Here is a 72,089-nt window from a genome sequence, read left to right on the forward strand (position 1 = left end):
GACCATCTTTCTGTGACTGTCTCCTGCCATCTCTCAGTCAGCATGCTGAAATGGACCAAAACAAAGACACACCTGCCAGATGAATGTGATTTGTTTGCACAAATAGAAGAGGTTTTTTTCCATCACCCACAAAACTACACTAGGAAGTAAGGAAATACTGACAGTGCCCACTACCAGCTCCTCCCAGTGGGCTTTCAGCTGTCAGAAGATTGCTCTAAGAGCAAAGCGCCCGTCTGTCACCACTTGCCCTCCCCCTGAGGGGTAGATGAGGAGAGCACCGGCGGCCCCCTTCGTCGCGGCGGAGCTCCCTGACACAAGCTGGAGCCTCCGCCGAGAGTTAATCATTAAATCCTCAGCAGATCCGCTCCTGGCCGGCTCCCCTGAACCTCCCTTCAGCCGTGCCCTGTCCACTTCTGGCCTGACTGAGCACCGCGGAGGGAGGGGAGGCGGGAGGCAGGGACAGAGACAAATCTCCGCTGTCTGCCGACAGCCACCTCCGCAGGCGTGGCCGTGTGTGCCCTCAGGGGAACCAGGCAAATACCCTGGAAGACGTCGTAGAACACACCTGTCCCTCGTCGCCTCCCTCGCATCGCCTCCTCCCCTTCACGTCGGCGCTTGGCCGACATCGCCTCCCGCCGAGGTGACAGAGCTCCGGCCCATGTCTCAGCCGGCGACCCCCGCACCCTGAGACCACCGGCGCCACCGCGCCAGCCCCGTCCCGTCCGGCCCCGTACCCGTCCCCTCCCGCCGCCCATGGGGCAGAGGAGGGGCCGGTGAGGAGCATGGCCAAGGGACCGGAGCAGGAGGACGCCTTCCTGCACCTCCCGGCCACGCAGGCGGTGCCCGCCGCCGCGCAGGAGGAGTGCTACGAGGGGCTGCTGGGGCCAGCCTTGCTTCCCTGCGCCCAGGAGGGGCTGCCGAAGCCAGCGCTGCCCGCCGGCATCAAGGCAGGTGAGAGCCCGGACAGGGCGGGCGCGGACAGCCGTGGCCAGGTGCTCGGGGTCCGGCGGGGGCGGCAGCCGAGGCTGTCCCCTCGGCCAGCGGCGGGCAGGGCGGCAGGAGGGAGGGGGCGGCGTGAGGCCGGACCATAACGATGGCTGTGGGTTTCTTTTCTTGTCGACCCCGGCTCTCAGAAACACACCTCAGCAGCGAAACCTTCTCCTCGGAAGAAGAGGATGCCGAATCTCGCGACGGTGCGCTGACAGCCGCCGACCAGAGTCCCTCCGCGAAGAAGAGCATCACACAGATCATGAAGGACAAGAAGAAGCAGACGCAGCTCACCCTGCAATGGTAGGGCTCTGGTGGAGAGCCCCCACTGCCCGCCCCGGCCCCGGGACCGGCTGTGGCGGAGCCTCCGCGCTCGGAGCCGCCGGCGGCCACGGGCTCGGCCGCTCGGCCGCTACCCCGCGGCTGCAGCCCCGAGCCGTCAAGACTCAAAGGGACGTTTCTCTAACAGCTGAACCGGCAAGGAGGGTGACATGTCACAGTTCTTTCACAATTATTTGTCGTTTGTGGGGTGTTTGGTTAGTTGATTTGGGGGTGGTTTTGTTTTGTGGGTTTTGTTTGTTGTGTTTTTTTTTCCCGATAAGCCTCATCTACAAATATTAGTCCATTCATCCCTAAATTTCTGACTTTTGAAATTATTATAGATTTGTCAGTTAACAGAAGTCTCTCTCAAATTCTCAGAGTATATGGCTATCAATGAAATAAATAAATAAAATGGAGTAATGAAACATTACTCAAGAGCTACATTTCTGAATGGCTGCCTTTATTATTCTTGAAGGCTATGACAGTTAAATTTTGACTGCCTTATAATGTATTTGTTATATATTATATTCTACCACCTATGGAAGCTCTAAGTTTACTTCATTTTATCTGGCAAAAAAGTTAACCAAATAGGAGGTCAAATCCGCAGACATTAATTGATAAATGTTTCTATTAAAGTGCACTTAAAGGTAGGGAGGAGTGCTGTTGTATGAAATGGGAACTTAATTACCAAATGCAGACTGTAAATAAAGACTTTTTCCCTTTCTAATTGAAAAATTAGACTAATCCAAATTATTCATTTTCTTGATCTAGTCTACATCAGACTTCTGAGCTTAAATAACTGTCTAGTGAGTCAGTGCAAAAGTATTCAGTATACAGTGTTTATTACACAGTATTTTCATACAGATTTGTGTAATTTGAAAAATAAATTTATTGCACATCATCCCAGGAGAAGTGAATAATATAAAATGATAAAGAAAAACCCCAACAGGACAGCAGTGAAATACCCAAGGGTTCCACTCAAATTAAGACAGGCAGATTTTTCTTAGATTTTTAAAATTTTACTTTAATGACAGTTTCTTGGGACTTGTATTCTGTAAATTTATTGTGAAGCTACATAAAAATGCACTTCCTCCAGAAAAGCCTGTTCTTTCTTTTTTTTTCCAGCATGGTTTACTCAAGAGGCAGTTTCAGGTCCAGAGTAGAAATTAAAAAGCAAAATGAGGAAGAAAAGAGACATTAGCTCAGGTGTTAAGGATACAGTGGGACAGAAAATGTAAGTCAAGGTCCCTGCTCTTAAGTCCTTTCAATGAGCAGACTTAAACCCATGCCTTCATAGTTTGTTAGTGCTCTGTATTTTCAAAGCAAGGCTGGCTCTTAGGTGATGATAATTATTTATAAAAAGCAAAAAAGTTCAGACATTGAAAAAGACTCATTGAGAAAGGAACTTACCTCCCGGATTTCCACATTCTGCAACTAATCTAAGCACCAAGTGTAGAGTCAGTCTGTAGTGTCTGTCTTGTTCAGCATGAAACTGACCTGTGTGCTCTGATGGAATTCTTCAGTAAAATTAAAAAAAGAACAACAACAAGAAGATAGCAGTACCAATAAAAAAGGAAAACACAAGGAGAAACAGCATGTTGCTTCTTGCTCTGGCAGTTTCTTTCTCTACACAGGCTGGAAGAAAACTACATTGTCTGCGAAGGAGTTTGTTTACCAAGATGCATCCTTTATGCACATTATTTAGACTTCTGCAGAAAAGAGAAGTTGGAACCTGCCTGTGCTGCAACTTTTGGGAAGGTAACAAATAAATACCTTCATAATTTTTTAGATTAATTGTTTTGTAGAATCACAATTTAGTACACTTATGTCAAAATTCCTCTGAAATTCACATGTTTTCTGTTGCCAAGTCGATAGAATCAGGCTCACTACAAGTACACTGTTTCATATGAAGGGATTTCATAGCATCACCTTTAGTAGACTGAAGCTGCAATTCCCTTTGATTTATTGTTATTTCTTACAAGAAAAAAAGAGGCCTCCTATCTGAGTGCTTCGCCTCCCTGCTCCCCTCCTTTTTGTTGATGACATTAGTAGTTTCTTTCCACAAAAACAGATCTGACATGGAAGACACAATTATACTGAAGGCAGTGTAAAGTGAGATGTGACAGTAGAAGCAATACTAGAATGGAAATAAAAATTAATAACACAAAGAGCACCTGAATGAAAAATTGTTGATTCAACAATTTCTACTCTTCCCTACATTTAATCCTGAAATAATTTACTGAAAGGGAGATGTGAACTCTCCAAATTACATCCTGAGTATTTAGTGAAACAGGAAACCTAAAATGTTTCAAGGATCATCTTTTTTAAACACTGCTGATCTGTATGTAATGGTTCATACATAGCAAATTGCATTAATTTAATTGAATAATAACAGTGGATAAAAAATCCAGTTTATAAAATGTGCCCTTCCTATTTTTTCCTTTTGAATTAGATATACTGAGAAATTGTATGTCTAAATTTCATTACAGTTTCAGAATAAATAAGAAAGACAATAGCTTTCTACTTAAACATTGTTTTGTCAGTGATCTGTTAGCTGTGTCTATTAGATCTACTTCTATTATTGAATTAATTTTTCAGATCACAATTTTCAAATAAAAATCTATTTATTTCCAGTTGTTTGTCCTTGAAAACAAAATAGCATGAGGGCAGTTGTACTTTAGAAATTTGAATTAAACAGGTTTCTGGTAAACAAAACTAGATTTTAACATGTAAAGGTGAAAACAGAAAGGGAGAACAATTGGGAAGACTGGAGATACACAGTAAGATGGGCAAGAATGGAAGAAACCCTGCAGTGTGAAACATGCTTAATCGTTTATGTTTTGCCCTAACTGTCACAAACATTCATTCATGAACAACCTTAGACCATACATTTACACTACGATTTTTCTATGAGCAGACTGCTAAGAAAGTATACCAGTGTTAAAAATTAATACAGTTATTTTCTCCTTAGACCATTCGTCAGAAATTCCCTCTCCTTACCACAAGGCGGCTTGGAACAAGGGGCCATTCAAAGTAAGGCACAATTACCTGTGTATCCGCTTATAGAACACATTTTAGGAATGACATGTATTTCCATATCTCCTGAGTAAATACTAATCGGGATAAATAATAATTATTCAGATGATATGCTGCAAGTGATAATTTTCATGTACATTAAACTGATACTCAGACTCAAGTGTTTGAATTTCAAAACATTGCTGCAGGCATAATTTCTAAAATTAAATTGATTAAGCTTCTAAGTCTTGTAATTGTATTGATGGATCCATGCATTTGTTACAAATATATGCCTAAATCTTAGATATAAAAACATTATTTAATACATATATCCTTTTTATAGCTGTTCAGATTTCTAAAAATAGTGATTTTATTTCCCTTTCATGAGCCTAACAACTTTCACTGTGTTCTGTATGTAACAATATGGATTCACTTAAATGCACTACAAAAAACCATTGTTTTAAATTGATAAGAAGGTATATGTCTGTTCTTTGTTGTGGGCATCTTATAAACTCTGAAAAGTACACAACCTATAGTGCAGTAATTTAGTAAGTAATATATCCAATTAGTCTGTGTATTTGATCTGTGGAATACCATGTTGTAAGAATAGATCACAGAAAATTCTTTATCACCTGTGGTGAAGTTTTTATTAGTTCTTTTGTGGCATGCTTTTGGCCATGATAATGTTAGTGTAAATCTGTTGTGAACAGTAGTAAATGCATCACCTCACATCCATTTTGCTAATGAATAAGATAGAGAACCAAAATAAAAATAGAAATAGAAGAAACTCAGACATTCCGTTTGTTCAAGAAAACTTAATTTTTAACTACTTAGCCTTGAAAGACAAAGTTACTCAACTCCTTCAGTAGTTCATAAGCAAAACTCAAAGCAATGGGAGACTGATAAGAAAAAAACCTACAAGATTGGTTTTCCTAAGTGCTTTGTAATATATTAGAATTATCTGAAAGATATGAGTTTTTTTCTTTCATAATTCTGGAGGGTTTTTACACGCTGTTGTACTTGATTGTCCTCCTGCCTTAGAAATACAAGGAATACATAGTTGATTTCACCTTGGCTTTGCTGAAGAATGTATTTGAGATGTCATTTGTGAATTTCAGATGTTGTTGCAGAAAAAAGAAGGTGGGGAACAATTTAAATTCCAAATTTTTACCAAGATGCTCTATTTTTTTAGTATGTCTCAAGTATTTATCTTGTATAACCATTAATAAAAATAAATTCCAAAGGAAATAAAGCCTACATAGAACATTTTTTATTTGACAGAGGACAGTTCTTGCACAGTTTCTCTCACAGAGTTACAAATTTGTAATCCATTGATCTTTTTAGGAGATAGCACACAGTCTGCATTGTATGGAGGAAAACTGGAACTAAAGTTCATTTCTCTATTTGTAGATGACCTATAGATGCTGAATATAGGAGTTTTGAGGAGAGCAGCTGTTAGAAAGGTTATTTATTGGGGGAAAAGAGGGATTTTATTTATTGTCTGCTATGGTGAAATTAAATTATGCTTACAAGCATAAAATGATGTAGACATGGACATAGTTTTACTGCTGGTGTTGGGTTTAGTGTTTAACATTTAAAGAGATCTGGCATTCACAATCTGTGCAGGAATATTTGACAACCTACTAATTCATCAATATCTTGCTAAATTCTTACTCAGGTTCATAACCAAACATATTTGGAAAACCACCTACAAGTTATGTCAAATGAGATAATACAAGGGAAAAGTCTCTCACATCCTCATTATATGTTTGTTCTGACATACCTAATTGATAAAGAAGATTCAATCAGGATATAAACTTCCAAAATGTATCATGTCCCTACATAATTTAAGCACAGCAAGTCAACTTCTATTAAGTAAAAAAGTATGTTTCAAATGGGTATCTAGCTAAAAAATTAATTGTGTTGGGACAACAGTCACTATATTCCCTTTTTCTGTAAGACATTTAACACTATTAGTGTAGAAGTAACTCATGCCCAACCTTTCTCCAGCAGATTCCATATCCCTACTGACCTTGTTGGTATTATGTGCCATATTTTCATGTGGATTAACTGTGCTTGAACAATTTCTTTAAAGGGATGAGGCATCAGCAGGTTTTGTTTGAACATCTGGAACCTGTTTCTCCTCATTTTTTTTATCAGGGTTTTCCTCGGAGACTTTTCCTCTGCCATTCTTATTTCCACTAGGATACATTTACATTGATCTTGCCGTGCTAAAAAGAACCTCACAAAAGGCACAAATGACAAAATCTCCAGTTCAGAAACTGAATACAGCAGCTTGTAGTCATAGAGAAGTGGCAGTATAAATCACAGAGTCATAGGAGCATAGAGTGATAGAATGGTTTGGGTTGAAAGGAACCTTAAAGACCAGCTAGTTCCAACCTCCCTGCCATGGACAGGGACATCTTCCACTAGACCAGGTTGCTCAAAGCCCCATTCAACCTGGCCTTGAACAATTTCAGGGATGGGGCATCCACAACTGCTTTGAGCAACTGTGGCAGTGCCTCACCATCCTCACAGAAAGAATTTCTTCTAATGCCTATGCTAAACCTACCCTCTCTCAGTTTCTCAGTCTCTGATTATCTGTTTTTCTATCTCTGGTGTTGTGGACCATATCCCACTTAGAATCACAGACTCACTGAGGAGCAAATTAATTTCTGATTTCACCAGATGGCAGTTTGTCACACAAATATAATTTACAGAAATATTTTCACTACATTAATAAGCAAGTTAAAGGACAGATTATCGGTTTTGGGAAATTACTAGTTACCCTATTTTATGTCAGCATGGACTCTAAGTATTAGAAGCTGTTTCTGGTTATGGGACTGGTGAGAGAGTTCTTACTAGTGGTTCAGTAATATTTTTAAAGTGTAGTAGTTTAGTTATATTGTATGATTTCTGCCACTGCTATCATTATTACCATATAATGCTAGTAGGAGCAGTACTAGTACTATTCCTGACCGTGACGTTTCATATGGCAGTATTGTCTAGAAACTCTGATCATTGTCCAGGACTTTGCTGAGTCAGGTGCTGCAAAAGCATGAAAGGGAAAAGACAATTCTTCAACAATGGAATTGTTGTTCTTATATCACAAAGAAAAGTTAATGCCTCAGGAAAAAAGTACTTTACTCGACACTGCATGCATACAGAGTAACCTATTGGTAGAGCCTGATTGTGATCAGATGAAAGCAAAGAACATTAGTTCTCTTTTCCATCTTGAAGGTGACAGAATTTTTTTTTCTCCCAGACTGAAACAAGGCCAAGCTCTTCCTAACATTCTCATGAGCATGAATTGGATTTGAGAAAGAGCTCCTGCTCTGTTGCTGTTCTAAGGTGTGAGATACAAAAATGTTGCTCCTCTGATCCCATTTGTCACCTCTGGGCAAAGCAGAAACTTAAAACTGGGTCTAATGATTCCTAGAATTCAAATCAGAGTGTCTCTTTCTCTGTGTTTACATCCAACAATCCATTTAGTGTCAATACTAAAACACTCATTTAAACATTTGGCCAAGAAGGTACAACACATTGGACAAAAGTTTTTTAACAAAGTTCATTCATCTCTCATGCCCATGCTAATCAATCTATATTGCTGAATGTAAAGTAAATTTTCTATATTCCTGCTCAGTGGAAGAAGACCCAGCACCACACATACTGCAAACCACTCTCTCAGATGGGTATTTCATAAGCAACAGTTCTCTGTACAGCAGGTCCTGTATACACTTTTTTTGCATAGGTAGTGTTGAATATACTGCTCAATCCATACACACAGAAGACTGTTTGAGCTCAAGTTACAATTTAATTTCTTTGTAGACTTTGATCAATGATGAATCTTAGCTTTTATCCATCATGTCTGAAAACTATTATCTTATTTATTAGGAGTGATTTAGTGGGTTAATAAAACTGATATAGCAGCTGTCCCTGTGATAACAACTTATTGCAAGTCCCTGAACAGCTTAAGCCTATCATTTCGTTATCAGCTGTCATTTGTGTCAGTGTATGCCAAAATCAGGACTACAAGTTGCGTAGGAACATATGTTACAACAAACCACTGAAAATAAAAGAGAAAAGTAGTTCATCTTGTTTTATAAAATGTTTGTTTCAAAAATTGAGAGCAAGTTCCTTATGGTGACTGGTAACATTTTATTAATTATATAATAGAAATACAAATAGTAAAATATATATTCACTGTACATACACATAAAAATATGCACATAAACAGACAGAAAGAAGGCATTTGAAGATGTAGGTTAAAGATATCAGTGTGTCTGGGACTGGTATACTACTCTCAGCTGGGAGCCCAAAATAAGCTATTCAACTGATGACTTTGACCTGTAAGAGAATAATAATCTTCATGCTCTATTACTCTATGAGGTATGCCAGACAGAGCTCGAACAGTAAGATTATATTATTTTTAATTGTTTCTGTCACGACTGGAAAGCTGTATTTTTTAGGACTGAAAATTCAACTATTCAAATTGCTGAAGAAAGTCAGAATGGTAACTGCTGTGCCTTTAATGTACACGGAATATGTGTGGAAAATATTTATGCCTTACATAACAGAATGTCTCAGTGCTAAATTCTGATATTTTGGGGCAGTCCAGCAGGAACAACTCTATTGCCTACCACTATAAACCTGAGAATCTAAAGCACACAACAGTCCCTTTTTTAGCCCAAATATATCAATATTGGATTAGATGTTGAATCATCTAGGTATCAAAACCTAACTTTGCAAGGAAGCAATGGTTTTCCTTGGCTCTGGACCAGTCCAACTTTAGCAGGAAGGAATGTCAAATTTATAGTGGAAGTGTAGTTTTACTTTAAGAATTTAAAATATGGTATGTGATTGAGTTGTATATTTTCAATACCTCTTGTGCCACATCTAAAATTACTTAATTTTCACGAAAGAATTAAAAATGTTCATGCCTTTAACATTTCTATCAGAACTCTGTCAAATATTAGGGATTTCTATATCCAGGTCTTTAGCCTGAGTTTAATACTCGTAAACCAAAAATAGTGGATGAATACCTTCAAGATTTAACTCACAACATAGGTGACACAGTACTGTATATGAACTGGAGGACACCAGTATAGTACTGTGACATTTAATGAAAGGTCCCATTGGTGTCCTAAACCACTCTGAAGTGTCAGTTTGATTTGATCAGTCTGACTTTAATGGAGGAAAAGGGAACTGTTATAATCATATGGTCCTATGTCTGAGCTTTTGACTGTTAACAGGTATTTAATAATTGTTGGTTCATCACATCATCTTTCCTCTGAAAAGTACACTTACAAGGAGAGAAAACTAACAGTAAAGAAAGAGGTGAGAAATTTTTGGCTTTTCTAGGGATTGACAGGTGCCACAGCAATATAGCACTGTTGATGTAGACTCATCAGTTTCAGGCAAACACTAAAAGTGGTGATGTTTAACAGCAGTCACTTTTTGTCGTGCTATTGGTTGTAAAATCCTGAACCCACACAACAGACTGTCTATAACAGAATATTTCAGATGAGATTTTCCATGCTACCTAGGCTAGGCAAATATATCATCCTCATGAACGTTTTCATAGATATAATTTGTGTCTAATGCTTTCAATCAGCTTTGTAAATATAAAGCACTTGAGGGTTTTGTTATTACCTGTGACAGTCCCATATAAGAAAAAACCCGAAATATTGTGGTTTGGGTTTTTTAATGGGCATCACCAGGAACAGCAGAGATGAGATGAACACTTTTGTTAATGTCTTCTGTGAACTATTTGCTGGGGCTTTGTGTCTTAAGAATGCATTTCTTCAAGCTTTTGAGAAGTTTCAGTGAAATCAGCACAAAGCGTTGCACTGCACCTCTGTGTTCGTGTTGGTTTACATGCAATGTACTTGAACTACAAACTTTGAAGTAGCTCAGTTAAACAAGCTGTCATAATATTTTCTAACCAATTTTAGTAAAAAACAAACAAACCTGAGTATACTATCCATAACGTTGTTGGACAAACTGAGTTTAACACAATCAGTTTTTTAATCCATCGAGTGGAATTTATAAGACAGGGGCTATCACCTTTGATAGATAAACTCAAGCAAACTTTGGTATGACTGGTAAGGAAAGAACTGCCCTCAGCTTGCTCCCCTGCCCTTCTCCAAAAGGTCACTTGTTTTGTTGCAAAATCAGAGGAAAACACTAAGTGTCTGCTGCACAGCCAGTTTTCTTAGCACCACCTCCCCCTTTTTAACATCTTTGCTGTCTTTGACTAGGTTACTGGGTGCAGCACTTGCAAAGCCTGAGCAATAGGCATGTTCCCTTCTTCTAGCTCATTTGGGAGCAGTAATCTTCAGGAGAGAAGCAAGGGAGACAAATGTGGATAAAAACGTCTTAAATGGCTACATAATTCAGAGCTAGTAAGCCTACAACCTCACAGAAGCATGAATGAATGACATATTAGAATTTTTAGTCATAGGAGGTGGAACACTAAGTTATAAAGTTCACTGAGAAGCTATTTTCAACTGAGAAGTACTCTGAGAGACAGTTTAAATAAAACAGTAAGACAGATAGAATAAACCTGGTAGATCTTTCAACAAATGAAGTAAAATAAAACAGAATGCATATTAAGGAGAAAAGATGTAGCATGTTTCTAGATTTTCTGTTCCAGCTACATTCTTGTAAGAGTGAAAATATTTTAAATTGAAAGAAGATCCTATCCTGGAATTTTGGATCAAATCATGACAATACTGTTTTCTGTGAGATCAAGTTTTGCTCCATGTCAGTGAAAGGAATTGCTAGACACTGTTTAGAACATCTTCAAAAACTGTTTAAAAAAATTTGACAGTTTTCTTTACTTGACATGTCACTTGTAAACACTCCTCTGGTTTTTTTGTCCACAGGTACCACTATTATGGAATTGGCATTAAAGAAAGCAGTGCATATTACCATTCTGTGTATTCTGGAAAAGGCTTAACCAGGTACAATAACATCTGACACTTAATCAGTGAAGGTCTAACTTTAACCTTCCCTTAGAAGGTATTTGTGGGATTCTAATTTTTGTTTCTACCAGAACTAGTATTGCTGCTTATCTCAGTGTTTGTTTTAAGATGTTGATCTAGATATTTTGCTAGTGTCTTCCAATCTGACCCCATCACAGTCAGTGTAGAACTGCATCAACTTTTAACAGAAGAATATTTGTTCAAGTTTGCATTGGCAACAAAATCCCATCTCCAAAACACTTGTCTCATTTTGTTTGCTTGTGTGTCACCCTGTGAGTTCCTTCCCCAGGACAGCTTTCCATTATGAAATGTCTGGAGAATGGTGTGAAGCTGCCACCTGTGGGGCAGGAAGGAGGGGTCAGTGTGGATTAATATTTACAGGTCCTTTGACTGGCTAATATCAGTTTAAACCTAACCCAGGAAGCTCTAATTATATTTATTTAAGGGACAGCTAGTAGGATCAATATGTTACGATAGCTGCCTGTTGGTTTGCCAAAGATTAATAGTTCGTAAAACAAATGTCTCTGTTCACATATGGCTTGAATGATGGCTTTCATTGTCTATGGCAGTATACCCGTATAAGTGGGACTCTGAGAAAGGAAAGGAATAAATGAGTTTATAATCACACATAGAAAATTCTGCTGGTGGCAGATTTAGGTTTTATCCAAAGAGACTTTTTTTCAAACAATAGGACAAAGTGTGAAAAATTGAGGGTAATGTTGCCAATGATATTTAAGAGGAGGGCTCTCTCCACTGCAAAACTTAGGGTGTAATAGATTGAAACATATTATTTCCTTGCCCGGTATTTATTCAGCGCTGTGGAGATGTTGTTAGTGCACAGTGTATTATTGTTTCATACTACAGAATTATCTTTAACTAATTGTTCATTTAATTGACTAAAAGGCAGTTATTTTCATTCAAGGGAATGTAATAACTCTTACTCCTCAGTTTTACATCAGGCAGCACATGCTCATGTAAAGCTCTGTCCTTGCACAATTAGGCAGCAATGAATGCAAAGGAAGTGGAGGTTCTGCAGAATTCCCCATGGCTGGATTTCTGACAGCATACGCTCACGTAAAGATGGCATAGATACTCTCTAAGATTTTCAGGACTACTCACTAGATTCACTAATTAGGAACGTTTTTATTGTGTTAGGACCTTTTCTGTCCTGTATGAGATGCTGAACTTTCAGGGTCCAGAAGTTAAATTTCCTCTCTGATACAGAATGGAAGCTCAGGTGCTCGTTTTGCTAGGCCTGGACTATCAGTGTGATTGGATTTTTCTGTATGAGGAGAATGAGGCAGTTGCCTGGGGCTAAGAACAAACTTCTGGATAAAGAAGGAGTCAGGCAGTGTAGGGATTCAAAACTGAATCTCCCAGTAGCTGACTGCTGCATAGAGTGATCCATGAAATCTATCCTTTGTCTGATGTCTCTTCTAGTAGGTGAGCTATAAAAATGGTTCCTGAATCAAGTCTGGGGCTAAAGTAGGCAGGAAAAATATGTGAGTTGATAATGATACCAAAGCACAGCATGCCTATTCCCAAATATAGGCATAGGGAGGTCTTTACCACAAGGCTGGCATATTAGCTGACAGCTTGTGGAAAGATTAGACAGGGCAATGGGCCTCAGTCTAGTTGCTTACAGACCTCTACGCTGCAATTTCGGACTTAAATGTCATTCTTGTATTGGAACTGAGCTGAGTGCAACAGTCTTTAAATGCAGGGCTGCAGATGCCTGAAGCCTTCAGTTGTAAATTTGACCTCCTGATTCCTTTAAATATCAAGCCTTCCACTGTGAAAGGAGCATGCCTAACACTGAAAATGTTTGTATCCGCAACACTGAGTAAAGTGTAGCTTTAGCTAGCAATTAAGGCTCTGGAGGAGCACTGCCAGCAGATGCTCCCTCATGTTTTTGCTGTACATTCTGTGTACATTTTGTTTAACATGCAGAAATCCACAGTCTATAAAAAATATATCTAGCTATGAAGTTAATTAGAGCCATGTTGTAATCAGCTGAGTTATGCCTTCATTTATACTTATCTATCAACTGACAAGGGAACTGTAGGTAATATGATGGATCATCATGTGATGGGAACTGTCAGGCACCTGTTCCTGGCCTGCACAGGAGGAATTCCACAACTGCCTAGCCTCTGGCTTTTTGTCCTGACAGCAGAGCATCTCAACAGCAGGAAACCATGATATTGCCACTAATAACTATGAGACTCCATGCTGCCCACAGTATCTTATCAGTTGGCAGCTAGCAGTACAGGAAATAACAATAGTCAAACAACATTTATCATTATACTGATCCATTAGAATCGCTATTATTACACATTCTCTACTTTAGCAGTTATAATTTAAAACATGTGCTTTCTGATTTCTGCACTGAGGGGTTGTCCAATAGTCCAACGACTTCACTGAGAATCTCTCAGTAGGACATTCACTATACTGCAACATATTTTTGCGAATTAACGCATCTTTGATCTCAGAAATGTATTTCATTTTATCAAAATAGTACTGTAGTGAAAATAATAGGAAATCACTATGATTTCTTACTTTTCCCCAAGAAGTGTAAATTCTATATATTAGGTGTTTTTGCTCTGAATTACTCAGCTATGTCAAAAGCTCTATTTCTTTCCTCATAAAATGCTTATGGGCTTGCACCTATGCTACCCTTTTTCTGTTTGTGAAGTTGCCAAGACCCAAACCAAAAACTGGAACTGCATTTTGTACTTTACTGTTTAGTCAGTGGTCTGAATCTTCATGTTTTATAAGACATCAGTAGGTTTCCAGATATCCTCAGGCATTTGCAAATCAGTGGACGAAATTAAGAAAAAACTCATGATTTTTACTATAGTTACATTTGGAAAAATGTGATAATTTTTCTAATACATCTATTTTATATGTATATACACCTATATATACCTCATTTCTACAAATGTTCTGCTTAGGAAAAAAATTAATCAAATGTGATTATTTTCAAAGGTTCTCTGGAAGCAAGCTAAAGAATGAGGTAAGTACTGTAGTCTGTTTCCTTTTACTTCTGTTATAATCCGAATATTATGTAACAGATGGTTTTCTTCACATTAATTTCTTTGAAAATTGCAACAGTATTTTTCATTAAATATTGGACTACATATACTTTTCCCATGATGTTGAGTAGTTTTTCCTCTAAATATCCAAAAGAAAAAATGATTGGAAAACACCTTCTAGGGTCCCTGCTGCAATCCAGTTCCCCACAACCACAGCTGTTCATAATAGACTCTTTTAAGCAAAGGATAAAGTTTTTGCTTAATTTTGCTTAATTTTTTGTATATGTTACTTTTGCAGGAGGGCTTTTTCAGAATCTCATTTGTCTGACTGGAAGCCCAGAAAAAAGTTTTGGGTTTTTTTAATAAACTGAAGTTTTTCCTCCTGGTCAGGATTGCCTTTCTCTACTTTTTGCTTCTCATGAAATTTTGTTGTGCTATGCGTTTTTGCTGTTTTTCCTTGCTGTATAGGACAAACATTAGCTTTTAGTACTTTCTGATCAGCCTTATAGCCTTTCACTGTACTTGTTCTGATTTGGGTATCTTTAGAGTAAAAAAAAAATTTATTAAGTCTTGTAAATGGCATTTTTTTCAGTTTCTGCTGACCCTTAGAACAAGATCTGGTTTTGCTGGGTTTTGTACCCCCTCCCATTCCAACTAGTCCCCATTTTCAGAACTGTATATCCTATAGTATGGTCACTGTCATTACGGTCATATTTATACTAGAATATTATGTATTATTGTACATTAGGGATTAAGGATTTATTCCAGTATTTTTCTTTGACACTGAGTTCAGCTGGCATGAATATCCTGCATCCATATTATCAAACTCCTGAACCTGCAAAATAACACAGGCACATCTCAACCACATTGCCACAGAGAAATGTCCCTAACAGGCAGTACCTGTTGAAGTTTGACTAGAAAGTATTTGGGATACTGCTAGCTGGCATGGGACAAAAGAATGCCAGAGCCCATTCTGAATAATACTGGAACAGTATTGCCTGGGAATATTTCCTGACATAATTTAATTTACTAGACTAAATATACCTTCGTGATCAACTGATATACAGCAAGTCTTTCACCTTTTACATTTCCAGATAAGCAACTCCTAGGTAATAGCAGACATTCTTATTGGTCCCTGAGAATGCAGTTTTGCTCTATTGATTTTCATCCCCTTTATTACCATTATCTCAAAGCCATCCAGATCTTTCTACATGACCTCTTGATCTTCCTCAGTTGATGATTTCATTAGCTCATGTCAACCAGTTTAATCTATGAAATGTTTAGTGAGATCAGCCACTAGTCGATCTTTGAGAATCTTCCCTTCAATCCCTTTTCAACGCAGTAGTTTCCTTGTCAACACAACTTGTTAGCATTTCAACTGCCTCAGCTTCTTAAACATTTTTACATTCTTTTACTAATCCCCACTCTCACCAGCATAACTAATCATTTCCCATGGTGACACCACGTCACATATTTTAGTGAGGTTTGGATAGATTAGATCTGCTGTATTTTCCCTGTTCACATACTCAGCTATCTTATCAAAAAAAGATAGTGCCATGTCATGGGATATCCCCAAGATATTCATGAGTACTACTGCAGCATTCATTTGTTCAGTTTTGGGATGGAATATATCTGGTTCCCTTGGCATAAACAAATCCATTTTTGCTTCCATCTCTGATGTGGCATTCTGATTCTGCTTTGGAATTCAAAATCCCATAAATCTGTCTCATTTCTGACACAAAGTTTCTTTGTCCTTGCAGAAGAAAGTGTGCAGAGATAAGGTGGTGGAAATAAGTGAGAAAAGGCACATTAGTATGAGTTTTTGATTGTCTAGCTCTGTGTTGTCTGAAATTATTCAGGCAATCCTTAAAAGGAAAAAAGTCTCTCATCATCAAAACTCAATTATAATAATCTCAGCATGCTGAAGATTTGGCATCATACTTTCCATTAATGTGAACAAATAATAGATATATCCTTACTCATTTGCTTGAAAGTACATCCAATTAAGTATTCCAGAAAGATTTACAATGATTGCTAAAGGTCTAATTCCCAGTAGGAACATAAAGACATTGAAAAGATGTTGAAGCACTGATTGTCTAAATATACTGAGTAAATGGCATTTGAATGAACACTTATTGAGTGCCAGGGACACTGTTTACTTCTGGTATGTTTTATCACATTTTCTAGTATTCTCTCTGTAGGGGGAGATATCAACAAATTCTTTTATCTAAACCAGTTAGTGCACCATTAGAGTCTGCATGGTTAATTAGGCAGATAATATTACTGTCATTATCTTAATGTTAAATGGCCATTAGAAACAGATGGCATTAAATTGAAAGGGCAAGTGGCAGCAGGTTAAAATATTAAGCCTAGAACTGAAGCATAGTCATATAAGTCCATTAGCAAGGTAAAAAACATTGCAGACTACCTTCTCTTAATCGTCCCACCACAATCACTGCTTCTTTTAAATGAATGAATCCCTTTTACTCGGAGCTTTTATATATTTCATGGGTAATTGCATAATAAAATCATTAAGATTACTCCTGTTATTAAAAAAACCCAAACCAAAGAACGTCGTTATACTGATAGGCGATTACAATACTGCAAAAGTATTGACACAAAGAAGTACTAATGTTTCTAAATTTGTACAATTTCTTTGACTTAGAGCTTTCTGTGTGTTTGAATAGTAGATAGCATAAGCAAAATTTGTATGCTTTTGTTTCTTGCTGTCTGTTTTGGTAGATATATCACCCTCTAAAAACAGGACTATATGTATGTTGAGTAAGTCAGTTACAGCTATAGTTTTCTTAATTCAGTATTTGGAAAAATTTCATTTGAAAATGGCCGCTAATTAATGAATCAACATTTAAAGATATAAAGTCCCCTTTGCACACTTTTACACTAAGTGTTGCACTGTGTACCTGCTATTTCCACTTCAGTGAAATCTGACTGTATGTAAAGGGGAAGGAAACTATCACTTCAAGTTCCATTCAAATGCTGTATGCATGATCCTAAATTCCATACATTAGTACAGAGGGAATCTGCACAGAAGTAATAGATTTACCACAGGAATATGCAGAAGGTCAGCTCGTAGCTCTGTACACAGACTTGACATCAGGACTGGTTAGGCTAAAATGGAACAATGGGGTTCAGCCAAATAGTCTCTTTAGACTTGAATGCAATCCTATGAGAATAAGTACAGTTCAGTCAGTAAGGACAGAATCATAATACTGCATTGCTTCTCTCAAGGAGGAGGGTTTCACCTTAATTATAGCATTTGAGAGCTTAATAGGCCTAATGTTGTGTGCCTTATAAGTATTAACATAGTTACACTATATTACTACAGGATGTACTCAAGACTTTTTCTTCATCTGTAAGTAGTATTGTAGTGTCTACAATATTTCAGATATCACACTGTAAGTAGTATTGTAGTGTCTACAATATTTCAGATATCACAAGCTAAGGTGGCTTTATATGTGAACTCTGAGAACTGAAGGAAACTCGGATCTGCAGAATTTAGTACAATTCAGGAGGAATTTGTCTTGTTTCTAGGTCAGCTTTGACCACGTCTCAACAAAGTAGCTGGAAAACTAAACAAGAATATCCTAATGAGAATGGGAATTTTACTGAGATGTAAGAGTGAGGCTTCATGTCAAGTCTGCCACAATCACAGAAAGCTATATAATAAATACATGATACAAGAGTATCCATAGATTGTATATACCATCACATCCATAACATCATAAACTATTACCAAACTTTATGATAAACAAAAGTAACAGTTGACAGCAAAAGAGCTGAAAACATTTCCACTACCCTAGATCCTTGCACTCCAAAGATACATATTAAATAAAACTTAGGGTCTCCTTGAATCATAGGATCATAGTCCACACTGTAGAGGAGAGTAGTATTCTTCTTTAGCTTTTAAACATAGATTAAATCCAGAGCTTGTAGAATTCTATGAAGTAATGTGTCTCAAAGGCTACATCACTTTGAAAACTGTGTTTGGTGGAGTTTAGATCTAGACACATACTTAATGACATTCCTTAGCTGGTATCCAGATCCAGATAAGCATCGATATTTTTGAAGAATTATCTGAATGCAAGTGTTCTGGGATGTGGAGAGACTTGTGTGATAATATACAAGTTCAACATGATTTACTGGTTTCAGTTATATTAATATCAGCTATTTCAATATTCCTGCTTTTTTCCTTCCATTTCAGGGTGGTTTTACTCGTAAATATTCTCTGAGTTCCAAAACTGGAACACTTCTCCCAGAGTTTCCAAGTGCTCAACACCTTTTGCTTCAAGGGTGCATTTCTAAAGACAAGGTAAAATGTGATCTGTTTCTCTTCTGACATAGAGATCAAAAATTTGCCACAGAGTGTTTCTTCATATCTTGGCTTTTGAGGTATTGACATGAAAGAGCCAGAAATGTCCATAATCAAATAGAGGTGACTGATTTATAGAGGGGGCAAGCCTTTACTAACACCGATTAACCGGCTTTCCACTGGAAAGGTGGTTGAATTATTTACCTATTAACTGACCCAGTATTTTACAAACTGCTGGTATGTAAGACAGGGAGAGCAAAACAAATAACTGAGAGTTGTATTCTTTCCAAATGCCTTTGGATTTAAGGTAAATTTTGTTCTGATTAGAACAGAATAAATAATTCACAAAAAATAATTAGCCAAACTTTAGTCTCATTAATCTTTGAAAGATACTGAAAATCAGAATGTTTGTGGTTTCTTTTTTTTTTTAATTTCTAAAATAATTCCTCAAATCAATACTCATTATTGCTTATGCTAAATACAACTGTTCAGTTGGAAGTATCACTCTCATATTTTAACTCTTTGACTCTTTGCCTGCGTGTTATGTCTTTGTTGTTTCTGGGCACATTACAGGCTGCTGCATCCCTAAACTGTACTGGAAAGCTTTTGATAGACATTGTGAACTCTCCAATTTAGCCTCCAGTGCAGATCATGATGGTGACTGTTTTGAGATATGTTGCTTTGAAGTTTTTTGTGTTTTGAGCCCTTCCTCTTAAGTTTTTTTCTGTGAAATTAGTGAAGCCTAGGAATCCTGCAGTGAGAAGCTAAACAAAAGGAGCCATCTTAGCTGGAAATCTTAAGTTCCTAAAGAAACCCAAGAACTAGTGTACTCAGCAGTGTGCACCACCTGCTGCTATAGTCTTCATCAGTGAATTGACATCTCTCATATATACAGCATTCTCATAACATTTATCGGATGAATATTTGAGGTTCTTTGAAGATGCAACACTGCAGCATAAACAAAACTGATTTTTACTCCTCCAATAATGAAGAAAAATTGCAACTCTTTTCCCCTTCATTTGTGGGTCAGCAGCATTATGCATGACTGTCTGGGAACAGATTCATGGAGTTATGAGGAGAGTGTGTGAGAGTGTGTGTCTCTCACTTTTCTTTCTTTAAAACAGTTTGTGTAATTCTTGTCTTATAATTTGCTACAAATTTAAAAAATCACTACTTTTTTTTTTTTTATAAGGAAGCACTCCAATCAGATAAAGTAGCCTGATGAGATGAAAGGGAGTTCTGTTTTTAAAGTTCAGTTCTTGTAAGGCAGTGATTAAACTTTGACCAAATGACTGGCAGCTATTTTCTCATTTGTCCAGCTAGATGATGTTTCAGAACACTCATAGACGCCTATAGTAGCCTAATGATTAACTTGCACTGCTCTTTGGGATTAATCTTAGCTTCAGAAAGGTGAATTTACTTTACCATCTGACTGCTTAATCTAGCTATTGTCTTACTCTAATATCCACATTTTCACAGCGTATACATGTTCAGATGCCACATTTCTGATAACAGCTTAAATGCTTCATTTAAATAATGACTTAAATAATGCTTGACTAATAATGAGCTAAAGATGTTGATAAAACTAGAGGTGAGTAACCTCCTCGTCACTTCTGGATATACAGACTACCTGCTTGTAAATATGCATTGCAATAGTTTGTATTATATGTTTAAATACTAGATACAGAAAGCAGAAACCTGGATCACTATAGCAGTAAAGGAGAGACCTAAGAAATTCTGTTTTATCTTTCTTTCTTCCTTTCAAAACAGGTAGATACTCTTATAATGATGTACAAAACACACTGCCAGTGTGTCCTTGACAATGCAATTAATGGGAACTTTGAAGAGGTAAGGTTGTTTGAGCACACATTCTTTGTATATACGCTAAGGGAGCCAAGAAAGCATTTATGAATTTCGTTCCTATTCCCTTAGATTCAGCATTTCCTATTACATTTCTGGCAAGGAATGCCTGACCATCTTCTTCCCCTGCTTGAAAATCCCATCATCATTGACATCTTCTGTGTCTGTGACTCAATACTGTATAAGGTAAGTTAAGCTGTATAATCTCAACCACATTAAGATTTTCTATCTGTAAAACCATAGAATAACAGGATGCCATTATTGCTTTCTGCTTCTGATGTGTAAATCAGCAAGGTAATCAAGAAATAAAATGGGCTGCACACACGGTGTGTGACCACAGGCAGCAAATAACAGTGAAATTCTGACCTAATTGCTTGAACGTAGCTAAAAGAAATGCTTCACCAACAAGGCTGACTAAGGTAATCCTGGATGAAAACTGAAGTCTTGTTTTCACTTAAAAGATTATTGTAATTTCTACCAGGAAAGAGAGTCTGTGGCACATCTGTGAGGTGATTCCACATGCCAGTCTGCTACTCACAGGTTATGTCAGGCCATGGTTTCATGTTACGAAGTTGGAACAATACTGGATTAAGATATTCCTGCCTCTCCTGCACTTGATTTCTATTCCTATGCTGCTAGATGCACCTGAAAAACTGCTACACTGTGAACTGGTTTGGGTTTAAAAAATAATTAAGGACTATCTGGCTCCAGATCTTTTGTGCCATATAGTTCCTTGATCTATTTCATGGCATAATCATGCAAATAATTGAAATTTAGTGAAATTTAGGGGCATTGCAAGGTCAGGATTAGGTAATAGAGCACTGGGGAAAAAATAAAGTAATGCCACCAAAGTTTCCTGAGTTTTTCATTTGGAAAATCAGATCCATAATTATTTAGTCACTGCAAAGTACTTTAAGCTTCTCTGGTAGAACATGCCATAAAATAGAAAAGGATTTTCATACAGATGACTCTCTAACAGATTTCACATCACATATTGATGAGAAGAAATAACTGTTGGCATAACAGTAAACACTAACCTGTCAAAGCAAGAGACTTGGGGCTGTTTAGCCTTGATGCCTCATTGTAATCTATTTGCCATTCTTTACTGTACAAGAATAATGGGAAAGATCCAGAAAAGATGAAAGTAGATATTTCTTAGAAGCATATTAATCTGTAAAGTAAGAAGTAGTGTTTTAGTTACCATAGGGAAGTAAAGGTAATTAGCATCAAGAATCATAATTACTCCCCAGGAGATGAGCCATTAAGCCTCATTTACTGGTAGAGATTATAGTCTACCTTGAGTTGATGAGTTTTTTCCTGCTCTAAACATGCTGTCTCAATAGATTCAATATTAACTTTATTTGTGGCAAAGACTCGATGTGACAGAAGAAGAAATACTACAGAAGCATTAAATTATGAATTGAATAAAACAGAATTTGTCAAAAGTTCATAAATTTACTATTGTGCCTCTTCTTTGTCTTTCACTATTTCTTACTTAAATCATGTTAGATGTTCTTGACAGCACGGCTGACAAAAGGAAGGAGAAATTACTCTGGATTGTTATCAAACCATTTACATTAACAGTGAAAAGAGATTTTTGGGATATAGGCTAAAATCTTTGTCCTCCATAATAACATTCCCCAGAAGTCATGCCAGATGACACAGTTTTTTTGCAAAAACAGTTCCATGCCATGTTTATCTACAGAGGACTATGGCTAAACTCTGAATGCCTTCAGTGCCATGTCCAGTTTAGCAGAAAGAAATGTTGACAGCACTCAATGACTTGGGAGATGCTTGTGTATCTGCTCTACAGAGACTTGGTGATGCCAGAAAAGAAAAAGTGTTGATGCTTCTCACTTCTATTGATTTCCCTACTGCAAGACATGGAGGATAGCATGTCTTGGGTTTTTTTCTTGTTTTACTGGTGTGCTGACACACATTAAGAATGGGAGTTAAGTATATAGATACCCACATATGTTCAAATGTTATAGTAATTGGAAAAATCTAGCTATATAAATATCTGGACAATAGCTTACATAGCTTTATTTCATAAAAGTTTTCTGTGCTTATCACTTTGCAACATACATAGATAAGACATGAGCGAATGAATGAATGAATGAATGAATGAATGAATGAATGAATGAGTGGCCAGTGGAAGCTTGATATAATTTTCTGTTAACTTTTTGAAGGTTCTTACAGATGTACTCATCCCTGCAACAATGCAAGAAATGCCAGAAAGGTAGGTATTTTACAATAATCATGCTGCATTCTATTTCTTAGACATATTCCAGATAAACAGCAATCATTCTATATCCTCACAATATTTATGCTTATTTTTAGAACAGGAGAGTATGCAAGACAAAATGCTGTCAGCTTTGAGGACAGCTATAGAACCTTACAATATTTCACAGTATTTTAATGTCCTAATTGGCTTAGAGTTTTTCTCAAAGGAGGTACAGGTCAATGTATTGTCAACTTCAGATTAATGATTGGTCACTTCCCATTTCCTTTTGGTAGCACCTGAGGATTAATTCATAGATATGTCTAGGAGTCTGTTAGGCATATATTGAAACTCAATTATTTATAATGCAAGATAATTTTTATGGATGATTCTCCAAACCTCACTTGTTTTTGTTGTTTTTGTTTTGTTTTGTTTTTATTTATAGTTTACTGGCAGATATAAGAAATTTTGCAAAAAACTGGGAACAGTGGGTTGTTTCCTCTTTAGAAAATCTACCAGAAAACCTGACAGATAAGAAGTTGCCAATTGCAAGAAGATTTGTTTCCTCCCTGAAACGACAGACATCATTCCTACACCTAGCACAGGTAAACAGATTCAGATTATATATTCAAAAATTTGCCAGTTACATTCAGTATACCTTTCTGGCTATGAGATATAATGCATTATTTTTTCAATGTTGACCTTCAGCCATGGAAGACTTACACCTTGTAGTTTTAACCATGAAAAAAGGAAGTGACCATAAGTAGATCTGACCAAAACTTTAAGATTTTGTAGTAGAAAACAGAGCAAAGACCGTGGTTATAATGAACAGCCATTACTGGAACTTTTAGCAGTCAAATGAAGTGGAATACATATATATTTGGTTTAGTTCCAAATTAGAAAATATCAGATAATCCTTTTTGCTTAGCAAAGGTTTTCTGCTTTGTCCATGGTGTTCTTTAGTGAGCTTATTTCCTTTTGAGTTTTGAGAGAAAAGAGAACCTGGGAATTACAGATAGTTTGGGACTCCAAGGCTGTGTTGTCAGGATACAGGTATCTGCAATTAGGAGTCACCTCCATGTGATGGTTTTGTAGATTATACAGAAGGACACAATGCCTTTTGAGGAACTTCATTGCTAACAGTTTGGATTTGAGGTTATTGTTCTCATAAATAACTGTAGATGCATCATATATTCATCTTGACTTGGTTTTCTCTTTCACAAATAGTAAGACAAAAGTAGCATATGGGTGATACTGTGAAGATGAATTGATATTAGAAGAGCACATTAGAAGAGCTTTAGAAGTCTGATGAAAGGGAAACTTCTCATCTGATCTGCAAAAAAACCCCAGCCATGATAATAAAATTAAACATAAGGTGATCCCTGTCCTGTTTTGGCTGAGATACAGTTAATTCTGTTCATTGTGGCTGGTATGGGTCTGTATTTTGGACTTGTACTGGATATTTTCACTAATTCAGGGATGTTTTAGCTACGACTGAACAGTGTTTATTACATAGAGTCATGGCCTTTTTGACTTCTCACACTGCCCTGCCAGAGAGTAGGTTAGAAGTCCACAAGTGTAGTTGGGAGAGGGCATAGCTGGGTAAGTGACCCCAGCTGACCACAGGGATCTTCCATACCATGTGGCATCATGATCAGCAATAAAACTAGGTGGAAATTTGACAAGGGACGTCTGCTCCAGGAGTTGGCTGGGCATCAGTTGGTTGGTGATGGGCAATTGTTGCCTTGGGCTATATTTTTCTCTGGTTTTGTTTGTTTGTTTACTTTTTATTATTATTGTTATTATTTTTATTTTTTTCCTTTTAAAAATATTACTCTGTTTTTACCTCAACCCACAAGTTTTCTTACTTTTCAATTCTCTCCCCCATCCCATGATGGGGTGGGGAGTGACTTGAGTGGCTATGTGGTGCTTATCTGCCAGCTGGGGCAAAACCACAGCAGGCTCTCAGCATTTTACCTTGCTTTCTCTTGCAGATTGCTCGGCCAGCACTTTTTGATCAGCATGTGGTGAATTCCATGGTGTCGGATATTGAAAAAGTTGATTTGAATAGTATTGGTTCTCAGGCACTCCTTGCAGTCTCAGGGAGTACAGACTCTGATGGGGAGGTCTACAGTGAATGTAAGTCCATGGTGATACATTTCTACCATTGTAATTCACTCTTTCATTCCATGCCACACTAGCCCACTTGGACTGACTGAGACAAGGCACACATAGACACCTCATTCTGTAACCTAGAACACTGTTAACCTCGGTAGCTTAATAAAACCTACTGATTGCCCTAGCATGTCCTACAAGAACAGAAGCTTGTACTGGGAAGTCATCCCAGCTAGATGACTTTAAATGGTTGCTGCAAAATTCATTTATATGTCAGTTCCTATGTGCAGTCAAATCTCTTTTGAAATTTTGTCCTAATTAAAGGGGATATTAGCACAGATCGATTTCTGAAAGATGTCTTAAAAATTCCATGTCATTATGGCTCAATATAATGGATATTTGAATTTTTTTATGAATAGGTTTTTTTGGTTTTTTGCTGCAAGTTATTTTTTAAAAAAATACATAATTTTCTCTTTAGTGTAGCAGCTATTTTCATACACAGAATAGAGTGAAGTGTAAATTTTGAGGGTGTTAATTTTCATACACCTACCTGTTGTTGAAAAATAGATAAAACCTCTTCATTAAAAAGATAACGTTTGTCATAGAAGTCATGTTGATCAGAGTTTGGAGACCTGAAAGGAATAGCAGTGTGTTGTCCTCTAAATATCATTACTTTGATCATGAATGTTTGTTCTCTTTAATGGCTCATAATCCTATTCCCATTTTCATTTCAGTTACCCATTCCCCACCTTTTGTGTAGTTGTTTTTTATTTTATTATTTGTCTGTTTTCACACTGGTTTAAAAGAAAAGGAGAAGCGAAATAACTGATCATTCAGGCATCTTTTGGTAATTAAGGAAATTAACATCGCATAATATAGTGTGACAGAGAGAAACTTGTAAGATATAAGGGAAACATAAGGCACTACAAATCTGCCACATCATAGACAAAACTTTACTACTAAACTTAGTATTAGAAAAGTTTTCAAGGTTCAGTCTTACAAGGAATGGAAAATATAAAAGCCTTTTTTGCTTTTAGTTGATTGTAAAACTACATTGTCTTACAACTTTTATCATTATAATTCTTAAGTAACTAAAATATATAGGTGTGATGGATGTGTGTCTGCTTGCTTTGCTGGGGAATTACTTATTTCTTCACCACTCTAATTCTTTGCTCTTCCTTTCCATGCTACAATATTGTCATATGGCTGGTGAGTGGCTTTTTCTCAAGTTCAGAATAGCATGCAATGATATGTTCTCCTTTTTACATGGTAGATGACTCTATTACAGTGTTCCAAGAATTGAAGGACCTTCTAAAGAAGAATGCCACTGTGGAATCATTTATTGAATGGTTGGATACTGTGGTTGAGCAAAGGGTCATCAAGGTACCTTTCAAATGTTCTGCCTGACTCAAGACCAAATCCTACTCCCCTTACTCCTTACAGAAACCCTTATGCAGTCCTATTGGTTTCCCACATTGGATTCTCACCTGTAGTCCCATCTCCTTACTGTAACAAGGAATTGTGAAAGATTCAGGGCTGTTGGTCCCAATTAATCATGTTGAACCCTGTTGAACAGTCTTACATGTGTGACAAATTAAGAAGTATTGTAACTAAACCACTAAAGTTTTGTAGCTTTGTAGCTTTTAAAGGTGCTTAATACAGTAATTGATGGGTTTGATGGGATTCCCCTGCCTGCCTCCAATTTTCAAGTTGCGTTATCATCATGACTATTTATATGCATATAGTTATGCGGGAATCATATACTATAGCTCAGAAAAAAACAAAAAAGTTCCGAGTTATATCTCAAGGAAGAGATATCTACACAATTTGTGACTCTAATAACTGTAAACTAGCAGAATAAGATGTTGCACATTGTTTGTTAGTAGTTGAACATCTGTCTTCTCATCAGACTTGTTCTATTTGGAAATGCAATACCTTATCCATCATTTTAGGTAGCTGCTTGATCTGAGTGAATGCAAAAGGACGAGACAGTGCAGGTAGCACTGACTGGCTGGCCAGAAGAGTGACTACTGCCTATAGGAAAAACATGAGCATGTCATTTTTCCTTTCTTCATCTCTTTTATCAAATTTCAATGGAAACAGTGATAATTTCTTTTTGAAGTACTTTTGAGTTTCCTCACATTTGTTGACATATGTGAGCAGCAGAGTAAGGAGCTTTGGACAACTCAGGGCAGCATAGCCAAAGCAAGTCCTCATCTACACACAAAAATCCCTAGGCAAAAAACTACCATTGAAGCTGAGCTCTCTCAACTTATTTTAGAACCAAGCGATTATGGTCTAAAATTCAGTCCACAATTTCAGAAGAAAATTTCTGATAAACAAGTCAGGCAGAAAAGGTGAAGCACTTTCCCATTCAGCATCTAACATGTGCTATTGTATTATTAAAGTTAACAGGTCAGGTTCCTAGCATTGCTTTCCTGTAGATAAGGGAAGAAATACCAAGAAGTTTGGATATGAAGCTAGGTCAGTTAAGCAGAAGCCAATAATTTACAGAACATGTAATCCTTTCATTGCTGTCTGCCTTCTGTTTGTGCTAAAATGTGGCTACTGTCAAACTTGCACAACAACTTCTCTCTGCTAGGTGTTTGAGAAAGTAACAGGGCAAATGTTACCATACAAACAAATCATGGTCAGAGCAAAGTGACAATATGAAATGAGCAGTATTAAAAGCATCCCTTTGATCATCATGATAGTAACATACTGTAAGATAAAATCTGGCCAGTATTATACAGATTAAATTAAAGTACAAAGACTAATTTCTATTTCATTTATGTGGAATAACATAGTGTCAGAGGGTGGAGTCTTTCTTTTCTTTTCCTTCCTTCCTTCCTTCCTTCCTTCCTTCCTTCCTTCCTTCCTTCCTTCCTTCCTTCCTTCCTTCCTTCCTTCCTTCCTTCCTTCCTTCCTTCCTTCCTTCCTTCCTTCCTTCCTTCCTTCCTTCCTTCCTTCCTTCCTTCCTTCCTTCCTTCCTTCCTTCCTTCCTTCCTTCCTTCCTTCCTTCCTTCCTTCCTTCCTTCCTTCCTTCCTTCCTTCCTTCCTTCCTTCCTTCCTTCCTTCCTTCCTTCCTTCCTTCCTTCCTTCCTTCCTTCCTTCCTTCCTTCCTTCCTTCCTTCCCTCCCTCCCTCTCTCCCTCCCTCCCTCCCTCTCTCCTTTTCCTTCCCTCCCTCCCTCTCTCTCTCCCTTTCCTTCCCTCTCTCTCTCCCTTTCCTTCCCTCCCTCCTTTCCTTTCCTTCCTTCTCTCTCTTCCTTTCCTTTCCTTCCTTCCTTTCCTTTCTTTCTTTTCTTTCTTTCTTCTTCTCGCCCTTCCTTCCTTCCCTTCCTTCCTTTGCTTCCCATCTTCCCTTCCTTTCTTCCTTATACACCTTTGTATTTATATAATAAGTTGGCATGTTTAGTATGACAATATGAGGTAATTTATGGATCTTCAGGGCATATCAGACCCCAAGCAGTAAACAGTTTGCTTCATCTAACATTGACAGAGCCCTTCTATGAGCTCTGCACTGGAAAGAGTGGATCTTGCTCTTTTTTTACCACCTTAGAACAAACATTAAGAAGATACTTTAAATCAGGCAGTTTGATTCACTCTGCCACATCAGCCTGAGTCAAGGACTCCTTGAACACTCAAGCATACTGAGTTCTTCTCTCTTGTGGGCAGAAAGCAAGTTAGCCTATTTAACAGTATTTTACTATTCTCTTTCAGGCAAGCAAGCAAAATGGGAGGTCTTTAAAGAAGAGAGCTCAAGACTTCCTTCTGAAATGGAGCTTTTTTGGTGCTCGAGTGATGCATAATCTAACCCTAAACAATGCATCAAGTTTTGGTACCTGAGCCTTATAAAAACATTTGTATTTTGTACATATATGCTAGCACTTACCAGTTTTCCACCATTTCCTGAGCAGAGCAACCTGCCTTAATCTAAAGGTTCTTTGATGAAAGCCACAAAGGCTGTGCAATATGTTTTTCAAACTAATATTTCACGGTAAATGCTAGTAATATTTTGCTGGTGACCTGTGTCACATGTTCATTTTTAAAATGTATTTTTCATTTAAATTGCTGTTTGATACTGCTTTGACATTTAAGTGCTAAAAGCTTTGTTTGTTTTGATATGGCAATGGAAGTGTAACTGCATAGGTCAGTATAGGAGACAGAAGATTTAAATTATTAGTTTTACCTATGGATCAGTTTGGCAAAAAATTATTGTTGTTGTATAGAAGTTTTTGTTCATTATATATTTTAATAATAGCAAAAGGAATTTGGCAGTCACTACACATTTAATTCTGGAACCAGTAGATGATCAATTCAACAACATTTCCGGCTTTTAAATGTCAAGGCTCATACATTCATCTTTAGGAATGTTTACAATTTTGGGAACATTTACAAAGACTCTTTTATAAAATGAAAGATTGTAGAAGAAGTGAAACTAACTTTAGTACATAATTTCCTAAATTTAGTCATAGGTACACTGTTAGCTAAAATTCAGAGCATCTTTGAAATGACTGTTAAGGTCACACACATTTTTTAATGGGATATATCCTTGAAATAAGGTCAATGACTTCACCAGTTATTGTCTGGTTATTTAGTACAAGACAAACAGAAATAGAGCAGAGGCATTCTAGCAAACTTCAGCCTTATCTAGCTCCACTGTGTGCCCTCTTCAAGTATAAAGCATGTCTCACTTTCATCAGTATTTTTCTTTGATGTAATTAGTGGTCAAATAGCCTACAGGACAGTAAACAATTGAGATAGGTGGGCCAGTGCAAAGAGAGATTAGAGCTAGAAGTTAGGCACTATTCCTTGTTGGTCTTGCCAGGTCACTTAAAGTCCACAATTATTTGTTTGTTTCACTGGCTTCTTGTAGAGTGGTGAGAGATGGTCACAAAGATAACTCAGCTAGTCTCTCTCTCCTCCAAAAGGTTCTTTTCATTTGATCCGCATGTTACTAGATGAGTACATCCTACTTGCCATGGAGACACAGTTCAACAATGACAAAGAACAAGAACTCCAGAATCTGCTGGACAAATACATGAAGAATTTAGGTAACTAGAGCTTGGTTCTTTTGCGTGCACTCTTGTACTTCTAGAAATTACTTAACTTTAAATAGAAGCAAGTTTACTGTGTTCTTCTGAAGGTGTAGCTATATGCAACATTGTTGAATTCACCTGAAAAGTTTGTGACCATTCACTTAGCAATTCCTTTACACCTTCCCACCATAGTTCACTCCATAACATTGTGGGAATTTGCCTACAATGAATCACTGAAATTAGCTTGGATGTAACAAATACTTGTAGGTCCATTTGAAGAGTGACGAACTGAAGTGTGAAAAAAAGGTATAAATAGCAGAAAGGGCAGGAATTCTTGATCCAGTTTTTCTCCAAGCTTAAGTATGTAATTACACCTTGACCTAGGAGTGTGAAATGTTACCAAAATGCAAATATGCCTACAATGTTGGAACAAAAGTTTGGAGCCCTGTTTAGCATCTGGCTGAAGTATTACTATGTGGAAGAGAAATAAAATTATTTTAAAACAGTATCTTAACACTTTCCATCTACCAGGCTTCTTCAAAGTTAGATGATTTGAAGTTATATGCTTCAGTTGTTTTGTTATAAAAAGAATAGAGATTGATTTGGATCAAGTTCTGGTTAGTTCAGCCTACACGAGAAAAACTTGGCCTATGTGACAGTTGCCTTTTCCTTGGGTGTTTACTACCTTGATACCATAAGGTAAAGTCATATTTTCCACTGCAGAATAACAAAACTGACTTTATCAGTAGTTGGCAGAAAACTGAATAATTATTGAGTATAGCAAATGCTTTTTCTCTAGATATCGATATGAAAACAAAGTTCACGCATTCTTAAGTTCACATTGTTAATTTTTTTAGGATGAAGTGTTGAGCCTGATTCAATTAGTGCAATTTACTGGACTTCATTTTTGCCATTTACTTCAAGGGAATAAATCTGATTCATACCTTCATTATGATGGCTTCAGTAGAGGAGTTGATACTGTGTGATACAGATCTGTGGTCAGGGAAAATGATACAAACACTTTCACTGGGAAGATCAAGACTAGCGCAGTATTTGTATTCATTGGCTACTTGCAAAATATGAAGACTTCACAGGGTTTTAGAATAAGCAACCAAAGATACAACAAACTGGGCATCTCATATGTTGTCTATATGCTAGCAGTGAATTTATGTGCAATGAGCATACATAACAACCAAAAAGAGTTTTCATTTACTCCTCCAGATGCAAGCAAAGCCACCTTCACAGCATCACCAAGCTCTTGCTTCCTAGCAAATCGTAACAAAGCTGCTCCTCTGCCCAGTGACACATCAGTCAAGAATGAGTGTCTAGCAGAGCAAACCTATGTGTCCTTGGCATCTAGCCAGCCCAGCAGTGTACCTTCTGGTCTGAACCCCTTCACCACAGGAGATGGCGAGAATATGCAGCTGACAGGTGTGTATCAACACTTCCAGCTTCTCCTTCTCCAATTTGCTTTTTAGTCTTTCAGTTCAGAGTAACATGTTGCTGTAGGAAGGGCAATGACCACATAAATTTATAAAGACCTCTAATAAAATACATTTCATGAGCTCACCTTCTCTGCTGATTTACAGAAGTTGGCAATTGTAATTACCCTGCCAGTAATAGTTCCTCTTGGAAAAGTGGTAAACTATCTTTTACCTTCTGGCTTGGGTGAGGTTCTTATGAGAGAATGAACAGTAGCCCCTGGCGTACATTAGGATTGTAACTGCTGGAGTTTCCCACTTAATGTGGCATCTCCAAGCTGGAGAATAAAAGTGGGAAGCTTTATAGCCTGCAGCCATGGATTAAGAGCTCTGAGTTGAATAGGTGGGGGCAATGCACATTTTATGTAAATATTTCAAATAGTACTGTACACTTCACTAGAGGGTTAGTGTTTGAACAGCAGTACTGTAGCATGTGTGTTAATCATGGCTAATGCTTATGTATTCCAGATCAAATAGAGCTGTCTCAAAGCACTGGTCACCTCATGACTCCACCCATTTCACCAGCTATGGTCAGCCGAGGAAGTGTTATCAACCAGGGGCCAATGGCTGTGAGACCTCCAAGTGTAGGTCCCGTGTTATCAACACATTCACAGTGCTCTTCTTACTCAGAACCCCTATATCAGACTTTGTCACAAACTAATCAGAATTACTATGGAAACAATGCCAATTACCAGGCTGTGTTCAGAACACAGGCCCATTCCACTTCAGGAGTTTACGACCACAGAGCAGAGCAAAGCCGATTCAATGCCTTGAGTGAACAGCAGTTCTCCAGAGACTACTTCAGCAGCAGCTGTGCTGTGTCTCCGTACAATGCCAGATCCCCTTCCAGCTATGGTACTTCAAACATGTCTCAGGACACACACAATATGCAGTTTCTGAATACTGGAAATTTCAATTTCTTGAACAACCCAGTATCTACATGTCCAGGAGCAGCATATCCTACTAATGCTTCCAACGGTATTAATATGTATTTTCTTTCTCCCTCCTGTTTCTCTTTCTTTGCTGAAATAAAATACTTTTTCTCCACTTTTTTCTATGGAAGATATATTTCAACTCTTGTTTATATATTCCTGTTTTCCATTTCTCTGATGACACACAGAGGTGTAAAGCAGCTTAATAAGTTACTTAAGGATTCATTTTCCTCTGGTGTATCCTCAGTTGACCTCAAATGCATCTGCTGCCCTATGTTAATCTTCCTTTGATACCATCACTATGTCTTGCATAAAAGAAGTAAAAGCAGGATGACCTGTTGGCTTAACAATCTCTTGAAAAACCTCCAAAACATCTGTTATGAAATAGAGCAGACACAAGACAGCTTACCTCTGGGATCAGCATAATGGACCATTCTAGTCACAGGGTCAGGGTGGTGAAACAAAGTATAAAAATGTGCATTAACAACAGTTTGAGAGTTGAACCCTTGTATTTCTCATACTCCAAATGTAAAATTATTGCTTCAGACAGTCAGCAAAACGCCTCTCTCTTCTGGGGGAAAGACACAGTGAAAATCTTACTTTTATATGGATTTCTATATGCAGTTAGTATGTATTACCCTGCAGAATTTCTTTCCATGTATACTTTCCTTAGCTGTGAACTTCAGAAGGGAACACTGAACTGTGAATAGGACTTTGCATGGTGTCTCTTATGGCCACCAATTGCAGGCTGTTTGACTCTGAACTTAGAAGGGAAGGGCAGTTTTCTGTAATGCAGACATGACTGAATCCTTAGCATATTTTTGTTTCCTTGTTACCACAGGCTCCTACCCTACCCAGTAGTTTCACTCATCTTTTTTCAATCTCCTGTCAATAGGATATTATGGAAACAGCATAAATTATTCAGAATCTCACAGACTTGGAACAATGGTGGATCAACATGTGTCTGTAATCAGCAGTGTAAGCAGCATTCGATCACTGCCATCATACAGTGATATACATGATCCCCTGAATATCTTGGATGACAACGGAAGAAAACAAACAGGCCCATACTACACAGAGTCCTCACCTTCAATTGTCTGCCGGACTCCTATCCGTAAGTATAGCCAACAACTGAGGAACAGTTACAAACTTCTTAGCATCCTAACAAGTACTGAGTAATAAACTGTAGCTCATATATCTAATATATGAAATGCAATATAGGGATGAAATAGCTCAGTACTTAGGGTGTATCCTAAGATGTGTTTTCCTTAAAATTGCAGGACAATGGGTTTAAGAACTCTTTGCTCCTATAAGGAGGTCTATGATCCATCGTCAATGAGGAGTTGAATGACTAGCCTGAATTGCAGAAAAATCTGTTTTAGGAAACATTTTCTAACTATTAAGTGAACCAATCATGGGCTGGCCTTTTCTAATGTCTCTGAAGGATCCTCACTGTCAAACAGATCAAATGAGCCCTCAGTCAAGGGTGTATAGGTATATATTCCTGTGGCATAGTCCCCATCCTGTGCTTCAACAACTGTGTTTATTAGGCAAAGCTCCCACTGACACTGAATTTTAGCCAGAAATATCTGACCACAAAGGGTTTGTTTTGGTATATGCCTTAAACAAATGGCAGCTGAGTTTGGTCTTACATTCCAGAAAGGGTTGCATGGAAGATATAAACTAGGGCATTGTTTGTTTCTCCACAAGATTACCTGTTAACCTTGCACAGTAGATCAGACATTTCTGTCCTTCAGATGATGTGCCTGGGAGATAAGAGTTTCAATCAAATGCAATTGGATTGTGATTCTGTTAAATTCAATAGATTAAAAACTGGCAACGATGGTAATTTTTTTCCCCCACAGCTTCAAATTTGCAAAGCGCATCTTCACAATGTATGTATGGAACACCTGGTCAGTTCCCTTCTCAGGAAAATCTGGAAGTCCATGGCCCATCAAGCAGAGATATGGTGTCATCTTTACCACCAATCAACACTGTCTTTATGGGAGCAGCTGCTGGAGGAACCTAAGTGGGAGAGACATGTCAGTGCCTTAAGCTTAATTTCCAACTCCAGACATTAAGGCTATGATGACAATCACCTTCAGATTGGTAGAATATAAAAGTATTATATGCAGGTGTTAAAGGATCCATTTTAGAGATATTAGCAGCCCTCCACATATTAAAAAAATAGCTATATTTAGATTGGGTTCTGCTTGTAAATCTTTCAGGATTGTTCTCGCCATTATAGATTTTCAGTCAGAAATTGAGGGTAAACAGAAAGAGACACTGATTCTTGCATGCAAGACTAAGCTGTAAAAAAAATTGCATCTATTTCTAATTTATTAAAAATTCTATTTTAGTCTTTCACTTATATATTTTCTTCTTTTATATAAAAATGTTTATTTAATGCCTGTGTTGCTCATTATTTATTAGGACCACAGAGTTAACTGTTTACTTTCTCATATTTGACAGATTGTCAAATGTATGTATCCTACCTCCTATGGAAATGTTTACAAGGTCAATTTTTACTGTTTTAAATGAAGCTAAGCCAAATTCTTAAGTTTTTTACTGATGTCTCTGTAAAGTCAAATTCAAATGTTTAGTGCCTACTTGTGTAAGTGAAGGTCCTCAGGAAATAAATAAAACTTACTGTGGATACTTTATTTCTCTTCCTCTTAAAGTAAAACCAACCAAACATGCAAATATCATAAGCTAACTAATTTCAGTAGCCTGCTTCTGTAGCTGGATAACGGAATGAAATGAAGCTATGCCTCTAAATGTCATGGGATTTCAGAATTACTTGTGATATGAGCCCAAAATTTCTACTGACAGAAACTCACAAAAATATGTTCTTCAGCTTTCATGGGTTAGTGCAACTGTGTAAAATGAGACTAAAACCAATAAAGATTATTTTAAAAATATTGCAATCCTCCAGATAGCTATTTTAATAAAAAATATTTTACAAGTGCCATGATAATCTGTGCACAAGCACACACTTATGTATGTTTCTAGAGAAGCCGGGTTCGGAATATTCACTAGTGGTATTACAGAGGGTAGAGAAGAGAATGAACTTACAAAACAAACCTCTTGCTACATATTCATGAAATAACAGGTCTTATTTTATAATCAGGTTGTCCCAACAGCAGACTCAAGTTTGAGTTTAAATCCAGTCTTCTGAGGATATTTGATGTCTGTATTCTCATTCAATACATCAAACATATGTTGAATATTATGGAAGTAGGGCATTTTTAGTAGAAGAAAATGGATGATATAATGATGAAGTTTTCTTTTCTAATTCTGCACAACTTCCTTTAGCATTTTCTATCATGAGAAGTCTGATTGCAGCAGGAAGGTAATAAAAAGCATTGACTGTATTGCCTCATGAATAATTCCTGATATGAAAAACTTTATGTAGAAGCAAGACACCATTGTTCAGTAATGAGATGTGGAAGACTTCAGCTCAATTGCTTCCTAATTTAGGATGAAGACTTGTGACTAAAAATGTCATAATGGTGTAAAAAAGTTTTTGTTTCTATAAAAATTTACAATGACATATAGTGGTAACACAGACTGTTCAAAACTGTATTTATTGCACAAGGCTTTGTAGCAAGTGAAATAAGTACTGCAAGTCAGTTCTTTCTTCATGACTGTTCAGAACAGGACATACTGTCTCCTAAAATGAGTCTTATAAAAGTCATGTTCCCTGTCTATACAGGTCACCTGTATAGTCCATGATGGGAGAGGAGATCCCTCCCATTCTAAGTGAGATAAGATGTGGAAGGAGAATGCAAAGGTGAGGGATATGCCACTAGAGCATGGGGTATGTCACTGTCCTGGAATGCTTGGCTCCCTTTGCTGACAAATGGTGTGGCACAAATAAATACTCTAAGCTCAAAACTTCCAGATTGTTGAATGTATGTGAGAGCAATATGTAGAATTTAGAGGAAGAAGGCAAATACTAGCTGACAGGGTCTTAGTTTGTCAGGCCCTACATAAAAATAACTTTTCATGTTCTCCTATGGGAAATGGGATTTATATGCATAATTTCCATAATTTTCCTTTTTCATGTGAAACACTTTGCACTGGGGTTTGCTGGGGGGTTTTTGTGTTTGGATTTTTTTCCCCCCATAAATTACTGTATCTGCACATTATCTGAATTAAGAAATAATCATATGTCATTATCAATAACAAAGAGCAATAAAATATTCTAATATTCAAATAGCCAGTTGAGAGAATTCTCTTATAGTGCTGCAGAACAAAACAAACCCATCATAATTGTAACTAGCAAAATCAAATGAGAAATTTCCATTTTATGACTCATTAGTTTCCTCAAATATATGGTTTGATGAATTCAGTAAGTTTTGTCTGCAGGAAATGAAATAACTCATAGCCCATGTGAATAGTCTATGGGAAGATTTTTACCTTTGGTAATAAATATAAGGAAGCAATGGAGTTGCCACTCGGTGGTATTGTACCACTTAGTTCAGTTGCAATTTGTAGGGACAAATGAATACATTGGCTTTAATATATAATTTATACATGCCTGAAAATCCATGACAAAAATTGTACATATTGAGTACAATCAGTTTAAAACAAATATTGCCTAAAGAAAAAAACCCAAACTTTTTTTTCTGGGAAAGAAAGATGAAAAATTAAGTACTTTGCCTATATTAATGAATTTGAACTGGTGCTAGGAAAGGCAAAAGAGATGCACAAACAGGTCAAGTCAGTTTTCACTTCTAAAGTAAAACTGATTCCAATACAAATTATACCAACCAAGATGATGCAATATTGGAGAAGAAACAATTGTCTTCTGTACCTTGAGCCCATGCCTAGCAGCACAGAATTTGTGCTGGAAGAGAACCGCAGTTATTTGATTCTGAAGGTAATTAGGACCATTGGAATATTGCTCCAAACTCACAGTTAGTGAGAAAGTTGGCCTTTACCTTCAAATATGTAGTGAAAACTTATTGAAATAACTTCTAAAAAGTAAACCTGTGTACTATTGTGTCATCTCACATGTCAAATACATCTGACTGGTCAGATCAGCATTGTGCCACCTGTCTCCATCTTGTATAGAAGTGATCAGTGATCACAGAGAGGAAGGAAACCTGCAGTGCAGAGCCATTTAGCAGAATCTCATATTTAATGCATATTTAATTTAATTAGAAGGTCACAGATATACTGGAATAGGAACAGTTGTTTTACATGATGCAGCACAGTACTCTTTCCTTAGTATGGGCTCAGTGCTGGATGGACTTAGGCTTATGGACAAAGAAACAATGACACAAACTGCCCTCACTCTTAGAGCGCTTGAAGAGAACCTATAGAGACATTACCACTCTTGGAAAAGCAGGTATTTGACACTAAAGAAACAATACAGGTCATTAATGACATACCTCTGGACAGACATGTACTACTACAGGCTGGGAGTTGCACAGCAACCACAACACTATCATGTTAAAAATAAAAGTGGGCATCAAGCTAAACTTAAAATTGCCTGCTAGCAATTAGATCTGCATCATTCAGGAGGCCTTACCTGCTTTTGAAAACTGGAGATAAATTAGAATTAGTTTTAGGATTTGTATTCTTCAGGTTGTAACAGCCTTTTGCATGAATGGTTTTGGGCTACGGTTGAACTGGAATCACTAATCTACCTTTAGAGTTTGGATTAAATTTGATATTAGCCTAGGGATGTAGTATGGGCAAGGCTGGGCTGCTTAGTATGTGCCTTATGATTGTTGCAAATAAGAGCTGGTAAAGCTATATTAAATTGCCTGTCTGAAAGATGTTACAGATCTAGTTTTGTATGATGAACTCTGTTTTTAGGATTTGGAAATAGCTATGGTGGGGTTTATGGGCTTGGATTGAGGCTATTATGCTGAATGAACCTGCATCATGCCTGAGTGTGGCTTATGGCTCTTACTGGAAGGATCTGCATGGTGTGTTTAACTTACTGGAGTTAATTCATGAAAGTTTGGTGCTTTCTTCTCAGAGATGTACTCAGGATGGAGCTTAAATCTGTGTCAGCTTTGGCATTACAGTTAACTTCAGGGGTTAGGTCAACACGAAGCTGGAAGCATGAGGCAGTATTAGATTTAGAAGTGGCCATCAAGCTCAGCTTAATGCTGCTGCTTAGAGGGACCAACAAGCTATGTTTAGTTCTAGATAAAACAATGTAGAGAGGGCAATATAGATTAACACTCTAGTCAGATTTATATTTAGATTTACTTGGGCAGGAGAAGGCGTAAGTGAATTGTTTCTGCACTTAGCAGAGATTGTTGAGCTTATACAAAAGTTACTGTCAGAGTAGATGATCTAGTTATGATTCCTTCAAGATCTAGTCTGAAGACTAGATTTAAAATTGACTTGAAATTTACATTTGGAAATTAAAGATGAGCCATTTAGTTTAAAGTCAGGTCTAGAATAAATGACTGTGACTAATCTGAAGTTTGGAGATCACATAATCAATCATTCTTCTAAGTCTGGCATTTCTGGAATCTGAAGTTATGTTTAGTGTTCAGGCCAACATCATGCAATGAATCTGAACTAATTATGGATTTAAGACCCTAAAGTATCTAAGCTTATTATTGAAATTAATAAGAGACACTGATATAGTCATTATCTTCAACTAAGAGCTGAAATAAAAGGCTAGGATTAGGTCAGTAATTGTGTCAGGCAGGATCAATGCATGTCTAAGCAATCAGTATCTAAAATTTCTCGGATGGAAAAGAAATGAATCTTTCACAACCTAAGATGAGAATGATATCTTTAATGGAAGGACTGTAGGACCTGTAGCCTCTAGAGAGATGCTGCATCATTGCTAATGATTAGACCTCAAATAATCAATGTTACTGGGATGCTGAAAGATCAGGAAAGCAGGAGTTCCTACTACAAACTATGCTGCTTACGTGGTCACCAGACATTTGCAGCAACTACCAGGCTCAGCAGAACACCTTCTCACCACAACTTGAGCCTGCCATTGAAGGCACAAGCAGACAAAACAGGAGAAAGGCAGGGCTGGGATCTGACATAGGGGAGGCAAAATATTGTGCTTATTGCATAATGTGACATCAAATACCATTTCTCTACATTGGGATTCTTTGTTATTTGCACAGTTTTTTCCCCATTTAACAATGGCTGCATGTTACAATGCTACACAGAGCAGTGGTTACACAACTGGGAACACATAAAAGATTATATTAGCAGCTGAACTAGGAAAATCTACTTTCCTTCCTTTTGGCTTAGTTGATTATTATCCTTGATCAAATAAAGGCCCACATGTTCATACTGCCCTTGTGCCCTGGTTGCTACAGTAAAAAGAGACATACAATGAAATTGTACATTTAGAGTACTATATGCCTTTTTGACTCGTCATATTTAGTTTTCCCATATAATTCAGTTTTGCTCAGACTTTATCAGGTAGTCACCTGTTTTGAGTCAAGATACATAGAGATCATTCTAAATTTAAGAAAAATGATGTGTTTTAGAAAATCTCCATTACAGTAAAAACACAAGATGTATGTAATACAGAGGTGGACAATGAATAGCCCTTCCTTTCTCTCTATTAAGGTTTTTACCAAACTTCATCCTCAAAGTATGATCGGTCTTCAAAAACCAGCCCAGAGTACTGAGTCCTCTAACAGCATCTTCTCCCTTGACTCTAAACGTTTTTTCCCATGTGGGTGTGCCATCCACTGACTACTCTATGTTCCTGCACACCCAACCCACAGCATCTGTGTTTCTGTCAGTTCCCAACTTTTGGTTCTGGATAAGTACTTTCAATTTAGAGGTCACATGGCCAAATTCCAGGCATGCTTAAGGTAGCAGTTACCTAGCTTTTGGCTCCTGAGAAAGATCTGATGAAACAACTCTAGTGCCCCAGTTGTAACAGTCCTCTTTCAGTTCCATATCTGAAACTACCAAAATAATCATTGTATAATTGATAGTATGGGTAATGCTTTAAGAATTTTAGAAGATCCTGCTCCAAAGTTTATATGTAGTAGAACGGCGCTATCAGAAGAAACAAACTCTGAAGTCAGCCCAGTTTGCTCCTTTGTATTGCAAAGTGGTCTTTATCTCCTGACTTATACAGTCAATCCTTTAGAGTATATGCTTGCTTCAGTCTCTAGCCAAGCAGTTCCCTTTTCAGAAAAATAGTGAATAAAACAGTACTTTTTCCACTCCAGGGTCAACATCTACTCTCCATCATCAATGTAGATGTTTCCCAGAGCTCCTGCTTCCTTCAAAGAGCTGGGAATGAGGTTCACACTGCTTCTGCCAGCACTCAAGTCATGATCTGTGCCTGAGAAGTGATATGCCCTGTAGTCCTGGACAACTTAGACACAAGCAAAACTGAACTATTTACACCTGGAACTTTGTCTCTTTCTCGTCAACCTCCTGGCAGGGCAGAGTTTGGCAGGTGGCTGTCCCTAAGGAGTGCTTTGGCTCAGCAATCCCCTTCCTTAGCCCTTGCTGCTCTTACAGATTCTTAGCATGCTGGCTCACAAGATTTCCATGACCCTCTTCATGTATCCTGTCAGGATCCTAGATGCCTCAGTTGAGACTGAGAAGTCTGGTTGGCAAGAGGACATATGTTAGTTATGTATATGTTAGTCAGAGCAGACTGCAAGGTTAGGGTGAGATGTTCATTCACTTGCTTGGATTAGTCTGTGAGTCCCAGCCCCAGGCTGGCTGCAGCCCTGAAACAATGCAATTCATAAGAATTAATGATAACCTTCAAGAAATACTAGTCACATAGCAGACCAGCTTGAACTGGCCATCACAGCCTCTAAGATGAAACTGGGTGATGTCCAGATAGTGTACAGGGAAAAATATGTTTTTAATCAACATATGGCTATGCGTTATATGTCCTTGTGGCTATGATGAGAGGTGAACAGAGAGATAAGCTAACAAGTGCCTAAGCAATTTTGAAAGTGGCATTTGGAGTTTAGCTTTATTAACACTGAATGAAGAGAGCTCTTGAGGCATATGAGGATCTAATCCTTAATCCTGTAAATAATAGAAAATACCTTCTAAAAACTTATAGAAATCTTACTTTTATAGTAATTCTTATCTATCTATCTTTAAAGAAACTGATTTTCCCTCTTGCAATTCTGAGCAGATCAACACATGAAAAGATGTAAAACTTCTCATAACTGACTACTTGAAAATGCTATCTTCTGTTATTTCACCTTATTGACAATTCTAAAGGTAAGGCAAGGCAAGGCTTCCACATCTGCATTTAGTTTCTCAAGTAAGCAAACAGGTCTTCTGAAGTGTTGCACACTCAGCAGTTCCTGCTGACTGGCCTTAGTGAAATGGCTTTGCCAGGAAAGTGCCTGCTGGAGAGCCACAGAGATAAAAACAAAACTCAGAGACTGAGGGTGGGTGTGTGCGGGCACTGGTATCACTTCATGTCACTGGCCTATGGCAGTATTGGGTCAAATGCTACACTTTTCCACAACAACTACAGCATGGTACAAAGGTCATTGTTTAGGAAAGGAAATAAATAGTAACAGTGGGATAGGAATTAGTGAAATCCAGTATCATTGATAACAGTGATTATTGCTGTCATATGGGATCGAATTAAACGGAATTTCTGAGCCACCTACAGTCTTAATGAATCAACCCATTTTCTTTCAGTCTTCAGGAATTTTGAAGAATGAGTCATTTCCCTATGAGAGGTTCATGAAGAGAGTCAGTGAGGCAGGCAGTTTAAGACATCCAAAGGGTGGCCAGCCTTTTATCAGCCCCAGGAGTCCTGGTGTGCTGGCACTGCTTAACAGCAAAAATTTGCCTCTTTCAAGCACTGCTTTATCTACTGTCCCCCAAAAAGAGCTTTGGAAATTATAATGTCAAACAAAATTGGGATGAGATCAAAGCACAGGTCTACACACAACCTGTGTGATGGACATGATATGTGGGAAAACATTTGAATCAGAGAAGTAGATATATAGAACATTTGATGTTGGATTTAACAGTTTGATCTATCCTGAAAGAAAATTATTCTTTGACAAACTAGAACAAGAGAAAAAAAAAGGTTAATACTGATCAATACAACTGCAGAGATTCACTGACAATTCTCTCTCTCTCTCTCTTTTTTCCAACACCCCAGGTTTATGTGACAAGATGTGAGGTTGCATTTGTCTCACACACTGGCCACAAGTGCTCTGTCAAGTCGACTGCCACTAACAGAAAGCAGGTGAATACACAAAACCAGGGCAAGATGGAACAAAACTAAAAGACGTATTTAACCAAGGTGCACATAATGCCTGACCTTCCAACTCAGAATAGTCTGTGTGATTCTCTGTGTGTGTGTGATTTAAATTCAGAGCAACAAAACAGGAACTCAAGAATCCAGCAAAACCCCTGTTTTATCTCAGCACACGTTTAGCATGCATTTGAATCTGCTAAAACTGCAGATCAAAACAAACCACTGAAACCAAACAAAACAAAAGAATCCCACACATCTGGGAGAAAGGAACTTGTTTCACTAAGGCAGAGAAAGACAGTCCAGGTTTTAATACCTGCCAGTATTCCTATTATAAGTGTTTCAGCTAAGATCATCTTCTTTGCATTGACTTACTTACAGTAGTGAAAGTCCAGATTTTGGGTTGCCAAGTGCTGATGCACATTTTGTTGGGAATGCCAGATTGTTATACACCTGGAACAGTTTACTGTGGCTTTGTCCATACCAATTTAGTGCAAATTGCAGGAGCAGGCAAATCCTGAGGGATTTGTCCAAGATAATAAAGGCAGCTCTGCTGTTTAGTAGCATTGAAACCTTCAGCTACAAGGTGTTGGATGTCCTGATCAGCAAGGGACACACACAGGTAGGTCAACAGACACAAATGGCTTCATTAAATCTGCTTCTCTCTCTTCCTTGGCTCTTTCTTCTTTTTTCTTTCCCTAAGCACAAAGAGCTCAGTGGTTCTCCACAGGCACAACCCCTCTTGCCAGGCTCTGCCCCACTAGAGCTAAGACTCCATCTGCTTTCCTCACCTCTCCCAGGAGAAGTCTCTGGCAAGGCCTGAGCAGTCTGTCAGAAAAGGGAGGTGCCCAGTCTGAAGCCCTCTACTTTGCTCCCAGGACAGGAGCCAGGAGTGGGAGTCCTACATGCACCTCCCTTCTCAAGGAGTGAAAGTTCTGTGAGCTTTTGAATGTTGTCTTAGAAAAATGAAATTATTCCCATTTTCTCTTTCTACCCCCATTCTAAGAGGGCCTTGCAATTAAAATCATGACGGCATTTTGTTCCCAGAGACTAGGGATGGAGTGAGGGTTGGGGGAATTGCCCATGTACCATAACAGATGGTTTAAGTATGGTGATTACAAAATCCTGAAGTTAAAATAGTTTAATTACAAAGTCAATACTGCCTCCAACCTCTGCTAAGCCCTTAGTGTAAAAACAACAGACGGTATAGTGCAAACGGTAGGACAATATTTAACCAGAACTTTGCATTAGCTACTGCAGTACAGCTCTCCATCAGGCCTTCAGCAAACGGAAGATCAACTGATTTTCCCAGCTTGTATTTGTTAACCATCTCTGCCTCAGTATCAATGGGTGGCTCTGAGAGAGCCACAAACAACCCTAAGGAAATAAACTGCTATACTATACTCCACAGAGAGGCTCAGCAAGGTTGTAGGTAAAAGCTAATTCTACAAGTGTACATGTGAGACAATTATTAGCACCTTACCAGGAATGAATACAGAGGTAATAAAAAATGAGCAGGTAAAGGTATTTATATATAAAGTGAAAGTAAAATTTAGTGAAATAATGTATGTTTTATTTTATACTATGGTTTTACAGAAAAAAATAACAGGACATTGGAAGGCACAGGGAAACAAAAAGGTGGGGATGATTTCACATAGCCTAAATTTCATCTTTCACATTCAGAGACAGCAGCAACTCTATATAGCAAGTTGTAGGGAAATCTCACTAAACTGTGCCCTTGCAGCTGACAGCCTTGGTCTTGGTCTTTGCCAAGTGGGTACCTATGTTGCATATTCTTAAACCCTCCCTCTGTTGGCTTGCATTCCCTGTAAACACCAAGTCAAACATGGAACCGGAAGAATCAGAGGAAGTCTGGCTCTACTCTATTATCAAGATAGTAAAATCCGGACCCATCTGCTTCCATCATGGCACAGTATAAGATATCCACCAAAAGTGATGCTACAATACAGAGGAGTTCTCATAACTGTGTTTCCCCCTTATGATTTTTATAGCAGAGTTTGAGAGATGAAGACTAACTCTGGGTGTCAGAGATCAAAATTGCTAAGTCAAATAAGAGTTTCTAGTAGCTAATCTGTTTCTCTCATCTTCTTAATAAATAACAGCATTTGGGACAGAGAGCTGTACTGGCTAAAATGAGGGGAAGCAATGCCATAGAGAATCTAAAGGAGAATATTCTTCAATGATTAAGAGGAAAGAGGAAACATTCCCAGGGCCTGATCCTTCAGGTTGTTGTATATTCCAGTCCAGCTTTTAGTAAATTAACTTTACATATGTGAGCAGATTCATTGACTTCCAATTAAGACTAAGTGCATATTGAAGTGCTTCATTTCATTAGATCCTCTGTAATACCAGAAAAAAACCATAAACTAACTAATGTTCTGTTGGAAATCACAGCATGACTCTGGCATAGCACTGACAACACAAAAGCAATTTGAATTATTCTTGTAATGAATAGAAGATACTTGTATCTTTTCCTTGAGTACGATAATAAATGGTTTTGTAACTACCTATAATAACAAATAGCCCTTTAAAACATATTGTAGAGAATTTCAGAATGTCTGATAATTTCTTTTATTCTCATGTTTGCCTCCCTTTTTTTCACTAAGCATATACTTGTAACTAGGAAATCAACCCAAATAAATAAGGCGTGGTCATAGCCTTTTAAAAAATCTTACCTCAGGACAGAACCCACAAGTTTGTATCTGATCTCAGTCTCTCCCCTAGTCCATGTTGGACACAATTGTGATGCCTATGGGATTTTTGAAATTTTCATTTTTATAGATTTTAGAAGTACTTGTAACTGTAGTAAAAAAGCAAATTCAGTGTGTTAATATTTCTAGCAGCTTAAGTTCATTGTTTATATATCCTAACCCCTAGGACATATCACTAGCTCAAATTCTTTTAGCTGTTTAGGCTATCTTCAAGGCAGAAAAGCTGAAGACTATCAGAAAGGCCTGCAGAACAAGACATAAACATAAGCCAACAACGTTGAGCCTAAGAACACTGGAAAACCTCCAAGAGCTCTTTGTGTGCTGAGGAAGAGGAGTGCTGAAGAACAGAGTCCCAGAGACCCCAGACACAAATCGGAAGGAGGTGTGACCAGGAGCAAGATGAGGCTGGACCGAAAGATGTGTGAAGTGGGGATTCGGTGGACATCATTATAAAACCCATGGAAATCAGTGTTCATGGGGGGGATGTCATCATGTATTCCTAAAAGCCCTAAGCCTAGACATTAAAGAATCTACCTTTTTATCTTAGCCACATTAACTTGGCTCGGAGTCCTGTTTGTGAGGTCTCTCACTGCATCAATTGCCATGTCTTCTCTCAGAATAATTCTTTGTTTAAGCCAGTAAGTCTTTAGTGACTGCTCTCACCCAGCACCATGGGGACTAATGCTCAGTGTCCATTCTGAGAGTAGAACTCCTTTCCACCAGAAGACAAAGTAAACCCTGAGCTCCCCTTGCCTGAACATATTCCTTGAGGGAGAAGCTGTGAAGTGAAAGCATCCCCTCCTTGCCCTTCTGAGGCTCAGCAGGAGCTAAGGATGGAGTCTGTCTTCTGTAAGGAGACAATTCCTACAGGTATACGTTACATAGATAACATACATAGGAGTTTGGATACCAAAAGTCCAGCTGGGGTTTGGTACCTAAGAGCTCCTCATCTCTCCTGCACGGGGACTTTACAATTGACACTGTTTCTTTGCCCCAATATCACATCAAGTGTTCACATTTCTGGAAAGGGCCTTATATCCTGAGAACTGTACAAGAAAATAGGTTGTTTCAAGGGATTTCAGATTAAGATACTGCTAATGAGAGACATGCTGTGAACACTGCAGTTCAGCTGGGAATTTTGGCTCTCATCATGACTAGACAAGCATGGCCCTGGGAAAAGCATGCTAACATCACAATTACAGGGTTTTTCAAGTTACACAACTCATTGGAAGAAAGTGTTCCTGGTGATGGCATATAATACAAAGCCAGGATTTTTGATAGTAGCTGTTTCACACAATATACATTTAGGATGAGCTCTGTGGGCTGGCTAGAAACCATGGCATCAAAAATCTGACTTTCTGTGCCACATTAAATGTTGATTTCAGTAGGGATTTCATGCGTAGATTGGGCAGAATTTGGTATTAATGACCAGAGCCTTGACTTCACACGCTCACAGGTGAGCATTCCTGCAGATTTCCATTATTTTGAGATCTCTGCACTCTGAAGATGACTGATTTCACTCCAACTTTGTTGGCAAGGCTTTGCATACATACTGCTGGCACAAGGACTACCAGGGCTGTCATCACTGTTATTGGTGCTCTCAAACACTTGATGATACTGCCGAGGATTATGGCCCTGCTGCTCTGGCACCTCCTCAGGCACAGGGAGGAGGAGAAAGGCAAGTTGTCACTACCCAAAACTCACCCTCAGAAAGTTTGGAAGGGAAATGACAAAGCAAGCTTGTTGAAGGCCTCACGAAATAGCAGGGGATCTAAAATCAGCCTGAGATATACTTGTGAAGTATACAGAGGAAGATACATTTAAAAAAAGCAAAGCAGGAGAAATCCTGTTGTAGACTGACCTTTTTTCCTCCCAACAAACATTTACCTAGGGTTGTCTCATGACTGGTCGACTTTTGTAATCCATTACAAGGTGGTGTTGTTGCCTGATGTGATCAAACACCAAACACAGCAGAAAGGACATAACTATATCTAAAAAGCCTTTGCTTTGTCAAAGCCTTTCACTAATGCTAGCAACAAAATTATTGCGGTCTGTAATGAGCTGATCTCTTGTCAAATATACCTTCTTATAAGCAGTGTTAAACTTTATATCTGCTTTCAAATTAAACACTTTGAGTTTATTAATGTTTCCTTTCCCCTTCAAATTTCTTTGTTGAGAAGAGGTGCCAGAGGAAATGTACTGGCAACAGTAGGATGTGAAGTATAGTTTAGAATACATTAAACATATGTTGATGGGGCCATTAGCCGAGTTTATAGATACCACCACCTGTCTCTTATTCCACTCGCCATTACTTTAGTGACAGAAATCATACTGTGAGAGAGGTGGTATGCTACCATTAAATATTTAGTCCTGTGTTAGAAGAAACATAGCAGCAAATTCATGCCTTATTGCTAAAAAGAATTTCCAATAATGGCTGACTTATTGAGATAAATAAACCTGAATAAATAAGTGGAGTAGGGGCTAAAGAATATCACTCTGGGTTTGGATGCAAGAAAGACTCTGAATATCTGAGAGGGAAACAATTTGCCATTATAAATGTACGGCAAGGCAGTTAACGTTTTGTTTGTTCCTTTCACTCTAGCAAGCTTAGAGCATCACTGCGAAAGGCACTCTTAGACATACCAGAGGTAGGGTTTATTGCCTCCGGGAAAAACGGAAAAGGAATTTAATAACAAAAACACCTACCCCCTCGCAAACCCCAAACCAATAACAACAGCAAACCCCCACCAAAGCCAAATAATAAAATAAAAATACGATGAAGTCAAATGAGTAAAATAAAACAAGTAAAGGTAAATAAACGCGACGTCGCAGGTGACACCGCCTCGGCCCTGGGGTGTCCCCTGGCGGGCGCAGCGCGGCGCTGCCGACCCCCATAGGGTGCGGAGCGGAGCGTGGGGTGGGGGTGATGTGGGGACCGGTGCGGAACGCAATGCAGGTGCGGTCCTGAGTGTGGGGCAGGTGTGGTGCCCGCGTGGGGCAGGATGCGGTGCGGAGCATGGGACGAGCACCTTGTTGGTAACGGGGTGGGGTGGGCGCCGTGCAGGGGTGGTGCGAAATGTCATTCAGAGCGTGAGGTTCGCACAGCGAGGGGAGCAGTGCGGTACGGGGCGGTGTGGGGTGCGATGCAAGTGCGGGGCGGGTGTGGCGTGGAGCTCGGCGGGCGGTACGAGGCGCAGTGCGGGGCGCGGGGCGGAACGGGCGCGGGGCGGAGCGTGAGGAGCGTGCGGTGCAGAGTGCAGTGCGGGGCGTGGGGCAGGCACCGTGCGGAGCGTGCGGGGTCGTCGTTCGGAGCGGCGGAGGAGCGGCGGAGGTGCGCGGTTCGGCTCACGGCCGGCAGCAGTTTTTCTAACCCCGTGGAGCGTCTGTTCCCCTCGGGTGCCGGCGCCTGCCGTCTGTTCGGGGCGACCACCCAGTGTTAGTGCTGCGGGGAAAAGCCGAGGAGTGCCGCCGGCGTCATGGTTAAAGGGGATGCAGTGAGGCAGTCACCCCACGGAGGGAAAAGAGGAGCACAAGTGGCAGGGAAGCGGCTGGTGCAGCATCATGCAACCTCAGGGAAAATAGAACAATGAAGTCGCAATACTGAGGTGGGGTAGAGGGGAGGAGAGATTGGGCAAAGACCTGTAGGCCTCGGAGCTGGACCCTGGAGGTGGGCAAATAGTGAGGCCATTAGAAAAGATGGGATTAGACATATTGAAAAAAAAACTTTCCTAAAAATCTAGGTTGCATTTCCCAAAAAATAACATTAAGAAAATGTAACTCATCTTCCCAGAATGGGCCTTTGCCCAGCCTCTCCTGTGCCTACCAGGAAAACCAGGGAGAGCTTTTAACAAGAGCAGCTCCTTGCAGCTCTGGTCCTCTTCTGAACCCAGTCCCTGTGCCAGTGCCCACAGGTGTCCTCTGCATAAGCACTCTTGACAAGCCGAGCAGGTGGAAGGAAATGGATGGGGTTCCTTGCAGAGCACAAGTCTTATGAAGAGTGGCTGAGAGAGCTGGGTTTATTTAGTCTGGAGAAAAGGCAAAGGGGGATCTTACTGCTCTCTACAACTACCTGAAAGGAGGTTGTAGTGAGGTAGGGATCAGTCTATTCTCCCAAGTAACTAGCATTATAACAAGAGGAAAAGGCCTCAAGTTGTACCAGGGGAGGTTTAGATTGGATATTTGGAAAAATTTCTTCACAGAAACATTGTCAAACATTGGAATTTATGAGAAGTGGTTGAGTCACCGTCCCTGGAGGTATTTAAAGGCACATGGATGTGGCAGTTATGGAAACCGTTAAGTGGTGAACACACTGGTGCTGGTTTCATGGCTGGTCTCGACCATCTTAGAAGTCTTTTCTAACCTAAATGATTTATGATTCTATTGTACTTTCTGGAAACAAAAGGAAAAAAAGGAATGCTAGCCTTTATACTGATAGGCTTTCAGCAGGGGAAGCCTCAAGTTTGGTCAGGAGATGGCAGCACAGTCCTGGAAAGCTTGAAAATTTTCCCCACCAGCTCTCCCTATTAGCAAAATCTCAGGAGGCTCAGGGAAGTAAACATCCTTCTGCTCACTGGAAGAAGAATTTAAAAGGGAAAATCACACACGTGGCCAGAAAGTATTTCCACTGAATTGCTAAGAACCCAGTTAAAAATCTAAACTGAAATTGCAGAGGTGTGTCAAAGTAGTCCTTAAGCATGATGACAGCACACAACCCACTCCAAAATGTTGCAGGCTTTCACAAGAGAAAAAGAAAATCCCCCAAGAGATGAGGTGGCAAAGGTTCCACTAGAGACCTCATTGTTTCAGTCCTGTAAGCAGTTTTATATGGAAGTATCCAGACATCATCAACAGAGCTATAAAACTCCATACTAGAAAGATTAAGCTGTGAAATGTCTCTTCCCTGTTTTCCAACATATACTTTAAATGGGTAAAAAAGTGACAATGCTGCTGAGTCAAACAAATCTGAGAAAAACTAAAATCTCTACAATTGGACTGTTTCTGACTTATTTCTTCATAAGCTTTCAGTCAGAAGCTGCAGGCAACCGTATTAATATCAAACAGTGTATTTTACTTCTCTCTTGCACCAGACTCCAGTCTTGCTCTGTCTGTGATTGAGGAATTCCCACAGACCTGCTGGTGTTGCCAGGAAAAAAACTTGTAATTCATTAGGTGGTGCTGAAAGACTTTTTGCTGGAAGTGCCATCATGTTGACCGTGTCAGCATTTTCTAGAGCTAGTCCACCTGAGGCCTTATGAGGAGGGCAGGTGATATAAAAAAAGCTGTTTGGAGTTAGTTTGGCACCAACTCCAGCACTTTAGCCAGACTGAAGACCTTCTGGTATTCACTGAATATACTGTATATATGACTCAGTTCATGTAACTTTTTTGTATCCTTTTTTGCACTCCAGCATATTCATAGATCCATTTCATTTTTGACATTTTATTTAGGATTGGCAACATTCAAAGAACATAACAAATGGAATTTTAAGGTTTAGCCAGATTGTATCAACTGTTGCTGTTGGACCATCAGTGAAGCTCAAAGAAGTTTCACTTGGCAGGACAATTGCACAAAAGCACTTAATGTTGAATCACAAGCTATTTTCAATGTTCATACACATAAAAGGTTTCAAATATAAGCAAATTAAAGCCCGAGTATTAATGACATATGTTCTCCTTTCCTTTCCACTTGCCGACTATTTAACCTGGTCAGGAGACAAATTCATGTGGGATCAGTTCTATGGAGCCAACCTCAGATTCCTTCTGGGCTTCCTTGATATGAGGTATCCTTTGCTTCCTGCTCTGCATGGTAATGCAGCTGCACATTGTTGAAAAATTGCCACAATTCATGGCAGCATGGCTGTACTTCAGCAATGAGAGAAGTTATTTGGAATACATATGTCTATGTTTGCATGCTTGTGAAGCTTATATGTCTGGCTTGTTAAGCTCTGGGAAGCTCCTTGATGGACAATGCCATGATGTACAATGGATGGTAATCAAGCCATGATCCTCAGCACTGTGAAATCCAAAGGAAACTTAGAATACTTTTGTAATTCAAAAGACTAACCTCTCCTGTAGAGTGGAAAAATACGTAGAAGATGAGGAAGAGGTGAAAAACCCTCTCCACAGCCAGTGACCCCTGTGTGTCATGTGGTGTGAGGATCATGCTTTAGAGCCAGGTAGCCTCACGGTTCTTCTGTCTTTGCACAGTGCACCAGCAAGAGATGTGATGATGAGGAGCCAGTCTGAGGCAGCTCCTGCCACCACTCTTGCTCCATGCCCTTGGCTCTGTCCAGGCCAGGCCAGGCACTCATGGGTGCAGTGGGCAGCATGCCCAACTGGTGTTACAGGCATTCTTCCAATGTTTTAGCCTTGTTTGCCTCCTTCTTTATTTTGCCATGTGATAGAGGGGGAGCATTTGGCCTGGCAGTATAAACACCTTTTGTTTTGGAATAAGATGAGAAAAGGGAAGGAAAAGCAGAGATTTTAGCTGTAATCTCAGTGCTCCATTCTTTCTTGGGAATAAAGGCAAATCCCTGCACAGGTACAAGGGAACAAGGGAAAGCAAAAGGCTCAACAGGGCTTGAGTGGCATGTCCTGCTGTACATAAAGGTGTGATGACTGAGACAGGAAAGAGCTGAGGCTCATTCAGATCCACAGTGGATTAGCTCTGCAAAATAAATTCACAACTTACATAGGCTACAACCCAGGAGCATGAGCAACAGATTTTCTCATCAGTCATTTAATTGTGAACTGAAAAAAAATCTCTCCTTACAATGTGTAGTGGCTGGCACAGTAAGTGCTCATCTGTGCTCATTTTAAAGAAATGTCTCATTTCCTCCCAGAAGCACCCATTCTATAAGCACTTTATGTGTCCTTATGCCTACACAGGTCATGAGAGAATCATACAGCAGAAGCCTGCTCTTTTTCCATCTTTTTATTTAAACACAAATGGTGTGTTCAGAAGCATTTTTAAACTGACCTCATGAAGACCTCCTCCAAAAGGCAAGATGGAGGTGGGCACAAAAAGGTCTGATAACACTCCTGACCATATACCCTCCCTATGATTCTAGGTTTGTCCCCCATGCAGCAGAGGGACTGCATAGACCCGCTAGCCATTGGCACGGAAGCTGGGAATGGAAAACAATTTTGACATTGGCAGCCTGGAGAACTGCCCTTCTCAAACACATTTGATGTTCATACATGGTCTCTTGGCTGCTGTTGCTGGAGACCATCTGTTGGGATGGCTTTGTGCCTGATCAAATGATGGTATGCCAGTTTCACTGGAACATGAAATAGATGCCAAACAAAATGTGTCTGGTTTTACTTCTATTACTCTGAATTCAAAGTGCATGCTAATACTAATCCCCTTTTTAACACTGTTGTGGTGCCAGTTAAACTTTCATTTTTTCCCACTATCTGCCAAGTTCCTACCACATACTTAGACTCTTACCAAAGTCCAGCAGAAATCATCACCACTGATTTCACACAAACAGAGGCAATATTTGTAGGACTTTTGTGAAAGGTATTAGCATTAACAACAGACATGAATGCATGAGAGTTTCCTATACTTGTACGACAGAATCCTTTCAGGAGCTGGACTAGGACATTTCTTTGAAAATTGTTTCTGAAACTCCATCCAACTATCACAAAATTTTCTGCACAGTGGAAATGTGATTTAGCAATTTTAAAAAGTGTTACTGCAAACTAGGCATAGTTAAAAAAACCCAAACCCTTTACCAAATGTGTGAAGACTTTGAGTATTGTATGAGTACTAAACTGAGATGCTCTAAACACATTTTCTTTTCAATGAGCTATGAGTTCGCTGTAGTTCCAACCCTGCTCCATAGTAAAATCTTCCATGATGTGTCCGGCTTTGCTGCCTGGGCTTATATGACTAATTCCCTGCGAATGTTCCACGTTCAGAGAAGTGTGTTCCTGACCTCAGCCAAGATGAATATTATTGTCAAAACTGCCATCATTACAGCTACTGTGGGTTTTCAGGTTCCTCTGGTGTTTGTGGGGAAAATCTATCTGCTACAGATGTTCCCTTGGGTCGTGGATTTCCTCCTCTAGTTCCATAGTTGATTAGGAAAACCTAAGTGAGCATCTGCTATGGAATTCCCTTTGCTTTTCATCCTCCATCTGCTGTGCAATGCTAAGAGACTACAGATCTTGAGCTCATTCTTCACCATCCTCCTCCTCCCTCTGTCCCTATGAGGGGAGATGAAAAAGCCTTGGTGTTTGCTCCCCTTGTCCAGATCCCTGCTCTGTGAAGGATTCAGATATGCCAGTTAAGGTTCCTAGTTTTAGGAAGTGCTGGGACTCAGTCAAGGGTTTATTTCCTCAGTTTCAAGATTCATAATAATTTAAAGCGTTTCGTTTTGTTAATGAAGCAAAAATTTCTGCTTTTGTAATTTAATAATCTTAATTAACTTCTTAACCACCTTTCTTAAATTGCCTTCTTGTGTATTCCTGAAGTAAAAGTTACTATGAAAGTGTGAAAAAATTTAACATATATTGTCAAGAAAGTTGGGTAATATGTAAGTTTATGGCTGTGGCTCAGCATTGTATTATCAGAAAGAAAAAAAATGTATTCCTTGAAACTCCCAAGTAATATGGCAGTCAGGAGCATAGGCCAACGGGTAGTATGCAGGCTGGCCATAAAATTAAAAATAAACTTAAGAGTAAATGAGCAGCTAAATGCAGACTGTGGGGATAGGATGTGAAGTTCAGCTATTTCCTGGAGCTAGTGTGGTTCCAAAGTTTAACAGCTTTAGCCTTTGGAGACCTGGAGGCGTGCATACTTGTGTTCAGTTTCTCCTCCTTTCATCTCGCCCCACTCGGAGCCCTACCACCTCCCAGCTGCCCTGCTCGCTTCATCTCTCCCTGCAGAAGGACACTCCTCTTGCCCTCTAACAAATGTCCCACATGGCTCTTGGCTCAGAGTACTATTGTGCAACAGCATGACCTCCCGTTCTGTCCTTGTGTCCTCCAGCCCGCCCCAGTAGGATGGCAGCCCAGATTCCCACTTTGCCCTCAAGGCCTACCAGAGTGCTGAGGATTGAATGATACCTGTGACTACCATCCAGGGATGGTACTGGGTAGCAGGCCCAGAAGAGCCAGCTGCTCTCTGGGCATGCTGGCTCATGCCTGATAATTAAGCTTTTTATTATGAGAGAGTATACATATATGTGTACCTGTGATGTTTGTGCTTTCTTCTTTCACACAGAAATTGTTAGCCAAATGCTGTTTTTCCTAAGCAAATGTTTCTCTGTTCAAAACTTTGGTGCTACATGGTTGTAATTTATTTAAAATATACAGGCCATTGCAAAAGGCTCAGTTCTGGGTAGCAACAAGCTCCAGAGCTGAAACCTCAGTGGACATATTTCTTACTTTTTCCATTAAAAAGAAGAGGTGATAGAAATCTTAATATGCTCTTAGGACACTATTTCCTTGACCATAGAGCCTTAAGATCTCATTAAGAATTGGGGTAATACATGAAAAAAATTGTGTCTGCTTTATGTGGCATGCAGTCCACCTTTCCGTACACACCATATTCCAATCTTCTTTTATTACAAATATGGTATATAATATAGTGTTTCAGCAGATACAAAGAAATCACCAAGATGAATAGGCATATGTGGCATTTTTAAATGTTTCTAAGACTTTTACTTAACTGAAGGACTTGTAAGTTTCCCCCAGATAATTTCCTCTTCATGCTGTACATCACAGAAGACAGAGAAGTCAGAGGCTCACATGAAACTTGACAGAAGGAAATACTGGATTTTGGATTCTCCTTTCCTTTTTCTCTGTCAATGAAGACTTAATTACAGACTTTTTTCCATGTAATGCCTTTATGTTTGCATATCTTTATCACGCAGCTATGCTACCACTGACACTTCAGGTTCACCCTGCTTTGAGCTTACAAAACCATCAGTCTTGAAAATGATCTACCAAACTGATGCCTGTGAGGGGAAAATCCCACCAACAGTTTTAAGCCCAAGTGAAGCAGTTCTCAGAACAAAGAGGCTAGAAGTAATCCTGTGTCTGGGCTACTGCTTGAAGTTTCATCACATGAAGTAAGTCTTCATCTGTACAATCAATCTTCACAATGATTCAACAGCTGGGGCTAGTTGTCACTTCCAGAAGAACATTATCACCTGTGAAGGAAATAGGACATCTGGGGACATGCTTCATCAGCAATTTAGGAAGAGCTTTCTACCCAGAACTGAAGGGTGAGAGAAGAGAAGCCAGAATGAGGTTTTGAGCTATATTATTCAGTGTGCAAAATGTAGAAGAAAAAGTATTTTGTAAGTGAATTGTTTGAGGAAGCATTCATGTGAAGTGACCTTTTCCTCTACCATGTCTCATGAAAAGTCAGTGAAAATAGCAGCCTTGCCAAGCATGTTAATAGCATCAGGTTGTACCTTGCAAACTATTTCACAGGTCACCAGCTAAGATGGAGTTCATTAAAAGATAATTTAAGTTCTTCTACCATCTGAGTTATACTGGGAGAAATCCAAGGTAAGCCAGTGACTTTGTGTTATCAATTAAAACATAAAATTGCATGAACAATCATAATTCTACTTTATTGTTCAAATATATTATGGCACAGCCTTGAAGTACATTGCCATGTGCTGCTTCACCCCTACCCCAACAGGGGTTTCACCTGATTCTGGTGGGATGGTGAAGGGGAATTTAAAATACCTAGTTTTGTACATAGCCTTCCGTGCATGGCCTTTGTCATAGATCTGCAAACTACAGTTCCCCAGAACAGGATTCATCTCATTAAATGTCATAAACCCTAATTATTTAGCCTCTGTAGGCATTCTGTGCTCCTTTCTCCAGAGGGTGAATCATCTGACCTATTTTAGACAACCACTCAGGATGAGATTATCTCTTGATTTAGACTGTGTTTCATGTGAAATGATTGAACCCTCAGCTTCAGATCAAACACTAATGTGGTCTAGGATGATAATTTTTTTTTCCAAAACTTTCCAAATTCCTTGTCTAAAAAACAAAGCCTCTTGAAAATTATTTGTGAGTTTAGGGCTACCTATGAAGTTATTAGGTTCAGTGAAAAAGGTAAGTGGGTGTAAAGAAGATGTCAGACTTTGACCAGAGAGCTGATGAAACGATGCAGTGTGTTTTTCTGAACACTAGTATTTGGTATAATTTTTCAAACCTGAATCACTTGCCATAGCTTGCATCTCACTAAAAACAGTGCTCAGTTCTTTCAGCTAACAGACATGTCCCCAGGGGTTTGCCCAGCCTGCAGCAGACTTACTGTCCCTTGGAGGATGTCCCTCTCTCAGACTGTGCATGACTCAGCTTCCTACGTGTCAATATGAGCATGGATCCTCCCCTTTCAGTTAGCCTGCAAGTTCACAGTTGCAAAGACTCTCTTTTGCTGTCAGTTTTATTCTTTCTATGTGTAACAGATCTCTGTTCTTCATAAATCTGTTACAGTCTTGTTGCTTTTGTATTATACAGTTATCAACATTGTGTATTGGCACTTGCATTAAAATGTTTGTGCAATGTTTCCCCTTTCCACTCATTTATCTTTTACATCAAGAAGTAAATAGCATGGCTTTATTTCATATATTCATCCTTCATCTAATCTATTTATTGAACAATATGAGCTAGAAAATTTAGAGAAGTACCAGGTGATTCAGCAGTGAAAGTGTATTCTGGTCTATATGTTGGCTGATGGATCCTAAACCCACTTGCCTCCAGCACATGCCTCCCAACCTAAGCAGGGCTGCAGGTGCTGGAGCAGTGCAAGGAGACTCTGCCATCAGGCATTACAGACATTTCTCTCATTGGTGGGAAGTATCTGGAAAATCTCTCTGCATTTTTGGCACTGTAAATCTTATGCTTAGTTGTAACTTAGAAATAAATTACGGTACATTCAGCTGCCATTAATGTTGCATTAGAGTGGTGTCATTTAGGTTTCTTTTTTTTCTTCTTTTTTATAAATATCATTAAAGCTACAGATTCCAAAAGTTAGGACATATATTAACAGAGTGTGCACACTAATCCCAGGAAGATCATGCCTCTTGTTCCATGGGATTTAGGCTTGTATCTGATTCAAAAAGATTTGTAGTGTGAAATGTTAAACAGTGCTGCTGGTGACTACTTATTTACAAAGGCCAATGCTGATACCTCATTTTTCTTGCCCTCACACACTCTCAATTGCATTGGAAACTGCTCCTTTGAAAACAAAACAAGTGAAAAATGCCATGTTGTTTTCTTCCATGGTTAATTGCCAGAAGTTGGCAAAATAAAACCTGGACAGAGAACTAAAAGCTTTTTCTGTTCTTGCCATACCAAAGGGGACTCATGACCTGCAGCTTGTGCAGGTGGATTCAGATGTAATCTAGCTATTTGTGTCCTTCATCCTGAGCTGCTTGCAGCAGCCTGTGAGACAGGGCTAGAGCAGAGCCAAGTGACAGGATGATGACACTGCTTTCTTGTGGCCACCGTCACAAACCATTTAATTTATATGCTTTGCCATATGTGTACAGCAAGTTCCCTTGGCCCCTCTTAAGACTCTGTCAGGGAGAGCCAAGTCATGTCCCTTGGCTTGTCTCATCTCTGGCAGTCATTCAAGCTTTCAACTTGCCTTGTAGTAGATGACATTCACTTACAGCAATCCTTCATAAATGTTCAGCCTTCAGAAGATAGTGAGTGGTCTCTGCTATACTTTATGTAAGTCCTGTTTGAAGCTACTGGGTTTGAGGCCTGAGCACTTTCCGTCTTTAGAGAGAGTATCATGGGATAAAGGTGAATGTCTACAGGTTCTTGTAGTGCATCTGATTGAATGAAAGCATTTTTCTTACGATAAGAGTTTTCTAAATGACTTTTTTTTTTAAGAATGAGACAGACAACCTAATGCCTTATAAAAGAGTAATAGTGTTGATTTGTGCTGGATAAAATCCTCCTTCAAGATGTAAACAATCAGATGTTGACAGTCATTCATCTCAGGTACCAAGCCAGCCAGATATAAGTCAGCAGATGTATCCCTGTTAGCGCTAAACTGAGACGGAGGAAACAGATGCTACCACTCAACAGAGCTTATTAGACCATGCTCAACAGCATGTTGACATAGTTAGATGGTATCCCAACTTCTTCTGGCCTGCAACAGCTTAGCTCATCGCAAAGGCAAAGGAGCAGGCAACCACACAAGACCTGGAAGACATGCCTGCACTCCAAGACGCTGGGTTTGTGGAAGATTTTTAAAAGCATGAGAGTGAGCAGAAGGCTCTGTTGTCCTTTCCACTCTGAAAAATTCTCCCCCTTGACTAACACACTAATCTCTACACTGTGGCTCTCAAGCCATCTGTATAGCAGACGATCTGTTTGTGCTGAAGATGGGTCTGCTATTGCACATGTGCACTGACTGTGGAATGAGTATGTGCACTGGACATCAGGAGATCTCTTATATAGAGAGGTAGTCATACTATTTAACTAACAAAGAAGAGCTGCCAGAAGTAAACTGAAGGAAAACTGCACTTTTATCCACCTTCTCTCTTCCTGCTCCCTCCATTTGTGCCCCAGGTTTGTTGTGTGCTGATTTATGTTGGTGCTTACACTAATACAGCTTTTCATATGTAGGCAGCATATAGTGCCTTGTGGGTACCTGCTATGGCTTTCAATGCACACGTGATAAATTATTGTTTCATTTTTTAATCCAGAATTATTTTTACAATTTATTACTGTAGCCAGGTCTCATCTTGCAGCAGTCACTGCCCAAAGAGTTGTCATGGATCAAACTGTTCAGTGATACTATGACAAACATAATCTAAAACTAAAATAAGGATGCTGTATATGTTTTACCTCACAATGATGGAAAATTTAAATTAATGTCTTCAGCATTTTATGGAAGGGCAGTTTAAGTAATTCAGAATACAGAGAAGATAATTCCAGTACTCTTTTGGGGACTTGATTATATTAAGCAATTTGTACATAAAAAAATCTAAGTTTTATGGTTTCAGAACAAATTTTTTAAGCACATGTCTGTGTTTCTTCATTTAAAATTATGGTCAGCAAACCAATACATGTTCAAACTGACCAGTCTCACAAGAAATTAACTCTGAGATCCAAGTGGTAGCAATGCAGTGGTGACTGCAGGGCTAGGCAAGGTGAAAACAAAATGTCTTACAATGATCTATCTTCTTCCAGCTGTTTCTGGACTGTTCTTGACCAGTGACTGGTTATTTTGAAATACACCATTTCAAAATCTGCCTTTGAATCCTATTCCAGAGACTAACAGATGCACTTTTCCATAAAGTTGATTTTTTCCAGTCTAGTCTTTCCCCTGTACTATTTTTTTCAGTTACTTCAAGACTCAAATAAGCTGCCAGAGAAAATAACATCAGTTCTTCAAGACAGAGAACCGAGAACTAAATAAAAAGACACAGGGGGAGCTATTGCTTGTAGAAGCACTAAGTAAAGGAAAGATTTTTTTGGTGAAAGCAGCAGCCAAGTATGCCATATTTACCATTCTGTCACCTTTTCTCTGCAAGTCATGAAGTGTGTTCTTTCTAGAGCTTCTCTGTTTACCACAACAGTGAGAACAAGCAGAAGGTCTAGGGTACTTTGACTCATAGAGCAATAAGATATTTTCATACAGGATTTCCCTGTGTCAGTAGTCATCAACACAACCAATGTCCAGCTGCAGTTAGCTACCAAGTCGGGGTTTTGAACAGAAATGACCACTCTGCTCTACCAGTGGCTATCTCTATAGGGACAAGTAGCCAAACATTGGACCCCCTTATTGTGACTTGTTTGCTTGAACGCGAGTCCCAGAAGCCAGGTTATTATTATCTCCAACTCATTCTTTCAAAGTTTCTATCTTTCCTGGATGCATGTAATTTCAAAATATTTTTTTTGTTTTTGAGTCCTTGAACTTTTACAAGATGTAGTATGAGGAAAGGCTCAAAAAGTGGTTTCTTTTGAAAGTGCTACAATGTCACAAACCACTTGAATGAATTTGATTCAGAATAAGACGTTAGATGGGCTGTGCTTACTTCTAAAGGTCATTTAAAGGCACATCTTTACAGACCCAGTCTTTGATTTTAGCCCATTCACCAAACTCCATCTATTTGATACACTTTCATGATGCATCTGATGACTTCTGAAATGAGCAGTCAGGGCAAAATCCTAGCTGTTAAGATAGTGAATGTAGCATTCCCTAAAATTATGGTGTCTAAAGGCAGATGAAATGACAGTGACCTGAAATAACAGGAAGCTGGCCTCAGTTATGAATCTGGCAGGGGCTGAGGGTGATGGTGATGGAAGCTTGTGAGCTGTATCCAGAGTCATAAAATATAACCCTGTCCCTGAATGAACTGGAAGACATATTTTATTCTACATGCAAGTCAAAGTTCAAGCATCACTGGCCTTTGGGACCTCTGTTCAGACCTTGTTCATATCCAAATACAGAAGCTTTGGAGTGATCCATATTAAAAACTGCCTTGGTGGGAAAAATGTTAATAGACAATCTACCAGGCAAATTGAGTCAGAGGATCTCCATTAAAATTAACAATTCCTCTAATTAAACCATTACCTGAACTTCTGGCTGCGTTCAGAAATATCATCAGTGGCTCATAGTGTAAGTTGCTAATGAAACTGCACCCCAGAGATACCTGTTATAATATGATATGGGGAGCTGATCATTCTGTGCTTGGAAATAAAAGACTTTTAATGGAACTGAGCTGTTGCTTGCAGCAGTGTTCATGCCAAGGTCTTCTAAAATTGCACATGATCATTGCTTGTGGTCTGATTTAGAGAACTGCCAGTGCTAACTGTCTGTTAAAATCTTTTTTACTTTGCTGGGTCTGCACTGAATTCTCAGTCTTTTGAGGATGGTCCAAAGTGATTTTAGACTTCATGCTCAGGTTGTTCACTGTGGAGGTACAGCGGCACTGGCAAAGGAAGGAGATTTCATAGCCCTGCCCACTTCTCTGCTTGAGTCTCATGGGTTTTTGTGCTGAAGACAACATTTGGGCAGTAAACGGGCTATATGACACCACAGAAAAAAAAAAAAACAACAAACCAAGAAAACCAAAACAAACGAAAAGGCACTGGCATCTTGCTAGGTAAGGAATATTTCCAGTCTTGCCTCCTATAGCTCTGCTTAGAGGGGAGGGAAGGGATTTTTTCACTGGAAGTTATGAAGATGTCTGCCATGGCCATTGAGTGGGACTCGTGCAGTGCCCAAGGTCACTGCTGCCAAAATTGAAAGGTTTGTCCTCTCCCTCTGTTTATGGGCAATGTCTCTAATTCACCCACTGTATGACTACAGGACAGCAGGAGAAATTTACTCTAATTTGTTGTTCCAAGCAAATTCACACAGGACCATCCTAGGAACTGCTTCCCTTCAGCAGCTGTGTGCTTTTGGCTGGTGCCTGTTGGTGGCACGGCGGGAGGTGGGTACTGCATGCACACCCTAGAGGTCAGAGTGAGACACCAACATGACTGACTGTGTCTTCTGGATGGCATTCTCAACAACACTGCTATAATTTCACATTTGCATTTGAAAGATCTTGTGCACACTCACATTTCAAGCATAACCACAGTCAGTGCATTAGGTTGTGAGAGATTTACAGAACACATTCTGAATTTTAGCCTGCCCATTTTTAAAAAAATGTATATTTAAAAAAAAAAAAGTAAAAATCTTTGTGATGACTGAGCAGATATGGAATTACACGCAATTTCTGCCCGATTGTGTTTTGATATACAGCCCAAGGATTGAACTTTCAGCCTTCAACTTGCCATTTTTCCTAACAGTCATCTGAAAATTATAAAAGCATTGAACCTGGGCACCTTTGAACCACCAATGCTATTGTGGTGCTTCAGGTTTTCCTTTGAAAATGCTGAAAGAAGATCAGACTCCAGAAGAAGGATGAGACTCATTTTTCCTGTAGGTCTTCACAGTACTCACATATTTTTTTCTGTATTGGTAGTGATTCATATCACAAATGCCTTTGTCCATTTGTCTCTCTCTGCTACAATAGTCCAAGTAATTAACTAACTGAAGAGGCTGTCAATTAAACACTGATACTAATCTTGGCATAAAAGCTCCCTTAAGAAACACTGAGTTGGAACATATTTCACAGTGATACCACTGCCTTCATTCAGCTCACTTCTCAGACAATTAAGTGCTCCAAATGTTTGTGTGTCATCCGAGCAACATTAGTAGCATGAACGACCTCTGCTATAGATACAGTCTCTGCAAAGAATGCCTGAGAATACAATGCCTATTGTGACAGCAAGGCTGATTTTCTCAACCAAGGGACATTATATAGTTAATTAATGCCAAGATCTTTAATGATAAGATTGTCAAGGACAATTAGGAAGATTATTATAAGTGTCCTTGGTAACAAGAATGCAATACTGATTTTAGCTTACTTTCACTAAGTGTAGCTTAAAGGTCAGTTTCTCTGAAGTGTGAATACTTAAGCATTCTTTGGATAGATGTCATTATACATTAATCTCAGAAAGAAAACACATTTTTCTAATCTAACTGTGCAGCAAGTGAAAATTAATGTGAAACTCTTGCTAAGAAATTAAGGTAATGGATTTCAACTAGAAACTTCTAGCCAATGTCACATCCTCAGCAACAGCTCTGAGTCCATGTTCTGACATTGTCAGTGGAATGACTTGCTCCAAAGTCAGCCCATGTGGTTCAGAACCATGACCATGCAGTCAGTAGATTGAGAGACCCTCATTCAGAACTCTCAATCTTAGTAAGCTTCTGTTTGCCCAGTATTGGATCTAGCTTTACTTGCATCAAACTGAAGCTCAAATGACACTTGACATAAAATGCCTCCGTGAACTGGATAAGCTCACAGAAGAAAAGTGATGGATACTGGTAGCACAGATTGCGGCTTCAATGGTGAAATTAAGAGAAGAATGAATTTTGTCTGTTGGAACTGAAAAAGAGTGTGCTGCAAGAGGACATTTCAGCCTTCTACAATGACATCATAAATGCAGGGCATTTTATTATTTAAAGTCATAAGTGATTACATGAAAGACAGATGTAGTTTTCCTGCCACACTATCCTTTGCAGGTTAATTCATTATTTGGCTTCTGTTTGACAGGTAAAATATTAATCACTGACTTAAAAATAAAGAAAACACATTTGGCTAAGTGATAATATTATGATCTAATGTTCTTTTATACGGTGGGGACAGACTACAGCAGAGATTGGCATACCTAAAACTTGAATCCTCAAAAAGCTTTTAGCAGTTGCTAAAAAAAGTGTAAATCAGTTTTAAGAAGGAATTGTTTAAGGAATGGATAACCAGTAGATACAATTCCACTGATATGAAAGAAATAATTTGCTTAGAAAAGTCTTTCCTAGTTAAAAATAGATATGAACATTTGATATATGTATATTTAATTACAACATTTATAAGGAGGGGAGAAAAGGAAAGTTTTCAGCTAGAAAAAGCAGTATACAGTTTCCATTCAGAGAAATTAAAGGAATATTTAAAATACCATTAGCCACTTAATTAAAATTAAATATAATGTATTAAAAAACATATACAGTATAAATACATGCCAGGCATCAGGTTAATATAGAAACAGAAGGTATAATTAGAAACAGGGTATTTAAGGGAGACTGCCATGTCATCTTTAAAACAAATGATTCTGTAGGTAGTTATAAAGGGAAGAGGAAGCTTATTGTTTGGGGAAAAAAAGAACATGAGGAAAATATATATTAAAATTACTTCTTTTCAAAACCAGCAATTTCAAACTTGCATCTCGAATCCTGAAGAATAAGCCAAGAAGCTCTTCATATCAGAATTTGCTTTTAAGCACAGAGTAATAAACTAAAAAGATAATAAAGGGTAGAAAACAGATTACTTTTTTTAGAAGTTTTTTGTTAGAGGAAGGAGAAGCAACTAAATAAGTTGAGAAAAATAATGAAACTCTGTTCAAGACTACCCAACATATAATTATGTTCAAGACCACCTAAGAAACTACAAGCTACAAAAATACGATTAATCAGCAAATTTGTGGAACATTGGTCTCCTTAAACATAAAAAGCACTAAGGTTACATATTTGGTCAATAAATGCAATGATTTACTGATAGGATAACTTGGATTTATCCCAGGTATCTGATAGATCACCAAATGCCACATTGATTTTAAAACTCCAGTTCAGTTGAACCAGGACACTTTCTGATTACCAATGCCTGGTTTAACGGGTTTGGAAGCCTGGCCACCACCATAATGCAAAACAAGAGTTAACAATAGCATGTGACCTTGAAAGCTGCTTATGTCCAACCTTGCTTAGTCATCCCTGAGAAGGTGGTCTTTTTTTAAAGGATTTTCCAGAGAAATAAAGATCTGGTCCTTCCTTTTAGCACAAGACCTTTCACACATTGTAGAAGAGTACAATTCTGCAATGTTACCAGATTAAAGAAAGTATATTTTCATTTATTTCATAGTTAATTATGACTCTTTAAGCTGCGATCCAATGTGATCCTGTTTGTACACCTTCCTTTTCTTTTAGAGAGTGATGCTCAATCATGCACTTGGAGTGACATGGAAGCGGAGAGCCTGCCTTGTTTTCCCCAGACATTTACCAAACACATGGCCACACACAACTTCATGGCTGCAGTCCACCATCAGAAGACTGCTGCTTGGCATAAGGATGTGAAAAGCTGGAAGCCACCAAAGGGCTCTGTACACAAAAATGCCACAGCCCTTGTTTGACAGCCTCCTTTCCCCCTTTTTTCCTTTTGTTCTCTAGCAATGCAGCTTCTCTTCATGTCTCTATGTCAAGTCTTAAGCTGATATAAATATATCGTTTAGGTGAACCAGACTCCACAGCTGGTGGTAGAAACAGCACTGCAAGATATTGAAGTCAAAACTGGGAATATAATATTGATAAATATCCATTACATTTGCCTCTACTTCTTTCCTTCTCCCTCATACCTTACCCAGTCATTACTTTGATTTGCTTCTGTTCTTTCTGCATCTTATCCCTCTACAGAATTCTCTGAAGACTACTTAGGGCTCTCTGTAAAAAAAATTGATTCATAATCATATATTTAAAGGGGGGAAATGCTTGTTTCACTACATGTACCACCACAACTGTCACTGAGCATCCATTTTGCAGCTGTATTATCATGTGCACCACTGAGAAGAGACTCAAAGAGAGAAAATAAATAATATGGCAACTCATTGGCCAGTGATACCACCACAGGGACCAAATTCTCTGCTGGTTTTGCTTCCATTCCTTCAGAATGTTTCTGAGTAGAGTTGGTACTTAGTAAGTAAAAGTCTGAGCCTGGAAGCCTAGCAACTTGCCACCTTCCCACCAGAGGCCGTGTGTATACTAGCAGCTTCAGAGCCCACCCTTCAATTTACTCTGCACACTTGGAAAATTAAGAGGTTTATTGGCATGAAAGAAATATACAGAATTTTTGAAGCACCAGCAATAGAAAAAATGCTCTGATGCCTCTTTACTAGACAGAAATAAATCTGCAAGGTGGAAGAAGAGTAGTGAATAAAATCAGCAGTGCTGGGATTTTGTACAACACTTCATGTTCAACATCAAAACTATTTTGCCATCAAGCATATAAGCAGCAGCTGCTGCTCAGTAAATCTGTTTTCCTTAAATTACCTTCTAATTGCTTTATTATTAATCAATCACATTGCAATTAAATGGCAAAGAAATTGCAGTTCTGATTGTCCATTTACACATGAAATTTTATTCAGCAGGCTGCCTTCCTGACAAACTGGTGGATTGCTTTTCCTGGCTCACAAACTTGAATACGCAGCCTTTCTGATGCTGACAGATTCCATCTGCTCCCCTTTAATTAACATCTAATATGTAAACCATCTAATACATGTAACACTGCATAACAAAGGATTAAGAAATAGAAGGTACCTCTTCATCATAAAGCTGTGTCATCTCTTAGGATCTCATTACAAACACTAAATGGTACCAAAGCCTAGTGGCAACTGCATGGTAGTAGAAAGAGCATCATGTTGATACTCTGACATATATGAACATAGACACAAAATAAAGTGGAATGTCTAGCAGCTTTCATAGATGAATTCACATTGGTACTGCTCCAGCTCAAAGACACCAGCTGATTTAATGCAATTACAAGGAAGAATGGGATCTGCTAATTTGTGTTCCCAATTATTGCTAGCTAGATAAGAAGCATCGTTTCTGTACAACTCTGTTGCAATCCATTAAACCCATTAAAAGTGCTAATTAGCTCTTGTTCTACAAATGGAAGTGTCCAGGCTGCAATTTTTGTCTAATACCTACTCAGCAGCCAAAAGCTGGGGATGAAAATATACAAAAAATACCTTCTAGGAAAACCCTGCAACCAAATTAAGATGTCAAAAGTAAGGGAGATAAAATACGCTTCTGCATAACAGCAGCTGATGAACAGGCATGAAATTTATGTGGCTGAGGGACAGGGCTTGCCACCACTCATGCCTGGCTAAGTTATGTGAAAGGTCAAGACTGCTATGTTTTCATGATAACATCTAAGCAGAACACAAGCATTTGGAGAGTCCCATCCACACATCTATCTAGTGAGTTAGATTAAACTCATGCAAACAGCTGCAACAAGCCCTACAAGGCTCAACAAAGGGCAGAAAGATTAGATACCTTGATAATAAGACATGAAAGACCCTAATGGCAAAGAGAAGGGGAACTGTGCTCACTAATGTGCAGCAGTAACAGAATCATTATTTGAAGCCTCTGAGAAACCATGGAGAGAGGGAGGGGGAAATGGAGGGGACAGTGTGATAGCAGTGTCTTCTGGCAGGGTTGGCCTGTGGTTTTCTGCAGCATGTGAGATACAATCTTGTGGTACGAGCTCTTGAGCTAATAATATTATTTTAAGTTGTACCAGTTGTTCCTCATTTGCTCTGAATGGATCTTGAAGACCAGTCTCTGAAAGCATGCTCACATGAAACTGCTCTACCATGTGGGCTGAGCATGTCTCTCAGAGAAGAAAGAACTGCTCACATGTTGTTATTGTAACTACATATTTATTTGTTTTTCCCTCTTCCCTGCTTCCAGTCTCAGGAAGCTCCAGCCCTATACAAGACAGCACAGGAGCCCATAATTCACATCATCGTCAGTGGGGACTGGTCAAAAGCTTGAGGTGAGGAAGAGGGATCTGTCCCCTCTGAGACTGATTTTTCAGTTACTGACTTTTGTCATCAAAATGGAAAAAAAAGGGGATTGCATTGGACTCAATGCAAATCCACATAAGCATACTTTAGTGTGTGCCACACATCTCTGTTTCTTAGAGCCTGGGTACCTGATACTGTGCATATTTAAGAAGCAATGAAAATAAATAAAGTTCATGGAGACCACAGACAGATGGTAATAAAGCACCTTACAAGAAATATGTCAATGCTACTAACTACGCTAAAGTGCAGATCCAAACTTACTGCTAACGAACACCACTGAAGTTCTAGCATGTCAGATGTGTTTGACAAATACTTCCTAAAAGTCATATTTGCTTTGTTTTCCATCCACCTATCTCAACGTTTCTATTTATACTACTAATATTTTTCAATGCTGGAAAGCTGTATCTTTGTCAGATGATGTATCTCTGTTCATGCCATACTTGGCCTGTGGTTAATGGTCATGTTTACACTGTCTCCAAGGCAGTGTCTGAACACTTCTTAATAAAACATATCAATATTGTGACAAAGCACACCTTTTACTTTCCTGAACTATGTGCTCGTGTTCAGGCATTTCATATTCTGTGCTATTGATAATTTAGTACTGTCTTGAGAAAATACTTGAAGAGTAAACAAAAATAACACCCTAGTCCTGATCTTTATTCAGTTATTCCTAAAAAAGGTGGGCTTTCCAGTCATTTTGTTAATGTGCTAAACATTCAGATAAATTGTTTTTCAATTCTATTGTTTTTTCTGAATATTTTTGGAGAGAACGAACCTTTACTCAGTTGTTTATTTTGCTGAAATTTCCTTTAGAGTAGTTTTAAGATCAGTCCTGGATTTCCTAATCCTGTCCTTTTTTCCTGCCACAGGCTAAATCCATTAGGTGGTTACACAGCCATTTAAAGGCCATTAAATCTTCCTTTTGAGAAGAGACTTTCCCGTTAGAGTTTCACTCTTATCTGTGTTTCCGATCAGAGGAGGAAGTCCTGTTACTTCGAGCCTGCCTTGAAGCCTTCCACCGGCATAATTCTCTGCAGGAGAACACCCATCTTCTTTTCCACACCCATGTGACGTCCAAAGACCCTGCTAAAGTAAGCATCAGCTATCTGCCTCATCTCCCTGTTTTCTCCCTCGGGAGTGGCCAGCTTGCAGCAAGCAAACTGAAATCCAGATCTGCTGCGGCAAAGCCTTGCTCCAGACAATATACCGGATAGCACAGGGCAATTTCTGGGTTTGAAACCATGCTTTTTAAAGGGAGGAGCCTTAGACTTGCACTGGCTAATGGATGATATACTTCAGTAAAACTGGGGATTAGAAGTTAAAGGAGGGCTTTTATATTGATCTAACAGCTTAGTCAGAATGATAGTAGGTAGTCCCAACGACATGTTTGGGAGCATCCAGCCTTTACTTGCTTTCTGATCAGCTGCTGAATTCAAAACCACAGACAGAGGAACTCCTCTGTGCGGTTCCCGCGGTCTGGTGGGGAGAGGAAGGGAAAGACTTTATTAGAAAGCAACACCTGCCGTGAGAGTAGAGGCTGGAGGAGATGGCCAGCCCAACCCCACCAGCAAGAAGCAGATGAGGAACAGGAATTCAAGTAGATAATCCCATGTGCAGCTGAAGCCATACAGAGAGGTTTTCTGTGGCTGACTTGCAGGGATTTTCTGCTCCCTAGTAATCTAGTTGAGCTCAAATTACAGCATTTTCTTTTAGGGAAAGTACTAATCTTGGTGTGTTTCCTGCACTTACCTGATAGCTTTCTCAAGATTTAAGAGTCCAGTGTCATTGTGCTTTATCTGGATAGGACTTCAATGTTATGGCAGCCTCTGTTCTTCATTCAGATGTTTTTGAAATGGACAACAGCACACAAAGAGCCAACATACAGACTGGGCAGTTTGCTTACAGAAATCTGACTTTTAGAAAAACAGGCTGAAAGTGGTTTGACTGTATGCACTTGAAGTCTAGCTCATTTCATGTCTAGAATACAGCTCTGGGGAAAGATCTCACGTAACCCTAAATTTTGACTACTTATTTTCATATTCATTTATCCATCTCTCTCTCTTTTTTTGTTTTATTTTTGTTTCTTCATCCCAGTAGAAGTTTGCAATTATGACATGACAATTAATAGCTCTCCACAGGTAGACAGAGAGCTCCAAAGCCCAAAAGGAGTCATAATCAAGCTTGTACCTTGAGGCAATTGAACTCAATGGTATACCTTGGTAATATGCGAATAGAAGGGAAAAATGTGGTCATATGTCAATGAAGTTTTACAAATTACTAAACAAAACTGAAGAGGTGTTTTCCATGTTATGAACTGTTTTAGGGGTTTTATTATTAAGCAAAACCTCCAACATTTGCATTTAAGCAAAGAGTGCAAGCAGGTTGAACTTGTACAGAACAACTAGCAGAGAAGTTGTCAGCTCCTGTGTTTCAGGCAGGATCACTAGTGGATCTCAGGCATTTCTGTCTTATTTAATCACCATTAACTGCAGCCTGGAATGCTGACATCATGTGCAGCAAAAGCAAAGAGTGTAAATTGGGCATGAGAGAGGTTTCTTGATGCAGGAAGGAAGTAACATAACACTGAACACAGCTCAAGTTGCAGTGTGAGAACAGAATAAATGAGCAAACCTGGTCTGTGTCACAAGACAACAGAAAGAAAAAAATAGATAGTTAAAAAGAGGCTTAGAAAGAAAAGAGTAATGAATTGTTTTCATTTTACTTCCTAAACTGATCTTTTGAAATAAAGATTGGATATACCTTTAAAAGCATGTTATGTTTTAGTTAAAATAGCAATTTAAAAGATTATCACATTGAATGTAGTGAGAAAAATCTTATGCTTAAGTGCCAAAATCCTTTTCCCAGAAGTTTTCAGGAGCACAACTCTTATCAGCTCTCAGAACACTTGCATTCAGAACTTCAGAGAGGGATCTTCAAATATGCCTGACAGTTTGCTGAGAAACCAACACACCCAGTGAGTAGGAGTTCAGGATGCAGGCTCTGCTGGTCAATGAAATACCTAAACCCTCCTGGCCTGAAGTTCTTGCAGTATACTTTAATATGGAAAAAGCTTCTTGAAGCTCTGTCCTCAGGTTTATGATACCATTGATTAGTGAGGTTTGAGCAACATTATTTGTTCCTGATGTTTGGGCAACATTCTTGGAAGTGTACTTCTCAAACCCCCCACATATTGTTATCTTTTTACAAGTGTGTGTAGTGATAGGACAAGGGCAAACAGCTTCAAACTGAAAGAGTGTAGGTTTAGATAAGATATTTGAAAGAAATTCTTCACTGTTAGAGTGGTGAGGCATTGAAACAGGTTGCCCAGAGAAACTGTGGATCTCTGGAAGTTTTCAAGGCCAGGTTGGATGTGGCTTTGAGCACCTGGTCTAGTGGAATGTACCCTTGCCAATGGCAAAGAGGGTTAGAATTAGATGATCTTTAAGGTCCCTTCCAGCCCAAATCATTCTATAGTGATTCTGTGATGATTCCACCTACCTCGCACCTGCCCATGGTATCCCATACAGAGAGGTAAAGAGTGACTTAAATGGGCCTTGGTAATGATTGGCTTCTGCTCCTCTGTATCCCAGCAAACCAGCCCTTCTCCCAGCTCATATTTCCTTAGGAAGTGTTTCCCCACTCTTGTGCCCTGGTGATGCATCTGTCCTACCACACAGGGGCTGTAGGAAGGATGGATGGTCCCATGGATGCAGGTCATTGATGCAGTGAGCCTTGTGGTCCAGCACATCCTGAAATATCTATGGACCACAGGAGAAGCCCCATGGTGGCACTTAAAGCTTCTGCAAGGAGAAGAAGAGACACAGACCCAGAGAAACTCAGACACCAGTGGGAAGGCGATGACAAGAAGCTGACTAGCATTTCCTCCCATCTCCTGTGATTGTGATTGTGTTCCTAAGCCCAAAACACCAGACCTTCTCCTCAGAAAAAGTCTTTGGAATCTTACTGTCCATAGGGATTTTGTAACTAACCCAGTTTTAGCAATTAGGTTCACCCTTACTGGAACAAAGGGAGTTATAGAAAAAGATTATTTTTATTCTATGCAGCTAAACTCTAGCTGCCCTAGCAAATAATTTTTCTCTGAAGCCAGTAAAAAATTCCCCATGCTGAGCAAGACCAGCTCCTTTGCAAGGAGCCAATTCAGAATTACCCTGACTAAAAATCACAAAGAGGTAATGAACAAATTCACAAATCATTTCTTAGTCTCACCCACTCTTTTCAGAACAAAAATCACTGTTTAGCTGCTCTGAGATTGAGTCTTGCTCAGATATTCACCACCATATGAAGAATACTCTAGCAAAGACTGTTTGATATCAAAGTCCATAGTATATCTCTTAAAGCTGTTATATTATTGACTCCACATTGTTTGTTGTATAGGGCTATATTACGCTGCAAAAAAGCCTTTCCTTTTTGTTACATGTCACCTCATTTTACCTTCATAAAGAAATGTTTAGGTTTCTATCCTTTTGAATGTGGCTGAATAATGTTACTTTTTATTTATGAACATATATTTTGAATTTCAATGATAGAACACAAGGACAGACCCAATGAACAGCTCTATTATACTTAAGAAATTGAGTTTCTATTCATAAAGCACTGAGTAGCACCTATTAGATGGTTTCCCA

At 38.9% G+C, this 72,089-nt stretch overlaps 1 protein-coding gene across 1 annotated transcript; it reads left to right on the forward strand.

Annotated features, from left to right (window-relative positions):
• Window positions 1–782: 782 nt before the first annotated feature.
• RFX6 (regulatory factor X6) lies at window positions 783–34,349 on the forward strand. Its single transcript, XM_071547881.1, has 19 exons — window positions 783–951; window positions 1,134–1,290; window positions 2,943–3,066; window positions 4,280–4,341; window positions 11,211–11,288; window positions 14,295–14,322; window positions 18,564–18,671; window positions 20,442–20,519; window positions 20,604–20,717; window positions 22,721–22,770; window positions 23,198–23,357; window positions 24,747–24,891; window positions 26,141–26,250; window positions 28,589–28,706; window positions 29,800–29,922; window positions 31,129–31,338; window positions 31,857–32,366; window positions 33,216–33,434; window positions 34,186–34,349. The coding sequence occupies exons 1-19, from the start codon at window positions 783–785 to the stop codon at window positions 34,347–34,349; spliced, it is 2,727 nt and encodes a 908-aa protein (XP_071403982.1).
• Window positions 34,350–72,089: the final 37,740 nt, after the last annotated feature.

The sequence above is a fragment of the Pithys albifrons genome, chromosome 2 (assembly GCF_047495875.1).
Source record: "Pithys albifrons albifrons isolate INPA30051 chromosome 2, PitAlb_v1, whole genome shotgun sequence".
Taxonomy (NCBI): Eukaryota; Metazoa; Chordata; class Aves; order Passeriformes; family Thamnophilidae; genus Pithys; species Pithys albifrons.

Bases quoted from the DNA above. Each gene is read 5' to 3' on its own strand.
- RFX6 (XM_071547881.1), top strand. From the start codon at position 783: ATGGCCAAGGGACCGGAGCAGGAGGACGCCTTCCTGCACCTCCCGGCC. The intron at 11,289-14,294 runs GTACAATAACAT...TTATTTTCAAAG, and splicing joins TCTGGAAAAGGCTTAACCAG to GTTCTCTGGAAGCAAGCTAA. The intron at 23,358-24,746 runs GTAAACAGATTC...TTTCTCTTGCAG, and splicing joins CATTCCTACACCTAGCACAG to ATTGCTCGGCCAGCACTTTT.